This window comes from Sus scrofa, chromosome 6 (genome assembly GCF_054392235.1).
Source record: "Sus scrofa isolate SSC_HxYL_T2T_F1_AM1 chromosome 6, Sscrofa_HxYL_maternal_Yorkshire_Landrace_v2.0, whole genome shotgun sequence".
Lineage (NCBI taxonomy): Eukaryota > Metazoa > Chordata > Mammalia > Artiodactyla > Suidae > Sus > Sus scrofa.
In genome coordinates, this window is record NC_139388.1 from 115,290,687 (window position 1) to 115,346,497 (window position 55,811).

At 39.3% G+C, this 55,811-nt stretch overlaps 1 protein-coding gene across 5 annotated transcripts; it reads left to right on the top strand.

Annotated features, from left to right (window-relative positions):
- The first annotated feature begins 1,554 nt into the window (after positions 1-1,554).
- On the top strand, positions 1,555-39,021 carry PSMA8 (proteasome 20S subunit alpha 8). Of its 5 annotated transcripts, none has more exons than XM_021096195.2 (7): positions 1,555-1,701; positions 11,546-11,672; positions 18,153-18,277; positions 21,572-21,694; positions 35,847-35,966; positions 36,090-36,152; positions 38,543-39,021. In XM_021096195.2, exons 1-7 carry the CDS (start codon positions 1,600-1,602, stop codon positions 38,633-38,635), a joined length of 753 nt encoding a protein of 250 aa, XP_020951854.1. In that variant the 5' UTR covers positions 1,555-1,599; the 3' UTR covers positions 38,636-39,021. The 5 variants fall into 5 exon arrangements, with proteins under 5 accessions (XP_020951854.1, XP_020951855.1, XP_020951857.1 ...); XM_021096196.2 differs by having other exon boundaries at positions 38,527-38,648; XM_021096198.2 differs by lacking the exon at positions 35,847-35,966 and having other exon boundaries at positions 38,543-38,758.
- The last annotated feature ends 16,790 nt before the right edge of the window (positions 39,022-55,811 follow it).

Consider the following 55,811-nt stretch of genomic DNA (forward strand, 5'->3'; position numbering starts at 1 on the left):
TCATGGTTCCTAGTCAGATTCCTTTCCGCTGCACCACAATGGGAACTCCCACACTTAATAGCTGCTTGCAGATGATGGTTTACCATAACACTGTAAAATTTAGAAACTCCTGAAAAGTTAAGAGTTTGGTTAGTAATTACTTTTTTTTCCCCCAATAAAACCAGACTTTTCAAGGTTCTCCAATGTTAAAAAAAAGATGGGGCTGTGAGAACTAAATACAAATTGCTTTTAGTAGTCAACTAAAATTCTGAATTAAGTATTTGGAGTTGAGGGTATATAGAGTTCTCCTCTTTTGCAGATATTTACTCTCTTTTAGTTTTGTTTTGGCTGCACCTGTGGCATGCAGAAGTTTCCCAGGACCAGGGATCTCTTTTCAGGGCTTCATTGGCCAAATACGGAGGTTCCCAGGCTAGGGGTGGAATCAGAGCTATAGCCGCTGGCCTAAGCCACAGTCACAACAACAGCAACAGCAGAGCTGAGCCACATCTGTGTCCTACACCACAGCTTACGGCAATGCTGGATCCTTAACTCTCTGCTCTGAGCGAGGCCAGGGGTCGAACCTGCATCCTCATGAATACTAGTCAGATTCGTTTCCACTGAGCCACGATGGGAACTCCCTCTTTTCTTTTTTTAGTTAAAGTTGGCTTCACCAAGTTTAATAGCCTCCCCAATGGAAAACAACAACACATGTGAAGTAATGATAACAGTTAAACTTATCTGGCTATCACTATCCACTAGGCACCATTTTAAGTCCTTTATACCTATAAACACATTAAACCTCAGAACAACACTTTGCTACACATTTTTGAATATTCTCATTTATTGATGAGGACAAAAAAGACGAGCTGTTTCACAGGTAGTAATGTACCAGGTTCTACAGACTTTCTAGCATAGTTAAATTTGCAAATATCTTCCAAGTGGCAAGATTTGGGCTTTTAAAAAACTTCTTTAGTTAAAATAGTATCATCTTAACTTCTATCATTAGCATTAGTCTGATGGACAATTTGCTCTATACAATGGACTAGTTGCTCCTTTGCTCTATTTTGATCACAAGGCAGAAACGGACAATAATGTTTTAAGTATGTATATAGAAGATAGGAAGGAAAAATGAACATTTGGAAATTATATTTCTCTCCTTGGGTTAAAATGACATAAGGGAGGGAGAGGAAGGGAGAGGCAGAAAGAAATTTCGAATTTGAAGCCAAAAAGAAGAGATTGAAAATTAACTTACCGCTGGTTCTCTAGCAGGTTTGCAAAAACAAAAACGCCAGATCTTTTAAGTTCTCACTGTAAATCCTTAATCTTGAAAGCCATCTTTATAACCCTACCCTTGGTTCGACATCAGGGTGGAAAAACTGCGACACACGCACCAGGCACTAAGCGTGGCGGAGGAAGATGCCAAGACGCAGGAAGCCTCACCCAGGAGCCGACAAGCCGACTCCTCAGCGGCAGGGAGAGCTGAACACAAGCACTTCCGGCGGAGCTTGACTGCCGTGCGCATGCGCTTCCAGGTAGCACGTGGTTACAGGCACAGCTTATCTGCCGGCCTCGAGCGAGGTAACGTGCGATACTCCGCAGGAATTGCTGTACTACAGCGCGATGGCGTCTCGCTATGACCGGGCGATCACAGTCTTCTCCCCTGATGGACACCTGTTCCAAGTGGAATATGCCCAGGAAGCCGTGAAGAAAGGGTCCACAGCGGTGAGCGAGCAACTTATTGACCACCAACCCCTGCCCCGTGTCAGGCCTTCTTTACCCCGCTGTCCTGGCCCAGCCCTTGGAATAGGGGGACAGGTAGAGTCTCCTGCTTGAAAATCGCTTCATTCCCGGATTGAGGGAGATGCTGTTTCTGAAATTTGGGCTGGAAGGGGCAGAGTTAAAAAAAATCAGTAGATTTCATAGGTTTCCATTGTGCAGCTGACTTTGTTTAGCAGTAGCCATAGATGCGTAACTAGGGTTTGTGTGTGTAGGGAGTGTATGTGTGATAGCCTTAACTGTAGAAGAGATATTAACACTGAGCCTTGCAGTAGGAAAGAAAGGATTTCTTTTAACCTGTAACAGACTACCTGAATGCACACTGCCCATTTCTTCCGGATTTGGCAGAAACATGGAAAAGTTTCTTCACATGAGGAGCTGCTGTTTATTAACAACTACACTAAAAATCGGAAATTGATCATGGCTGTCTGAAATATGGCCTAAACAGATGTAAAATAAAACCTTTGTTGAGAAAACAGTTGAAAATGCCAATCTGCTCAAACACTTTCACCTGTTTAAAATAAATGCCAAAAATTTGCTACTCCTAGAGACTCCAAGCCCCCAGATCTCCACTCTTGTCATTTACCACTTCTTTTGGTTTGGTTTTTAAATAACACTGGAATTCCTTGAGAGATTATGCCCTCCTTTAAATTGATATATCCAATTTTCTGAAAATCTTTAAAATGCTCAGGGTAGCAGTAATGCTCCTGCCAAGTTTTAATTATATTTAATAATCTTAGTGATTTATAACAATTAAAAAGGACAAAAGTGCCCTGGTGACCAAAGATCTGTTACCTCACATCTTCCAAATCCTGGCCTTAGAATTCAGGAGAATCTGATTTTTAAAAATCTTTCAAATTGCATGAGCATGTTTGTTGTGTATCCTGGAAATTGAGACACCAGCTATGAGAATACCCAGTGCATGTCTAAGTCTAGCAATATCTGTATATTCTCCCACTTTCCATACCAACTTAGTTATGGTAGGAAATAATTCACTTTTGTTATAAATCTATCAAATGTGAAGTGGTAAAAAAATAACACTAGAAAGAATCATATCATTTAAAAAGTATTTTTCTATTTAATTGGGCCCTCTAGTTTTACTTCTGTTTTGCAAGTAATTTTTTTAGAATTGTAAATTTAAGAAAAGCCTGATGTAGCTTAAACCAAAAGGGTACCATTTTGATAAAAACAAAAAGTTATATAATCCCCAGCATGGCATGAAGCATATGGCTAGAAAATAATGCCCAAGTTTTAGAGCCTAAAATAAAGGGAGTAATGGGAGAAGATTGAGGTGTAATAAGAAACCACATTGGCTATTTAAAATGTTTTAGGAATGCTATAGAACTGATTGATAGTTCCTTTGTAATGAGCCGTAAAAGGGTAAGGATATAAAAATACCTATAGTGGGCCTTTTTAAAGATACATTGGAAGGATGAGACAGTTTTGTCTCAGGATTCTGAAATTATAATTTGCATTTTTGTATGGAGTTATTCATTGTATTTCCTTGAGGGTGCTATGACCTTTTACGTGGGATAAAGTTTATAATGGCACTTGTTTATTAAGGTATGTCACAAAATATTCTATTTATAAGTGACAGTTGATATGAGGAGTTATAAATAAGCCAAAGATGGCCAATTTTGATCAGTATGTAGATGTGATATTATTTAGTAATACAGAAAGTTATATGAGCCACAATTAGAGTCTTTGGGTTCTGCTTCATTTTTGATGATTATCTTACAGCATGAAGTAAGGCGAGAGGCCTGCTTTCTTTTTGTTTTAGTTCCCTTTTATATCGATGAAAAATACGTTTGAATAACATTTCGGAGAGGTAATACCTTTCTTTTTAAGGAAGAAAAAAATGAACCCTTCACAATATTCCCATGAAAAAGAAAAGATTTATTACCATTCCTCCTTCTGTCCTTTCCCTGACCCCAAAATGTTATTAGCTCCATTTTCCTGCTTTATCATATCTCAGCTCCACAGTCTGGCCATCAAAGTCTTCTATGACCCACATTCACCTTGTTTAATTAAGAGGGAAGCTTCATGGTTTTCCCAATATATGCTTCTGCTCTTGTAGGTGGAGAGAGGAGGAAACAACTTTCTATCACTCTCCATCTTATTTATCCTCTAAGGGTTTCTGCATGTTTCTCTCCTTTTTGGAGCCATCTTTGATCCACCCCAGTCATGGATGCCTTCTTCTGAATTTATCATCTGTACCAGAGATCAGTGTATAGTATTTACTATTTGGCCTTATATTCTCTTTAACTTTAGGTATTCTTTTTTTTTCGCCTTTTTGCTATTTCTTTGGGCCGCTCCCGAGGCATATGGAGGTTCCCAGGCCAGGGGTCAAATCGGAGCTGTAGCCACTGGCCTACGTCGGAGCCACAGCAACTCGGGGTCCGAGCTGCGTCTGCAACCTACACCACAGCTCACGGCAACGCCGGATCGTTAACCCACTGAGCAAGGGCAGGGACCAAACCCACAACCTCATGGTTCCTAGTCAGATTCGTTAACCACTGCGCCACGACGGGAACTCCTAACTTTAGGTATTCTTAATGGTCTTCTCACTCCAACTGAGATAGTAAGATCTTTGAGAATCTAGATGATGTAATTCCTTTTGTACTTCTGCAGGATATATGGTGGAGGAGCTTGGAATGAAATAAACTATCATTAAGTAATACTTTTTTTTTTTTAACAGCCATACCTGCAGCACATAGAAGTCCCAGGTGCCAGGGATTGAATCTAAGCCACAGCCGCAGCCTACATGGCAGTTGCAGCAATGCCAGATCCTTTAACCCACTGCACTGAACCTGGGCCTCCTCAGGGACCCAAGCTGCTGCAGTTGGATTCTTAACCTACTATGCCACATTGGGACTTACAGTAATACCTATTTTGTACCACATATTTCATATATGTTTTCTAATGTTAAGAACAGTATTTAGGGAGTTCCTTTCGTGGCTCAACAGTTAACATACTGGACTAGGATCCATGAGGATGAGGATTTAATCCCTGGCCTCACTCGGTGGGTTAAGGATCTGGTGTTGCTGTGAATTGTGGTGTAGGTCATAGATGTGGATCGGATCCCACATTGCTGTGCCTGTGGTGTAGCTGTAGCTCTGATTAGACCCCTAGCCTGGGAACTTCCATATGCCAAGGGAAGTTAATCCCCCCCCCTTTTTTTTGGTCTTTTCTAGGGCCCCATCCACAGCACATGGAGGATCCCAGGCTAGGGGTCGAATTGGAGCTGCAGCCGCCAGCATATGCCATAGCCACAGCAACGCCAGCTCTGAGCCTCATCTGCAACCTACACCACAGCTCATGGCAATGCAGGATCCTTAACCTACTGAGCGAGGCCAGGGATCGAACCTGCAACCTCATGGTTCCTAGTCGGATTTGCTAATCACTGAGCCAGGACAGGAATTCCTAATCCCCTTTTTAATGTATGTGGAAACTGTGATTCAGAAGCTTTCATAGCTTGGTGAAGGCACCTATCTAGAAAGTGATAGAGTCCATATTCTCACTTAAGTTTTTTTAGTTCCAAAGCCTCTGCTCTTTGCACTGCACCATGCACTTTATTCCATAAATATTTGTATGTTAACTATCTGTCATCATCATGAATGTGGAAGCCAGGTATGTATCATGTAAAGCAATTAACTTCTCTAAGCTTCAGGGTTTTTTTGTTTCATTTTGTTTTGTTTTGCCATTTCTTGGGCCGCTCCCGCAGCATATGGAGGTTCCCAGGCTAGGGGTCGAATCGGAGCTGTAGCTGCCGGCCTACGCCAGAGCCACAGCAATGCGGGATTCGAGCCACGTCTGCAACCTACACCACAGCTCACGGCAACGCCGGATCCTTAACCCACTGATCGAGGCCAGGGATTGAACCCGCAACCTCGTGGTTCCTAGTCGGATTCGTTAAGCACTGAGCCACGACGGAAACTCCAAAGCTTCAGTTTTTGGTTTTTGTGAGTTTTTGGTCACACCCACAGGATATGGACAACCCCAGCCCGGGGCTCTAATCCAAGCCTCACCTGAGACCTACACCACAGCTGCAGCAAAGATGAATCCTTAACCCACTGCACTGGGCCTGAGATTGAACCTGGCTGCTACAGAGACAATGCCAGGTTCTTAACCCACTGACCACAGCAAAACAACTAAGCTTCAGTTTTTTAAATAGTAAAATAGACATCAAAATAGTGCCTGCTAGTGTTGATGTGAATGAGGCAATACACATTCAGCATCTTGCAAAAATCTGGTTCACGGCAAGTGCCTAATACATGGTAGCTATTATTTGCTATCCCTTTGTTTTCCCTTTTTCCTTCAGTTTTGTCTGTAGTTCTTCAAGCACTTTTATTTGTTATTTTAAGACATTTTTGTTAAACACTTACATCTGCCTAACCTAGTGCTGGGTCCTAGAGCCCACACACAAAATAACTCAGTCTCTGGCCTTAGAAAGCTTCCTTCTAACAGGAACATTAGATGACAGTGAGTAAATAGTCCTAACAAGGCTTATCTGAGTATTGTAATGGAAGAATGTGGGGCATTGTGGGAACTTTAGGTATTAGGGAGGTCCCCATGAGGAAGTATGTAATATTTAAGTAGACATCTGAAAGATGAAAAATAGCCAGGTGAAAAAGTGAAATGCTAAAAAGAAGAGTATTTTAGAGAAAGGGAAGTAGCATGTGGAAAGATCATGCAGACAAGGACAACTATGATTTACAAATCTTGAGGGCATTCAGGATTCCTGAAGCAATGGAAAAATGGGAAGAGATGAAGCTAGAAACGGGAACCAGATTATGGAATGCTTTTAAGGGAATAAGGGGCCTTGAAGAGTTTTGGTGTGGCTATTGCTGTTCTGTCTTTCTAGTATCAGACCGCATTTGACCCACCACAGAGGAACACACGTGACCTGAGCAGAATCATTCATAGTTTCTGTCCTCCTGGACACAGCAATGAGCATGTGACTCAAATCTAGCCAATAATAAGTCCATCCTCAGAACTTTTCTAGCCACAGATAGTAGTAGCTTTTTCCCTCTGGGAGAATTGTTGGGATTGATTGAGATCAAGGTTGTCAGTGGCCATATTTTTTTCTGTACAGATAAAAGCCTGTCTGATTAAGAGCAGAAGGCCAATGTGCAGAAGCAAATATTATAGTTCCTAAATCCTGTGTTATCTTGGCTCGCCTAGTGAGATATGTTCCCTACTAATAGAAGTTTTAAGTAGAGAACTGCCACATTCAGATTTTCTTTTCACTTTTCTTTATAGTTTTGTTTTTTAAAGATCTCTCTCTTATAAATGGATTCTTTCCTCTGAGCCTTGAGACGAGTGCAGCCTTGTGAGAGACGCTGAGCCAGAGAAGTTAGCTAAACTTTGTCAAGATTCGTGACCCACAGAGACCATGAGGAGGCTGAATATATACATGTTTGGAACTCAGGAGATTGACCTGGGCTGGAGATAATAATTTTGAAGTGTATCCTTTCTCTCACTTGTTTAAACCTAACCTACTTGAAGGTCAAGTAAATGAATATTCTTGAGTACTATTTTTCACTTGAGAAGGCAAAATATAGACTTTATAGACTATGTAGAGAATAGACAACCTTAAGAGACCTTCACCACCTATGTGTAGTCTGCTCTGGCTAAACACTGGGAGGAGTGGAGTAGAAAAGTAGTTGCTGTAAGCTGAGGATTGATGATGATATTTGGCCTTAAAGAGGTTGAGAGAGAGAGAGAAGCAGGATGAAAATGAAGTGGTTTTTAAGAGTTTGTTTAAGATAGACTTGAGCATATGTTTAAATGTTGGTGAGAAAAACTGTAGAGAAAGTTGAGGTTTATTTGTTTTTAGGTTTATTTGATTTATTTTAAATGTTTTATTATGGAATATTTTAAACATACAAAGATAGAAAGGAAATAGCATAATGCACTTCTGTATACCCATTACCCAGTTGTAGTAATTATCAACATTTTATCAGTCTGTTTAATCTTTCATGACTTTTTCCTATTTTCAATGGAGTAATTTCAATTGAAATTTTTATTGAGATAATTGTATATTCACATGCAGTTGTAAGAAATAAAACATAGGGATCCCTCATATATGTACTCCATCTTCTGCCAATAGTAACATTTTGCAAAACTATAGTATGATATCACAACCAAGATATTGATACTGATATAGGCCACCTATTTTATCCAGATTTCTCCAGTTTTACTTGTACTTGTTCATATGTATATTTAATTCCATCAGATTTTACTGCTTATGCACATTCGTGTATCCAGTCAAGATACTGAACATTTCCAACTCTACAACAATTCCATATGTTGCTCTTATTTAACCACACCCACCTTCTTGCCTACCCCCTACATCCTTCTATTCATAGCCCTAGTTCCTGGAAATATTCATCTGTCCTGAATTTCTAAAATTTTGTAATTTCAAATGTTGTTTCATTGGTATCATACAGTATGAAACCTTTTGAGATTTTCTTTCTTCTTGTGATTCATCCCAAGTTGCTGTATGTATCAGCATTTTATTGTGAGTAGTGTTCCATAGTATGGATGTACCACAGTGTTTAATTATTCATGTGTTGGAGAACATTTGAGCTGTTTCCAGTTTGGAGTTATTATGAATAAAGCTGCATTCATAGCAGGTTTTGTGTGAACATAAGTTTTTATTTCTCTGATATAAATCTCCAAATGTGCAATTATTAGATTGTATGTAATTTCATGTTTTATTAGAAGCTACCAAATTGTTTCACAGAATGGCTGTACCATTTTACATTAATGCCAGTAGTGTCCAGTGATGCAGTTTCTAGACATCCTTGCCAGCATTTGGTGTTACTATTTTTTTTTTTTTTTGTCTTTTTGCCATTTCTAGGACCGCTCCCACGGCATATGGAGGTTCCCAGGCTAGGGGTCGAATCGGAGCTGTAGCCACCAGCCTATGCCAGAGCCACAGCAACGCGGGATCCGAGCTGCGTCTGCAACCTACACCACAGCTCACAGCAACGCCAGATCGTTAACCCACTGAGCAAGGGCAGGGATCAAACTGGCAACCTCATGGTTTCTAGTCGGATTCGTTAACCACTGCGCCACGACGGGAACTCCCTGGTGTTACTATTTTTAATTTTAGCCATTCTGGTAAGTATGTAGTGATACGTAATTGTGGTTTTAATTAAATTAGCCACTAATGGCTAATAATGTTGAGCATATTTTCATGTGCTTATTTTTGCTTATCTCTGGTGAAATGTCATTCATGTCTTTTGTTCATTTTCTAGCATCTATAGACTGAGCTTTGATAGTTCTTTATGTATTCTAGATTCTGGTACTTTGTCAGATAAATGGTTTGCAAATATTTTCTCTAACTTTGTAACTTGTCTTTCTATCCTCTTCACATGGACTTTCATAGAACAAAAGTTTGTAATTTTGATGAGGTCCAAAAAACAATTTTTTCCTTTTTATTTGGTACCATCTTTGCCTAGATCCAAAAAATTTTCTTTTTTTTTCTAAAAGTTTATAGCTTTGCATTTAAGTCTGTGATTCATATTGAGTTGATTTTTTTATATGGTGTGAGGCTTACATCAAAATTCATTTTTCAATGGAGTATTTTAAAGTAAATCCCAGATATTATGGTATTTAAATCTATTAATATTTCAGTATGCATCTCTATTTTAAAAGATGTTTCTCAGAGTTCCCATTGTGGCTCAGCAGGTTAAGGACCCAACATTTTCTCTGTGACGATACAGGCTTGATCCTTGGCCTTGCTCAGTGGGTTAAGAATCTGGTGTTGCTACAAGCTGTGGCATAAGCCCCAACTGCAGTTCCAATTTGACCCCTGGCAAAAAAAAAACGAACAAAAAGACATGTTTCTTAAGACCATTATTACTACTATTGAACAAAAACTCCTAAATAGTTTGTAATAATCTACATTCATCTACATTCTAAATCTTCCTCATTGCTTACAAAATATCTTTTTATAGTTGTTTGGAGTCTGAATCTAAAAGCCATGCATCGCAGCAAGCTGTTAGATATCTCTTATTCTTGAACAGCATCCTCCCCTTATTGTCACGCCTTGGTTTTTTTTTTTTTTGGCTGCGGCTTTGACATGTGGAAGATTCTGGGCTCTGGGCCAGGGATTGAACCTGAGCCACCGCAGTGACAACACCAGATCCTTAACCCTCTGTGCCACAAGAGAACTCCATGCCTTGGACTTCTTGAAGAGACTGGGTTATTGTTCAGAAGTGTCCCCATGTCTAGATTTGCCTGTTTTTTTGCCCCTATAGATTTAACAATTTTAATCGATAAGTATGAATAAATAAACAATTATAAATGTGTTGATTGCAGGAACAGACAGATTATTTAGAGAATAATAGAGAAGGACTCCTTGAGGTGAGATTTAAGTTAGAACCTGAAGTAAAAGAAGTTTTCCAGGCAGAGGGGATGTAACACCACATGTGAAGGCTGAAAGGAGGGAAATATTTGTGTTTGAGAAAGTCTTGAAAGAAGTAGTGTAGCTTTTGCTTGGTTAACAATGACGTATTATTGGAGAAGTATACAGGGGTCAGATCATGCCCAGACCTCTAGGCAAGACTAACGAGTTTGAAAAGTAGCTAGTACAGTGGAGAAATATTCAACTGGAGAGTATTGATGTTTTTAAATGCTCATGCTGGCTGCTTTGTGGAGACTAGATAAGGGTACAGTGAAGGGGGAGGAAGTAGGGAGGAGGATGTGGAGAAGTGGGGAGCAAGGGAAGAAACTGGAAAACCTATAAGGATATGCAGTAGTGCATAGTCCAGGCAAGAAATGATGGTTGCTTTTCCTGGAGTGATGATAGGAAGAAGTGGGTAGCTTTTACAGGTAAAATGGACAGAAACTTGGTAATGGACTGCAAGTGGATAGTGTGGGAAAGGAGTGATTAAAGGATGATAACCAGGTTTTTGGCTTGAAGATTTAAATGGATGGCGATTCATATTTTGAGATGATTCTGGCTGCTGGTTTGTGATACTTTTAACAAGTTAAGAAATAGTCTTCACAGATAATCTTCCTGCTTTTCTAGTGTTGTTATTTTTAATTTAGACATAGACATTGAACTTTATCACCTCTTTGTGTTCTTATTTTTTACTTTTTATTTTTACTATTTGATTGTTTTGTTAGTACTGATTCACTTACAAGTACCCTTGTACATTGTTCTTTAGACTTTTGTGTACTTCCTTCCCTAGGGAAAGAGTGGAGGAAGAGAGGAGCAGGAGTGGTTCTTCTTGCTCCATTCATGTTTGCATTGAGGTTTTGTTTATCACTAATCTAGTATGGGGGAAATTTGGTCTTTCTCTTGGCTGTTTATGGCCTCTAGTCGTTATCCCTCCAAATTGTGAGATATATGGGAGAGCTTTCAGGATTTTATCTACTTGGCTTTCTATACTACTTCTGCTATCACCAGTACTGGTACTGCCCATTCTATAAGGGATTCACATGTATTCCCAGCATCTTCTTTCATTTTGGTTAAAATTGTTCAATATTTAGATGGTACTTCTATAGGTGTATTGTATGAGATTAGGACACTCATTTAGTTTCAGCATTGGTGGTATATTCTTCTAGTTTACACCTATTTGTCCTCCTTGCTTTCAGTTTGGGAAATGGACTTCCAGTAAGCCTGTACCCATGAACCCATTTTCTTAGACGTCTACTGTTCTCATTTTTATTGAACATTTAAGGAAAAGTCTTTTCCTATATAAGTCATATGTTAGAGTATTTTGATTTTAATCTTAAAACTTAGAAGTCATTATGTGTTTTAAATACTCAACAGGTTGCAATTCGAGGTACTGATATAGTTGTGCTCGGGGTTGAAAAAAAATCCGTTGCCAAGCTTCAAGATGAAAGAACTGTGAGAAAAATTTGTGCCCTTGATGACCATGTCTGCATGGCTTTTGCAGGTACTTAGGGACTTACTGTAATGATACAGAGCATCTTGGTGTAATAGGGTAACACAGTTGACCCTACTATAGCTGTTATGCTATATTAATACAACATAAAGAGCTCTATTCCACTTCTTATTAAACATAAACAGTATGCCTTATATTTTCTGGGAAATCACAACTCTGTAAACCAGGATTTCTGATAATGAACTTTAATAAAACATAAATGTTAAAAGGTATTAATACCTTAACTGTAACATTAGATAGCTATTTTCTTCTTAAACTTTTCACTTGTTTTTTTGCTTTTTAGGGGCACACCTGCGGCATATGGAGATTCCCAGACCAGGGGTCTAATCGGAGCTACAGCTGCCAGCCTACACCACAGCCACAGCAATGTCAGATCCAAGCCATGTCTGTGACTACACCACAGCTCACAGCAACACCAGATCCTTAACTCACTGAGCAAGGCCAGGGATCGAACCTGCAACCTCATGGTTTTTAGTCAGATTCATTTCTGCTGTGACATGACAGGAACTCCTAAACTTTTTACTTTGAAAGAATTATATTCGGGAAGTTAAAAAAAAAAACACTGGGACATCCCCTTTACCCAGTTTCCTCCAATAGTAACATCTTTAAAACTAATAAATTGACCTTGGTAAGAGTTTATTTAGATTTCATTAGTTCTCCATGCATTCACTTGCATGTATGCATGCATGTGTGTGTGTGTGTGTGTAGGTTTAGTAGACTTATAATGTGTACATTCATGTAGCCGTCACAAAAAAATTAAGATACACAGGGAGTTCCCTGGTGGCTCAGCAGGTTAAGGATCTGCCGTGGCTGCGGTTACTGCCATGGCATAGGTTCAGTCCCTAGCTCAGGAACTTTCACGTGCAGTAGGCATGGCCAAAAACAAAAAAAGATATACAGCTTTTTGTCACCACAGGGCTATAACATGCTATTTCTCCTTCTACTAATCTATTCTCCATCTCTATAATTTTGCATGAGAATGTTGTTGTATGAATAGAATCGTGGTATATGATCTTTTCATATGGGCTTTTCTTGTTCGGCATAACTCCCTTGTAGTCCATCCAAGTTATTGCATGTATCATTAGTCCATCGCTTTTCCCTTTTTTTTTTTTTTCTTTTTTGGCTGCCCCATGTTACATGAAGTTCCTGGGCCAGGGATCAGATCTGAGCCACAGTTGCCAACTCATGCTGCAACTGCGGCAACACGAGATCCCTAACCCACTGTCCCGGGCCAGGGATTGAGGTTGCATACCAGCATTCCAAGATGCTGCCAATCCTGTTGTGCCACAGCAGGAACTCCCCATTGCTTTTTTTTTTTTTTTTTTTTGCCATTTCTCGGGCCGCTCCCACTGCATATGGAGGTTCCCAGGCTAGGGGTCAAATCGGGAGCTGTACCTGCCGGCCTACGCCAGAGCCACAGCAATGCAGGATCTGAGCCGCATCTGCAACCTACACCACAGCTCACAGCAACGCCAGATCCTTAACCCACTGAGCAACCTCATGGTTCCTAGTCGGATTCGTTAACCACTGTGCCACAGTGGGAACTCCACTCCCCATTGCTTTTTATTGCTGAATGGTATTCCATGGTATGGAGTATATCAAATACTGCTAATAGCTCATCAATTAAAGGACTTTTGATTATTTCCAGGTTGTATCTATTACAAATAATGCTGATGTGAACATTCATACACAGGTTTTGTGTGAACATAGGATTTCATTTTTCTGGGATAACTACTTGAGTACAATTGCTGGATCATATTATAATGTATATTTAATTTAATAAAAGACGGCCAAATTATTTTCCAGAGAGCATATACTATTTTGCATTCTTGCTAGCAATGTATGAATGATTCATTTTCTCTGTATCCTCATTAGCATTTGGTCTTGTTACTATATTTTATTTTAGACATTTGTATAAGTATGTGATATCTCATCGTTGAGTTTAATTTGCATTTGCCTCATGGCTAATGATGTTTAACATATTTTGATATGTTTACTTGCCTCTATATAGCAAACAAGACATGTTTATTGTAACTTTTCTTTTTTTCATTTGCTAATTGTGTTTTTTCAAAAGCAGAAATTTATTCTGAAGTTTAAAAATGTTATTTAGCAAAAAATAGCCTTTATCTTACTATCTTAAAAAAGGAATCATCTTACCACAGAACAAATCTTAATAAATTTAAAGATTGAAATCATGAAAGTATTTTTTTCTGACCAAAATTGGATAAAACTAAAAATCAAGAGCATAATAAAACTGAAAAATCCATAATATATGGAAGTTGAATAGTACCCCTAAAAAAAAAAAAAAAAAGCCCCATGGATCAAAGAAGAAATCACAAGAACTTAGAAATATCTTGAGACAAATGAAAGTGAAAACACAACCCACAAAACTTATGGGATCCAGGAAGAGAAATGCTAAGAGGAAATTTTGTAGTATAAATGCTCGTATTAAAACAAGAAAAGTTTCAGTTAACAACACAACTTCACATTAAAAACTAGTAAAAGAGGAGTTCCCTTTGTGGTGCAGCAGAAATGAATCTGACTAGTACCCATAGAATGATCCCTGGCTTCCTTTGTTCAGTGGGTCGGGGATCCAGCGTTGCAATGAGCTGTGGTGTAGATTGCAGACGAGGCTTGGATCCTGCATTGCTCTGGTTGTGGTGTTTGCTGGCAGCTGTAACTCTGATTTCGACCCCTAGCCTAGGAACTTCCATATTCCATGGATATGGCCCTAAAAAAAAAAAAAAAATTCCTAAACAAAATACCAGCAAACTAAATTCAGATTCAGTATATTAAGGGGATTATGGATTAATTCCTGGAGTGCAAAAGTAGTTCAATATATGAAAATCAATCAGTGTAATATACCACATTAACATTATGAAGGGAAAAAAACTACATGACCATCTCAGTTGATTCAGTAAAAAGAATTATATAAAATTGAACATATTTTCATGATAAAACAGTCAACTAGTAGGAGAAGGAAATACATCAAGAAAGCCATATATGAAGAACCCACAGCAAACACTATTCAATGATGAAAGACTGAAAGCTTTTCCTTTAAGATCAGGAATAAGACAAGAGTGCCTGCTTTTCCATTTCTATTTAAGGTAGTAATGAAAGTCCTAGCCAGAACAATTAGACAAGAATAAGAAAAAAAGTATCCAAATTGAAAAGGAAGAGGAATTCTTTTGTGGCTCAGTAAATTAATCTGGCATTGTCACTGCGGTGGCTCAGGTTGCTGCTGTGGAGTTATTCCTGACCCTGGGACTCCTGCATGCTATGGTTATGGCCAGAAAGGAAAAACAGAGAGAAAAGAAGTAAAATTATATGTGTTCACAGACAACATGATCTTGTATGTAGAAAATCCTAAAGATTTCACACATACAAAACTGTTAGAGGTAATAATCAATTTAAAGTTGCATAAAACAAAATCAGAACACAAAAATTAGTTGTGTTTTTATACTGAACAATCTGAAAAGTTAATTAAGGGAAACAAGGAACAGGAAAGACTTGTACCCTGAAAACTGTGAAACATGGCTGAAAGAAATTAAAGGTAAATGGAAAGACCTCCCCTGCCATGGACTAGAAAATTTAATATCAAGACATCAGTACTATCCAAAGCAATCTATAGATTTAATGCAATCCCATTAAAAATCCCAATTACTTATTTTGCAAGAATAGAAAAATCCATTCTAAAATTCATATGGAATCTCAAGGGACCCTGAATAGCAAAAGCAGTCTTGAAAAAGAACAGTCTGGGAGTTCCCATTGTGGCTCAGTAGGTTAAGAACCTGATGTGGTATCTGTGATGTGGGTTTGATCCCTGGTTTCCCTCACTGAGTTAAGGATCTGGCATTGATGTGTAAGTCACAGATTCAGCTTGGTTCCACCATTGCTGTGGCTGTGGCATAGGCTGGCAGCTGCAGCTCCAATTCTACCTCTACCCTGGGAACTTCCATGTGCTGCACTTGCAGCCCTGAAAAAAAAAGCAAAAAATAATTTTAACTTCACTTGTGATAGTAGAAATTTTACATTGTGATAGTATTTTAAAGTTAAAGTTATATACACTTAAAAGCAGTACACCAACTCATTTTTTTCTATAGATTGCTTATTTATAAATTGAAATTGCAATTTTCAATGTATCTTTAAATACAGTTTGTTCTCTCTTTCCTACTACTTGGTATTGATTCATACTTCTCATGTTAAAAACAGACACAAACACATTATTATGCTATTCATATGGTTTGACAAGTTTATCACTAATATTTTTCCTTGAAGTAGTTATATTACTACTTTGTAAGTATGATACTTTTATTTTCTGTAATTTTGGACCATATTTACATTGTAAAGGGGATATACTGTATTTAGAAATATGTTTTCTGATTTTTTTTTTTTTGCCATACCTGCAGCATGTGGAAGTTCCCCAGTCAGGGATCCAGTTCTCACCCCAGCAGCTACCTGAGCTGCTTCAGTGATCCTTAACCTGCTGCACCACAAGGGAGTTCCCTGATCATATTTTTCAATAAGTGAAGCTTTTAGTCTATAGGGTTGGCTAAATCAACCACTTCCCATTTCTTTCTCTCAGATAACATTTGCAAAGAGAATCAGTTCCTCTTCCTTTAATTAGCTGTTTATAATTTGCACCCTACTCACAAATGTTAGAGTGATCCCTAACAATGGCATATTATGACAAATTCTTCATTGTTGGTTAGTTAACTGTGTTCAGTAGCTGACAGTTCTTCCAGCTTTGTAGAAACACATTTTGGAATGGTGTGGAAGGGGAACAAGAGTTTGTGACTGCAGAGGACTAATGGTTATGTGAGAAATGGCTGTTTCAGAGACTTTTTTTTTTTTTTTTTTTTTTTTTTGTCTTTTTGTCTTTTTGCCATTTCTAGGGCCGCTTCCACGGCATATGGAGGTCCCCAGGCTCCATGTCTAATCAGAGCTGTAGCCGCTGGCCTACACCAGAGCCACTGCAATGCAGGATCCGAGCCACGTTTGCAGCCTACACCACAGCTCACAGCAATGCCAGGTCCTTAATCCACTGAGCAAGGCCAGGGATCGAACCGCAACCTCATGGTTCCTAGTCGGATTCGTTAACCACTGTGCCGCGATGGGAACTCCCTTTTTCAGAGACTTGTAAATGAATTTTTTGGCCAATGTGGTATTAAGAGAGTGGAGAAAGGGAAAAAAAAATAGTGATAGAAAGGTCAAATGCCGAAGAAGTTTAATAGAAATGTTTGTAACTGTGGCAGTCTATTTAAGTTTTGTCAGTTTGTTTTTCATTTGCAAAAAACAAGTTCTGTCCTCTTATAGAAGTGTTGAGAATTAATGACATTATGTTTGGTATGACAAAAATAAGAGGAAGTTTTTTGCTTTTTCTGTTTTAACATTCTTGATTTTCAAACCCTTAATCTTAGAGAAAAAGCTGAGTGACATATCACGGTTAAATGGAATGCACATTGAATTCAGTATTTGGTAATGAGGTAATACTTAATTGTTTTCATAAGAAATCCAGCTTACTTCATGGTTTAGGTAATAAGTATATTGATTCTGGAGTTCCTGTCGTGGCGCAGTGGTTAACGAATCCGACTAGGAACCATGAGGTTGCGGGTTCGGTCCCTGCCCTTGCTCAGTGGGTTAATGAATGATCCGGCGTTGCCGTGAGCTGTGGTGTAGATTGCAGACGCGGCTTGGATCCTGCGTTGCTGTGGCTCTGGCGTAGGATGGTGGCTATAGCTCCGATTCAACCCCTAGCCTGGGAACCTCCATATGCTGCGGGAGCAGCCCAAGAAATAGCAAAAAAAAATAAATAAATAAATAAGTATATTGATTCTGGAATCAGGATAGAATGTCAGCCTTTGAACAGTCTGCCATTGATATCTTCTCAAAAAAAGTTTTTAAAAGTATGACTGAAGAGATTTTTTAGAAAATTAAATAAAACCTAATAATCAAACCAGCTGTAGTGAATTAAGCTATTTTGATCTTTGGGTGATAGATTACTTAATATTAGTATTTAAACATTCTCTAGGATTTCCCATTGTGGCACAGCGGAAATGAATCTGACTAGGAACCACGAGGTGGTGAGTTAGATCCCTGGCCTTGCCCACTGGGTTAAGGATCTGGCATTGCTGTGAGCTGTGGTGTAGGCAGGCAGCTGTAGTTCCAGTTAGACCCCTGGCCTGGAACCTCCATATGCCATGGGTGTGGCCCTAAAAAGCAAAATAGTAATAATAATTTAAAAAAATATTATTCTCTAAAACAAGTTTCCTTAAAAAGTAAGAAAGAATGGATTAAATGAAGGAAGTAAGTCAATTTATGATGAGTGATGCTCTATTTTACAAATTCTTTATCATGGACATATATTGAAAATAAACAGAGGATTTTATAAGAAAAATATAATGGTGGCCAAAACCCTTTTGACAAGGAAAAAAAGTCATTCTTTTTTGTAACATATTGACTACTTTATAGGACTGACTGCTGATGCAAGAGTAGTAATAAATAGGGCCCGTGTGGAGTGCCAGAGTCATAAGCTTACTGTTGAGGACCCAGTCACTGTAGAATATATAACTCGCTTCATAGCAACCTTAAAGCAGGTAAGCCAGTATTCCAACAGACTTCTTTTTTTTCTCATGATCTTTTTGCTATTTGTTTATTTTTAATTGAAATGTTGTTGATTTACAGTTTTCCAACAGATTGCTTCATTTTCTCCTTTTCCATCATTATGAGTCCTGTCATAGGAATACTACAATCACTCTAACCGTTTAGTCTATTAACATGTACTAAAATTCTTATTCTCTCTCACACTTAACTTTGTACTTTTTTTTTTTTTAGGGCCATACCTATGGCATGTGGAAGTTCCCAGGCTAGGGATCAAATTGGAGCTGCAGCAGCCGGCCTATACCACAGCCACAGCAATGCAGGATCTGAACTGCATCTGCAACCTGCACCACAGCTTATGGCAATGCTAGATCCTTAAGCCACTGAGTGAGGCCAGGGATTGAACCCACATCCTCATGGATCCTAGTCAGGTTCATTTCTGCTGAGCCGCAACAGAAAACTCTTAACTTCATACATTCTTATTCCAGTGGAGTGGATTGATTTGATCACTAGAAATCTTAATCAGTATCAATTCTGGGAATTATGTTAAATTTTAAAGAAGTAAACTTTTGGGAGTTCTCAGAATAGCGCAGCGGAAACAAATCTGACTAGGAACCATGAGGTTGCAGGTTCAATCCCTGGACTTGCTCAGTGGGTTAAGGATCCTGTATTGCCATGAGCTGTGGTGTAGGTCGCAACACAGCTCAGATCTGGCATTTCTGTGGTTCTGGCGAAGGCTGGCAGCTATAGCTCTGATTGGACCCCTAGCCTGGGAACCTCCATATGCCATGGGTGCGGCCCTAAAAAGACAAAAAAAAAAAAAAGTGACCTTTTAAAGAGATTTCTACAGTTCTAGAGATGTAGTAATGAAAGACATTTTTCATAGTTTTCCATATAAATACCTATGATCCTTATGATTCTTTCACCTACAAAGCTAAACAGAACTAATCAGGCTTAGATACAACTTCTTGAATCCATGTGTAGATACATGATTTGACATTAAGTGTAATCATGATGCAAACAAGTATTTTTTCATTTATTAGCATTTCCTTTGTTCTTTATATATGTCAACATAGTTCTTATGCTTACTATTCTTACTGACTATATCTTACTACTTCTAGTTGCTATCTGGTAATTATCTAGGTTGTTACCATTTTCTTTTTTTTCCTTTTCTCTCTGTCTCTCATTTTGCTACTGTAATAGCATTATCTTTGTCACAGCTTTTATTTTTCTTTTTTAAATTATATTTTTAAATTAATTTTCAGTGTGGGATTACTAGATTAGATATTGTAATTAGTTTTAAGACTCTTGTTATATGTGGCTAAATTGCTTTCTAAAAAGATTGAATGAATTTTTATTGTACCACCAGCAAAGCATAAATATATCCCTGAAGAATCATCAGCACTGGGTTTTTCATTTTTCTTTTATTTTGCAAATAAATTAACATAATACTGTAATAGGTGTTTTAATTTGTATTTTATAATTAGCAAGGTCGATTTTTTTTTTCCACATGTTGGTTATTTTCATTTCTCCTGGTATAAACCATCTTTCCTTTTGACAGGCACTCTAGTGATTAAGAATGTGCTCCCAGGAGCCAGAATTTTGGGCTTTGAATTTGGCTTTGGTATTTTCTAGTTAATGCTTTGGGCAAACTAGCCTCTTTTGACTCAATTTTCTTATTTATAAAATGAATATTACAATAGTGTTTTTGAGTTGCAGTATAGATTAAATGATTTAGTGCATGGAAAGCATTTAGAATACTTCCTGGAATGGATTTTACCATTTGCCTAGGTAGAGATTTTATTCGTAGACGCTATATATTCTGGATATTAAACTTTTAGATTACATACTTATAACAAATTGTCCTTTTTTTTAATTTAATTTATGTTGCAAGGAGGTTCAGCGTTTTTATATTCTACTTTTTTATTTGCTTTGATTTTCCCAGTAAAAAACTACCCACCAAAAAAACAAGGTACAGAATATTGTGTATAGAAGGTTCCTAGTTGTGTTTTTTGGTTTTCTTTCAGGAGTATGAAGGCATAGAACCTTTGTAGAAATATACACTGTAAATCTGTAACAGTGGGGTTACCACTGAAGAGGGACCTAAGATCGCTTCTTGGCCTTTTGGCTAAGATCAAGTGAAGAGGGGCCTAGGGCTCTGGGACAAAAGAGAGTTATCCTTCATATTCATCTTTTGTTCTTTGAAATGATTTTAACCCTGTGCATACAACATTATTTTTTCATTAAACAAGTGGTTGCTTAAGCCACTAAAGTAAAAATTTCTCTCCTCCAAGGTTTATTTACAGAACATCTACTTCTTACCTAGGTGTGAACTAGGAACATTAGGAAATACAGAAAAAAAAAAAGAAAAATTCTATTCTGTAAGAGTTTATATTGTAACTCAACTATTTGCATTCAATATTTAAAGTGGCTTGTAAAAATACATATAATGGAAAAAGAGATATGTAGACAAATCCAAGAAGAAAACTAGTACAAAGCTATCTCAAGCTGCAGAGATATATATATACACATCCTATAGTTGCCTGTTAATGCAGTCCTGAGTTTTCTGCCAGAGCTGCCTCTTTGCACAACTTCTAGGGGTGTCAGTCTCAGAATTAGTGTGAATTCTACTCCCTAGGGCACAAATCCAGGGAGTTCCTCACACTAAAGTAAAAAGAAATATAAGTGGTTTCTAGTGCCCCATTGTTAGGAGAAAGCATACTTTTTCTTCAAGAAAAACAAAGATTTCCTTGTCTTGGGACTGAAAGAAATGTCTTAGTTGGATTTTTATGTAGCGATAACTTGGTATATAGTAAACAGAATATACTTGATAATAATAGTGTCAAATAAGAATATTTGATAATAATAACAAAGTGTCCCTCAAAATAAACCAAGGACATGCTTCTAAAGTACAGCTCATTGAAGTCAGCTTTACTGGGAACCAAAATGGTGCAAATGCACAGTTCTCCACAATAGTAAAATATTACAATCTAGTTATGTTACCGAACCTATAAGGCAACAAAAGTACAAACCTAAGACTGTACATAAACAAGCTAAGATTTTATTTTACAGATTATGTACATTAACTTCTTAAAATTTTCATTATGGATTGAGGTTAGTACAGAAAAGGACAGGAAGAGAATCTTGAAATTATACAGAATAGGAATTAATAAAATCATTTTGCTAGGAATACTTTATTTACCACTAGAATTTGTTATTTGACAAGTAATAATTTTGTCCGTTTTTTGACCTCATACAGAAAGTAGTTATGAAAACATTTTATTTTTCAGAAATATACTCAGAGCAATGGACGAAGACCTTTTGGTATTTCTGCCTTAATTGTAGGTTTTGATGATGATGGTATCCCAAGATTATATCAGACTGATCCCTCTGGTACTTACCATGCTTGGAAGGTGAGTCTTGAATTTTTGAATATATTTTAGAATTTGAGTAAACATATTCACTGTAAATGCTTTATTACTTTCAGGGACATGACACAAAATTATTTTGTATTAAAATATTGGAATTCCTGTGTGGTGCAGTGGAGACAAATCCAACTAGGAACCATGAGGATTCAGGTTCATTCCCTGGCCTCGCTTAGTGGGTTAAGGATTCGGCGCTCCCATGAGCTGGGGTGTAGGTAGCAGATGAGACTCGGATTCTGCGTTGCTGTGGCTGTGGTGTTGGCCGGCAGCTGTAGCTCCGATTGGACCCCTCGCCTGGGAACCTCCATATGCCACGGGTGCAGCCCTAAAAAGCCAAAAGATAGATAGATAGATAGATAGATAGATAGATAGATAGATAGATAGATAGATAGTATAAACTTTATGTAAGCATTTAGCTAGTCAGAAACTATGATGTGGGTTTTGATGGATAGAGAAACACTTTGGTTTTGGTTTCTTAGTCATAAGATCTTTTCCTTACTTTTGAAAAATTTGACAAACCTAAATGTATATAAGTGGCAAAGTGAGATAAATATCCAGTTTCTATTCATCATTCATTTTTCCAAGCTAGTATTGTATCATATGAATGCTTGCTTGAGTAGAAAGCCTTTTTGCTCTTATAAAGAATTAAATGAGCTTTGTGTGTGTGTGTGTGTGTGTGTGTGTGTGTGTGTGTGTGTGTTTGCCATTTCTTGGGCCGCTTCCACGGCATATGGAGGTTCCCAGGCTAGGGGTTCAATTGAAGCTGTAGCCGATGGTCTACACCAAAGCCATAGCAACTCAGGATCCAAGCCTCGTCTGCAACCTGCACCACAGCTCAAGGCAATGCCAGATCCTTAACCTACTGAGCAAGGCCAGGGATCGAACCCACAACCTCATGGTTCCTAGTCGGATTCATTAACCACTGAGCCAGGACGGGAACTCCAAGAATTAAATGAGCTTTTAAAGCCTATACTGAAATCTTTAATGCACCCTCTATTCTAGAACTGTCAAAACATCCCAACTATGAATCTACACTTAGGTTCAGTACAGTGCAGTTGTATCCACATAATTCCTGGGATATAGTTTGTTTTCTGAATAAGTTGTCATTCTTGTTTTAGTATCCAAGTGCTAACTTTGTTTAATGATACACTCAAATCTAATACAAAGTCTGAGGCCTAGGGAAACTAGTAGCAGTTTCCAGAAGTAAATGTTTGTATATTCTCATATGTAAGAATAAGACTAGACTGTACACTACAGAATCGAATAGAATCAAATCGAATCTAAGTGACTTTGTTTTTATTAAAAGTTTAGGAGTTCCCGTCGTGGCGCAGTGGTTAACGAATCCGACTAGGAACCATGAGGTTGCGGGTTCGGTCCCTGCCCTTGCTCAGTGGGTTAACGATCCGGCGTTGCTGTGAGCTGTGGTGTAGGTTGCAGACGCGGCTCGGATCCCGCGTTGCTGTGGCTCTGGCGTAGGCCGGTGGCTACAGCTCCGATTCAACCCCTAGCCTGGGAACCTCCATATGCCGCGGGAGCGGCCCAAGAAATAGCAACAACAACAACAAGAAGACAAAAGACAAAAAAAAAAAAAAAAAAAAAGTTTAAATGCTTAGGCTTTTGTAAATTTATCTTTATGGCCACACCTGTGTGATATGGAAGTTCCCAGGGCCAGGGATTAATTACGAGCCACAGCTGCACCCCATGCCACAGCTGCTGCCATGCCCGATCCTTTAACCCCCGCCCAGGGCTGGGGATTTAACCCCTGCCTCTGCAGTGACCTGAGCTGCTGCAATGTGATTCTTAACCCACTGTGCCACAGTGGGAACTACTAAATGCTCAGGCTTTAAATAATTTTATAAAGAGTTTACTGCTTTGGTCTTTAAGCACATATTAACTAGAGGATTTGATTTGAGCTGATAGTACTCATAAGATGCTGTTTTATATACCAGTTAACCTGGCCAGTAAAACAGTGGATTATGTTCTTGCCACAAAAATCTGAATATATTGTGTTTTTAGCTGCACATCTTTAAAAGCTACCTAAAGAATCTACTTGATAACCAGAAGCTATGAATTTACCCGAGGCAAATACCAGACTTTTTTTCTGCCATTTGAAAATCTTTTATAGGTACTAGATTTCTTGTGCTTCCCAAATCTATGCCCTAAATAAAACAAGTTATTACACTCAATCTTTCTCTAAATATTTTGAAGTCTGCCATCTTCTGTTTACATTTATCATTACATCATAACCTTCAATTTCAATATAATAACACAATTTCCAAGTTTACATAATTTTCCATTTTAATTTGCTCTCTGGGGGTTATATAGAAAAGCATTTTTATTGTATTTCAAAGTCAATTATTTTGGAAAATTAGGAATTTTTTTAATCGTTGGGGATTTCACTTCTTATGTAGGTCTGAAACTATGCTTTGCTCTGGTGTTGTAAGGCAGTGTGGTGGAGGGAAGGATTTGGCACTTTCACACCTGGGGCCAGGGTTCAGTCCCTGGGCATGATAATATACACCCCATTATCATTTTACAGATTTTATACATTACACTTTCTCATAAGATTTTGGCTGAAGGAAGTATTATGCAGCTTTTAAAAATAATTTCTGGAGTTCCCATCGTGGCCCAGTGAAAACAAATCTGACCAGCATCCATGTGGACATGGGGGGGACTATAGCACTTTAACCGTGAGATCAAGATCCCTGGCCTTGCTCAGTGGGCTAAAGATCTTGGCATTGCCATGAGCTGTGGTGTAGGTCACAGATGTAGCTCGGACCTCATGTTTCTGTGGCTGTGGTGTAGGCCAGCGGCTGCAGCTCCAATTTGACCCCTAACCTGGGACTCTGCATATGTCACAGGTGCGGCCCCAAAAAGACAAAAAAAAAAAATTTCTAACAAAAAACGTTTGAAAGCTTTTTAATTTAGTATATTTGGTAGGTGAGACTTAGGACTTCAGTGATTTTTTTTTTTTTCATATTCACAAGACTAGTTAATAGCAAAACTGGAATTAGGGAGTTCCTTTTGTGGCTCAGCAGAAACAAACTGACTAGTATCCATGAGAATGTAGGTTCGATCCCTGGCCTTGCTTAGTGGGTTAAGGATCTGCCATTTCCCTGAGCCGTGGTATAGGTCGTAAATGTGGCTCGGATTCCACATTGGTCTGGCTGTGGTGTAGGCCAGCAGCTATAGCACTGATTCAACCTCTAGCCTGGGAACTTCAGTATGCTATGAGTGTGGCCCTAAAAAGCAAAACAAAACACCTGGAGTTGGAACCCAAGGTCTTCTGCTTGTTAGTCCAGTGTTCTGTCCACTATATCATGCTACCTCCCTTAAGCCAAATGATTCTAAGTACATGTTACATAAAATCCAATAGACAGTCTTTAAAGGTAGAGTAAAATCTTCTGGTTTTATGTTTATTGTGGGGGGGGGGGGACTATAGCACTTTAACTATAAGATCAAGTTTTTTCTTTTTTGTTCATTTCTATCTTTAATTTTTTCATTTTGACCTACTATACCACATAGCCTAATAAAATGGTACAGTGATACAGAGAACATAGCTGTGGTACCTTGTGATGACAACACTTTGCAATGCTAGGTGCTAGATTCTACATTACGAGATGCAGGTAGAGGACATGTGAAATTGGTAGTAGAGATTTTTGCATATTAGAGTAGCATCATCTGCTTTATATTCTAGAAGTATCTCTCTGGCTGCTATATTGAGAATAGATTTTAAGGGTAGAAGCAGGCAAACTAGTTGGGGGGCTCTGACCAATAATTTAGGCAAGACCAGATTTAGATCAGGAGCACTGGACCAGTAAAAAGTGAGGAAGAACCCAGCATAAATTCTATAAAGGAAGAGAACCCAAAGAGCAATATCCTGTATCCCAAGTGAAAACAGTATTCCAAGAAGAGTTGATCAGCTAAGTCAATTCCACTGATGGATCAGGTAAGAAGACTATGAAATAATTAAATTTGGCAACATGCAAGTCATTGGTGACCTTGGTAATAAAACCAGCTTGGATGGAGTGGTGGTGATGAGAGCCTGATTGGAGTGGATTTAAAAGAGGTAGGGAGGAAAGATTAAGAAATATCCAGGGAGTTCCCGTTGTGGCTCAGTGGGTTATGAACCTGACTATCTATGAGGATACGGATTTGACCCCTAGCCCTAATCAGTGGGTTAAGGATCTGGTGTTGCTGTGAGCTGCGGTGTAGGTCATGATCTGGCTCGAATCTGGCATTGCTGTGGCTGTGGCATACGCCAGCAGCTGCAGCTCCGATTTGACTCCTAGCCTGGGAACTTCCATATGCCGAAGGTGTGGCCCTAAAAATCGGGGGAAAAAAATCATCTAGGGGAGTTCCTATCATGGCACAGTGGAAACGAATCTAACCAGGAACCATGAGGTTGCAGGTTCGATCCCTGGTCCCATTCAGTGGGTTAAGAATCCAGTGTTGCCGTGAGCTGTGGTGTAGTCACAGACACAGCTCAGATGTAGCATTGATGTGGCTGTGGCTTAGGCCAGCAGCTATAACTCTATTAGACCCTTAGCCTGGGAACCTCCATATGCTGCGGATGTGGCCCTAAAAAAAAAAAAATTCATCTAGGAACACTAAAGTAATCAGGTAAAGAATGGCTAGGGAAAAGGATATTTGTCTGGTTCCACATATTACCTATTAGTCACAAAGGAGAAGAGATATCTTTTCAGTGGAGAGATTTGGTGGTCACTACCATAAATATCAAATTTAGCATCACTTATAATGGGAATCGCCCTAAAAAGACAAAAGACAAAACAAATAAATAATTAGTAGTGATGTTGAATGACAAAATAAAAGCAGAGAGATTTTTTCTGGTTTAAAAGAGACTAGGAGTTCCCTAGAGGTCTAAAAGATTCGGTGCTTTCACCGCAGGGGCCTGAGCTCAGTCCTTGGTCTGGGAACTGAGATTCCCACATCAAGCCACTGCATGCCATGGCCAAAAAAAAAAATAAAATGAGAGACACTAAAGAGACATGCAAGCCATAGTCTTTGATTGGATCCTGGATGCGGGAAAAACAATCACAAAAGACATTTTGGGAGCAATCAGAGCTATTAAATGTGAGGTATATGTTAGTAGTATTTTATCAGTTTTAAATTTCTTGGATAAGAGAACATTCTTGTAAGGGGAGAGATGCTGAGGTATTTAGGGATGGGGAAACTTGCAACATTAAAAAGTGTGTGTGTGTGTGTTATTTTTTTTGGCTGTGTGCAGAAGTGTCTGGTTCAGGGATCAAACCTTAGCCACAGCAGTAACCAGAGCCACAGCAGTGACACACTAGATCCTTAACCTGCTGAGCCATCAGGAACTTCGTGTGTGTGTGTGTGTGTGTCTGTGTGTGTGTGTGTGTGAGTGTTTAAATGGAGACAGATAAAAAAAAAATCTCAAAATGTTAAGATTTCATGAATATAAGTTACAATAAATAGCTGTCAGTTGTACTCTCAGCTTTTCAAAGGTTTGAAAATGTTCAAAGTAGAAAATAAAAAAGGAAATAGGAAGGAAGTGAAGTTAGTTACTTTAAGAAGTTTAGCTATAAAGTGGAGCAGAGAAATGGAATAGTAGCTAGAGGAGAATATAGGTTCAAGAAAGGATTTTTTTTTTTTAGGTCTTTTTTAGGGCCACACCCTTGGCATAAGGAGGTTCCCAGACCAGGGGTCAAATCTGAGCTACGACTGCCGGCCTACACCACAGCCACATGAACTCAGGGTCCGAGCCATGGCTGTGACTTACACCACAGCTCATGGCAATGCCAGATCCTTTAAGCCACTGAGCGAGGCCAGGGATTTAACGTGCGTGCTCATGGATGCCAGTCGGATTTGTTTCCGCTGCGCCACAGTGGGAACTCCAAGAAAGCACTTTTCTTTAAGATTAATAATACTATATAGGAGTTCCCGTCGTGGCGCAGTGGTTAACGAATCCAACTAGGAACCATGAGGTTGCGGGTTCGGTCCCTGCCCTTGCTCAGTGGGTTAACGATCCGGCGTTGCCGTGAGCTGTGGTGTAGATTGCAGACGCGGCTCGGATCCCGCGTTGCTGTGGCTCTGGCGTAGGCTGGTGGCTACAGCTCCGATTCAACCCCTAGCCTGGGAACCTCCATATGCCGCGGGAGCGGCCCAAGAAATAGCAACAACAACAACAACAAAAGACAAAAATAATAATAATAATAATAATAATAATAATAATAATAATACTATATAGGATTCATTCACTCAACAATAGTATTAAGCTTTTACTGTGTGATAAGCTTACTTCTGGACACCGGGGATAGGAGAGACGAAAACAAAATCTCTACCCTAAGAATGTGCATTCTAGAGAGAGGGGATAGAAAACTAAGTACATGGTTCTGTTAGATGGTGATAGTAACTCGTGCCACTCAAGGGGTGGGTCAAGAACCAGCAGCATCAGCATTACCTGGGAGCTTATTAGACATGCAGACTATCAGGTCCCACCAGACCTTCTGAATCTGTTTTAACAAGGTCACCATAGAACTTTAAAAATTCGAGAAATATTACTCTAGAGATATATCAAGTCAGGTAAAGGGGATGGGAAGGGCAAAGGTTGCAGTTTTATAGAAGGTGGTCACAGAAGAAGAGTATTTGAATGGAGATCTGAAAGAAGTGAAGGGAGCAAAGTATGAATGTATCTGGGGAAGCACATTCTGGACAGAGGGAACTTTAGATGCAAATACTCTGAAGTGTGGCTTCTTTATGTGGCAGAGGATAGGAAGAGGATGAGTGAGATGGAGAGTGGTAGGGCATGAGAAGGGTCTGTGGAACAGAGGGAATCATGGAGGGCCTTAGGCTCCATTTTAAGGTTATGAATTTTCCTCTTAGCAAGACAAGAGGACACTGGAAATTTGTTAGCAAAACAGACAGGAAGTAACTTTTTTAAAGCACCCTTCCACCTGCTATGAAAAAAGTTTTGAGGGGGAAAGGGGACCAGTAAATACTAGCCTGGTAGTAGTGCTGGAAATGGTGAAAAGTGGTTAGATTTTGGATTTATTTTGCAGGATGAGGAATAGTATATGACTTTATTGGATTTAAGGAGTGAAAGGAAGGAGTACAAATGACTAAAATATTTTGCAATTTTTATAAATTTATGAAAAAGATATAGTAGAGAGGGAAAATTTGACAATGTAAAGTAGGACCATTTGTAAGAGTAAAGACAACTAGGTACAAGTGCATGGAACCCAGTGTGAAAGTGATCAGGTAGAAGCATGGACTGTTTTTTTAAGTTTTATATTTAAAAGAAATAATTGTTTTTAAGGGAACATTTCAAACATATACAAAAGAATGCAAACAATATAAATACATGCATGTATTCATTAAGTTTAAATAGATGTTGTTTTATTATATTTGCTTCAAAACACCTTTGAAAGTAAAATATTTCAGACTAATGAAAATAATAGTAAAAATGCCTATTTAATCACCAGTCAGCTTGAATGTCAGAGAAGCTTCTTGTGTATCCTTCTCATCTCCTCCCCCTCCTACAGCATCTCCTTCTACCTGCTTTGGGAAACCAGTATCCTAAATTTGATGTTTAATTTTTCTGTGTCTAACTTTACACTTTTACTGCATATGGAAGTATCCGTAAATAATAGGAACTATTTTGCATTTTAAAAATTTAATATAATTGGTATCATGTTATGTATATTATTTTACAACTTGTAATTTTATTTGTTAGTTTGACATTCAGTAGAGGTAAGTGCAATGATGAAACGAAGCTGCTGCATAATGTCCTAGAGTGTAAGACAGAGCTGCTTTGGATTGTGTGTAGAGGAAGTGATTCTCTGAGAAGGTAGCCTTGCCCACGGCATGTGGAAGTTCTCTAGCCAGGGATTGAACCTGTGCCACAGCTTAACCTGCTAAGCTGCAAGGGAACTTATATATCTCAGTTTTAAAGAATATTATTTAAAAATATGACTCATACATACATCTTTTAATATTCTGGATGAAATGGAAACATGCTTTATGGAAGCACTTGGACTGTGGGTATATTGGTTGTTTTGAGGAAAAACAGTTAAGCAGCTGTTTGAGTTACAAGCTGAAATTCAAGCCCATTTTTATGGAACTTCATTTTTTCTTGATAGAACGATGGACGGAATGACTATGATTATTCAGATTTGAAGATCTGTCAGGACATCTTCTCAAGAAAATGAGTGATCCAGGTCTATTACTTTAAGGAAACAACTGACAGTATTTGTTTCCAGTGATAAGATTTCAAGCTTTTAAGCAAAATTAAAATTTTAGAAAACCTATATTTGCCACAGTGAGCTTGACAATTTCTTAGTCCTTAAAAGCTTACCTGATGATATTGGTGGTGAAATTAATGAGCATAATTATTTGATGTATCAGAAATCAAATGACTCAACATTTGAAAGATCTACATACTTTAGTGAAACAGTGTTTTCAAATGACCAAAGCTAGATATTACAAAACTAACAGTGGAGTTCCTATCATGGTGCCGCAGAAACGAATCCGACTAGGAACCATGAGGTTGCGGGTTTGATCCCGGGCCTCGCTCAGTGGGGTAAGGATCCAGCGTTGCTGTGAGCTGTGGGGTAGGTCACAGATTCAGCTCAGATCTGGCATTGCTGTGGCTCTGGCGTAGGCCAGCAGCAACAGCTCCGATTCAACCTCTAGCCTGGGAACCTCCATATGCCGTAGGTGCAGCCCTAAAAAGAAAAAAAAAAATAGAATCCATGTAATATGCTTAATATCCCTGGCACATTAAGTGCTTTGTTAATATAAATTACAAATTTTAATTTGGGAGGTGTGGCCCTAAAAAAGAAAAAAAAAAAGGAACAAAGTTAATATGCTGTGTACAGTTAATATGCTGTGTACTGCAGAGCCATGTTTCTCAAAGTGTATTTTTTTTTTTTTGCCTTTTTTTTGTCTTTTAGGGCCATACCTGCATCATATGGAGGTTCCAGGCTAGGGGTCCAATCAGAGCTGTAGCCACTGGCCTGCAACACAGCCATAGCAATGCCAGATCCAAGCCACATCTGTGACCTACACCACAAGCTCACGGCAACACCAGATCCTTAACCCACTGATCAAGGCCAGGGATCAAACCTGCATCCTCATGGATGCTAGTCAGGTTCGTTAACCTCTGAGCCACAACAGGAACTCCCAAAGTGTATTTCTTTTTCTTTCTTTTTTTTTAATGGCTACACTTGTGGCATGTGGAACTTCCTGGGTTAGGAATTGACCCGAGCCACAGCTGCAGCAACACCAGATTCTTTAACCCACTGCATGGGGCCAGGAATCAAACCATGCCTCTGCAGCAGTCCAAGTCACTGCAGTTGGATTCTTAGCCAACTGCGCCACATTTCGATGTTAATAGATGTAAGTTAAAAAAGTTCTCTAATTGATTTTGGAAGATGTTTTTCTAAAGAAATTGATTAAACTTGGTTAGGTTCTTCATCTCTGTTTTTTGTTTTTTTTGTTGTTTTTTTGTTTTTGTTTTTTGGCTGCACCCACAGCATGCAGAAGTTCCCAGGTCAGGGATCAAACCCGTGCCACAACACCGACCTGTGCTACTGCAGTGACAATGCAGATCCTTAATTAACCCACTGCACCACAAACGAACTCCAAGTTCTGCATCTTCTAAAAAGTGTCGTAAATATTCTAGAAGCAGTTAAATTAGTGGTCCCCAAGATTACTTGAATTTGGAATCATTTTATCTTAGATCCTCTCTTCACTCTGATGTTCTTTGGAAAATATTATAAAGGTTTTTTAACCATCCATGTTTAGGACATATATCAGGAAGTGCTATTGGGATCAGCATTTGTTGAGGGGCAGGGAACAAGGTTAGTCCAAGGGAAAAGCTGGACTGCATTGCAATCTCAGTAAAGCCCTCATCAACCCCATGGGAAGCCCTGTAACTGGGGTGGCTCTTCCAAGTTGGGATGAGAGGACTGGACATTAATAGCTCTTTATCAGTCAGTTGTTGGATTTGCCCCCCCCCCCCCCCGCCCCGGACAGTACGTGACATTAGATGAGGCAGTTCTGATTAACAAAGGCATCTCTCAAAGTTAAGAGCTGAGGGTTATGTACCACTGGCACTTTCGACAGCTGTAGGGATCAGTCAAGCTTTTATTTCTGAAGGTGGGATGGGCAGTGAGTGTCACGGGATCCACTCATAGGTGTACTTGTAAGGTATTGTTCTTGGCTCCTAACAACAGAGATGTGATTATTCTTAATACATTAAGACTTACTTTCCCAACATAATGAGAAGGTTGAAGCAGGCAGTTACTGGTATTTGCCTCTTTGTTATCTTAGTCTTATCCATGCTCTCCAGGTGGTTACTAGACCTCCAGCCAGCGTGTCTGCATTACAGGCAGCAAAGATTCCTAGAAGTTCCACCCAGTTGCTTCCACTTGTATATTCTTATTGGTAAAAAAGGCTAGGATATGACATCTTTCAGCAGGCACATTGCCTAGAGTTCTGTCACAAAGGAAGAATGGATATTGGGGTTGGCAGCTAATATTCTTTGCCACAGAAAATCATCATTAATCTGGATAGGCAGTCAGGAAAAACACTGCAAAACCATCAGAGTCTATTGAGATGAGCTGGAGTAGCCTATGGGGTTGGAGAAAGGGTCGGGCTATGAGTGTAGCAGGAAGCAGCTAGATTTTAGGAAACCAGTCACATAGGTTAAGAATTAAAGAATTTTGACATCAGCAACTGGGAGAAGCGGACAGGAAAGTCACCAGGAATTTACAGGGTGATTTTTAGAGGCTCTGAGATTTTTAAATAAACCACTACCTTATGTACTTCCTCTCTGAACCGCAACCAGTTAGTTACTCAAAGCAAACTAGAAACTAATAAACTCCAAAGTTGTACCAGGCTGAAAGCTTTATCTTTGATCTTAGTGAAATTTCAAGTCCACAAAATCTAATTTAAAATTTCACAGCTATTTAATCTTCTGAAATTTAAAGGTATCAAAAAAAGTTCTATAAAGTATCAGAACTATATACTTACATAGTACAAAGGGTGTATTTTCATCCTCACGTCCTAAAAAAAATCTCCTCTGAGATCTCTTCTCAGTAATCATAATACCTACCAGTTAGAACTGAGACATTCCCCATTTCATGCCAGCATCCTTCAGTGAAAGGATGGGCCTTTCTGCAGGTTCCTTCCACTCTTTAGAGACATGGAAGCAAAGGGGCATGTGGCAGCATGATGTATAGAGTTCAAAGCTTGGATCCTTGATCCAGTCTACTTGGTTTCAAAGCTCAGGTCTTTTACTTACCCTCTAAGTGATCTTGGACAAGATTACTTAAGCCAATGTTTCACAAATAGGGGTGATTTTGTTCCTCCCAAGAGACATTTGGCAGTATCTAGAGACAGGTGTGGCTTTCACAACTGAGGTAGGGGTGCTACTGGCATCTAGTGGATAGAAGGTGCTAAACATCCTACAATGCACAGGACAGCCCTCCACAACAGCGAAGAATTATACAGCCAAAATGTCAACAGTGCTTATGTTGAGAAGGCTCATTTTTACCTTTCCACCCTTCATTTCTTCATCCATGAATCGGAGTCGGTAATAGTACCTATTTGTTTTTTTGATGATTAAAATTAGATAATCCAGGCGTGGTGGAAATGAGTCTGACCAGGAACCATGAGGTTTCAGGTTTGATCCCTGGCCTCACTCAGTGGATTAAGGATTCGATGTTGCCATGAGCTGTGGTGTAGGTCGCAGAGGCAGCTCGGATCTGGCGTTGCTGTGGCTCTGGCATAGGCCGGCAGCAACAGCTCTGATTAGACCCCTAGCCTGGGAACCTCCATATGCCATAGGTCTGGCCCTAAGAAGAAGAAAAAAAAAATTAGATAATCCATGTAAAATGCTTAATAGAGTCCCTGGCACATTAAGTGCTTTGTTAATATAAATTACTATTATCATCATTATTATCGCTAGTACTAGTCTGGATATTTAAGCTGAATTAAAAGAACATGCCTCCGGAGTTCCCATCATGGCTCAGTGGTTAACGAATCCGACTAGGAACCATGAGGTTGCGGGTTCGATCCCTGGCCTTGCTCACGGCGTTGCCGTGAACTGTGGTGTAGGTCACAGATGCGGCGTGGATCCCGTGTTGCTGTGGCTGTGGCATAGGCTGGCGGCTACAGCTCCAATTCGATCCTTAGCCTGGGAACCTCCATATGCCGAGGGAGCGGCCCTAGAAAAGGCAAAAAGACAAAAAAAAAAAAAAAAGAACATGCCTCCTCACTCATGGCATATGAAAGTTCCCAGACCAGGGGTCAAATCAGAGCTACAGTTGCTAGCCTACACCACAGCTCACAGCAATGCCAGTTCCTTAACCCACTGAGCAAGACCAGGCGTCAAACTTGTGTCCTCATAGAAACTAGCCGGGTTCATTACCACAGAGCCACAATGGGAACTCCAGTATAATTTTTTTTTTTTTTTGTCTTTTTGCCATTTCTTGGGCTGCTCCCGTGGCATATGGAGGTTCCCAGGCTAGGGATCCATTCGGAGCTGTAGCCGCCAGCCTACACCAGAGCCACAGCAACGTGGGATCCAAGCCGTCTGCAACCTGCACCACAGCTCACGGCAATGCCGGATCCTTAACCCACTGAGCAAGGCCAGGGACCAAACCCGCAACCTTATGGTTCCTAGTCAGATTCGTTAGCCACTGCGCCACGAAAGGAACTCCAAATATAATTTTTAATGTAAGGAAATGAACTCATTGATTTAAAGATTATAATTAAATATTAACTTTAAAACTTTTACCAACTTGAAAACTTGAGCAGTTACTACTTAGATTTGGGGGGGAGTATATTTTAAAATAAATATTTCTGGGAGTTCCCATTGCGGTTCAGTGGAAACAAATCTGACTAGTATTCATGAGGACACAGGTTCAATCCCTGGCCTCATTCAGTGGTTAAGGGTCTGGCATTGCTGTGGCTGTGGTGTAGGTCAGCAGCTATAGCTCTGATTCAGACTCTAGCCTGGGAACCTCCTTATGCCATGGGTACAGCCCTTAAATAAATAAAGAAAGAAAGAAACAAACAAAATAAAGCTTTCTTACACAATAGTGTATTTTGTCACTTTGACATATCACCTCGAAGCTAATAATAAGCAAAATGAAATGGATGACCACATTTATAGTATTTAACTATATTAAATTTTAGTCTACTGGTAGGATTTGGGTGGAAGAGATGTTCCCAGATGTTCCTTCGTGGATGGTGCCATATAAATAACTAGAGCTCTCAGAAGGCTGTGAGGGCTTTTTTCCTCTTTTGAGATGGTCTAGGGTGTGTTTTGCTAGGCTGTAAGAAAGCCAAAACTACCACTTGAAAAATGGTTCCCTTCTCTTATCTGAAGCAATTTTTAGTTTGTGTTTTCATCTAAAAGTTGAAGGATTTTTGCTTCTGCATTATTGAAAGCAAGCCTCTTTTTGTTCCAGGATAATGATTGATCATTAACAAACATTTGAGTGCCTGTTATTTACAAAGATGAATAAAATTTTTCATTTATTATAAATAGAAAAAAGAATATACTATATATCACCTATAGCCATGCAGCCAGGGAAATACATTTGCCTCCTCCCTTCATCTGATGAAAATTTTCAAAGAACAAAGAAAAATCAGGAATGGAACAGAAGAAGCCCTTGCTTATAGTCAAGATAATGTAATGAATCAATAATTGGCATATTTATTCTAAATTCTAAGAAAATAATGTACAGTCCTATTCACATAAAAAACTTTTTGTCATATTAATGGCCTCTTATCCCTTCTTTTTGAATCATATTACAAAGTTGTAGCTTCTTTTTTCTTCACATCTTTTCAAGTTTCAACTCTTGAAACTTTTCTGACTACCAAGGACTGGGAAGCCATTAAAGAAATAGAAAGCTTTGGGCAAGACAAAGCATTAATATATTTGAAAATAAATTGTGCCATTATCACACATTATTCATGTAGTAATCAAATGAGGTGTTGAAATGTTTGCTAAATTTTTGAACCTACTATTTTCATTTAGTAACTATGCTAAGAAATATTAAACTCTAAACCTCTAAACTTTACTTAGTAACCATAAGTTAATTCATATTGTGGTGATGTGAATAATTACCTTCTGTTTTTAAAGGCAAATGCAATAGGTCGAAGTGCTAAAACTGTCCGAGAATTTCTAGAAAAGAATTACACAGAAGATGCTATAGCCAACGACAATGAAGCTATCAAATTAGCAATAAGAGCATTGCTGGAAGTGAGTGATCTAGTAAATAATAAAGCATATTCAGAAAAGCATGTTTTTTTCCCCTCATTCATTTGTTCATTAAAACACAGAATTTCCTGACATAATTCTAAAGTTGCACTTATTTTACATTAGGTTGTCCAGTCTGGTGGAAAAAACATCGAACTTGCTATAATAAGAAGAAACCAACCTTTGAAAGTAAGTCATTAACCTAAGAGGAAAGAATATCTGTAGTATAGGTATTTTGACAAAAGTTAATATGTTGTTGACATCTGTGAATCTTTATTACAAGCCTGAAACATCCATTAGCATCCATCGACTCTATGATGACTTCTGTTTTGTTTCTGTAGGCTACTATTTACTAATTATAACTTATTGCACGGAGTTATCTATCCCTAGTCTTTGGTGAATACCTGGAGGTGCAGGAATATTCATATATAGGCCTACCCCATTGAGTATATGTTCTTACAAGTAGGAACCCCTACTGAGACAGTCCTGTGTAGGGTCAGTATAGCATATTCCCCGTGGACAATTCATTCTTGGCACCATGTAGAGAACAGTTACGCTTCCTGTCTTTTTAGATCTTCTGAAATCAAGATTAGCTTCTAGCAAGTGTCATTCAGCTGCCATTTATATAATTGTTGGCCCTCGGGGCTTCCAATGTAATGTTATCCTTCATTACGTCAAAACCCACCCCTTCTAGATTGCCTACTGGTTTTTTTTTTTTTTTTTAAATCTGTTTTCTCTACTCTGCACTTCGGTAAGATTTACATTTTAATGTCTAGTGAGATAATATTTCCACATTTCTTTATAGCAAGTCTTGCATTATTATTTGTACACCTTTTCTCAGCCACAGTGAGTCAAAATTGCTGTACCACAAAAAAAGTTGTCCAGAACAATGAGATAAATTTTTCCAAATATTGTGATGGAGGACTGACTGGCTAAAGAGCATTTGAAATGTGTTCATTTTTGTTCATTAGGTAGAACTTCACAGTATAGTTTGCCAACTACCTCTTCTTTAGCTGAAAGTGTACAAAAGCACTTGCATGGGAAACTATATGACAAGTGTGCTAAAAAGAAGGATCATTTTACACATACCTTTTCTCTTTTCTTTTTTTTTGTCTTTTTTTTTTTTTTTTTTGTCTTTTTGCCATTTCTTGGACCACTCCCGTGGCATATGGAGATTCCTAGGCTAGGGGTCCAATTGCAGCTGTAGCCGCCAGCCTATGCCAGAGCCACAGCAATGCAGGATCCAAGCTCCGTCTTCAACCTACACCACAGCTCACGGCAACGCCGGATCCTTAACCCACTGAGCGAGGCCAGGGATCGAACCCACAACCTCATGGTTTCTAGTCAGATTTGTTAACCACTGAGCCACGATGTGAACTCCCCTTTTCTCTTGTTTTAAAGAAAATATTTCAGGGAGAAATAGTGGTAAAATCAGTGCTATGGGAGCAATGGAGTTTTGGGTTTTGTGTTTATTTGGCAGTTTGTTGTTATTGTCTTGACACCTTTGGATGGGGATGCAATAATAGGGCAGGAGCAAAGTTTCAAAGAACAAGAGACATGAGGACACAGTAGTTGGGTCTGCCCCTTCACAGCTCCACATAAATAACCAGGGTGCTGAGCACAGAGTATGGAGATAGGAACTGGGTTAGGTTGTCACCCCTGCTGCCAAGGGCTCAGGGGCAGATGGCCAGCACCACAGGGACACAGAACCGTAAGTCCAAAGTCACCTCCCCAGCCTCTTCACATACATATGTACACACCTGGATGTACACACACACACTTAAATATATACATATACTTTGACTTATGAGTGGTAGGATGGTATGTGTACTGGCAGCAAAGTTACACTATTCTTCTACATAATATTTCAGAATAGACTGTTTCCTATTTCCTACCTCTTTAGCTAGTCTATGAGCTGTTAAAATAGACAAACCCTATAAAGAATCACAAAATAGGAGTTCCCGTCATGGCTTAGCAGAAATGAATCTGACTAGCATCCATGAGGATGCAGGTCCAATCCCTGGCCTCGCTCAGTGGGCTAAGGATCCAGCTTTGCTGTGAGCTGTGGTGTAAGTCACAGATGTGGCTCGGATCTGGGATTGCTGTGGCTCTGCTGTAGGCTGGCAACTACAGCTTAGATTCAACCCTAGCCTGGGAACCTCCATATGCGGTAGGTGTGGCCCTAAAAGGACAAAAAAGAAAAAAGAATCACAGAGTCAGAGTGGGGTAGGAGCTCAGTAATGCGTTATTTGCTCGTGAATAGAGTAATCCTTGCATTAAAATTTTTTCAATTATATACGTATTATATATAGGAAATGTGATGCAGTATTGTCCTGCTTTCTGTCTTAGCACAATCATAATGGAAATATCATAGAGTTCTGGTTTTGTTCATAATTGTTACAAGTATGTTGCTTTTGAACCATCTGAAGTATTTCATTATATATTTGAAGTCATAGAATATAAAGTTATAAATAGAAAGTTAAAATGTATAAGATATAATTAGTTCCCTTCATATTATAAGTATTCAGAAATTACTGCTGTAATTGAAATTTGCTTTTTAAAGTTTTTTCTCTTTTCAGATGTTTAGTGCCAAAGAAATTGAATTACAAGTAAATGAAATAGAAAAGGAAAAGGAAGAAGCAGAGAAGAAAAAATCAAAGAAGACTGCCTAATTCTTAGGATAAACAATGAGAGCTTTTTAATGTTTTGTTGCACTCCTTAGAATTATTTAGTGAAATTTTAAAGGAAGTAAGTTAATTGCAGCATTACATTGAGTAGTTCCATATAGAGAATGCCAAATTTGTGGCTATCTTCAGTCAATGTGAATGGGCAAACATACATTAATATGAAGATTTTCTTTGAAAGGAGAGTTTAGTAATTGTTGAAAGCATCCATGATTTTACATAAGCCTGAGACTATTCTTTATAATTTGCTCAGTATGTTACTTTTTTCATATATACACATTTAATAAAAAATTTTAGTTAATAATTTGGTGCCATTTGAGCATTGAGTGTCAAGTAGAGATAGCTATTCCAAAATAAACTGCATGTAATATTGAGTTGGATTTCCTGATGAATGATAAAAACATCCTTGTTGTCCATATGCTGCAGGTGCAGCCCTAAAAAGCAAAAAAACAAACAAAAAACCCAAAAAACCAAAATACTTTGTTTTGGTGAATTGCCAAAGTTTTGTCAGAGCCATCGTTTTAAAATATCTTGTCATATTTATTTTACTTTTGTTATTTTATTGGTTTCAGTACAGTCATCCCTTGGTATCCAAGGAGGATTGGTTCAGGGACCCCTTGGGTACCAAAATATGCAGGTGCTGAAGTCTCTTATATAAAATGGCATAGTGTTTGCATTAACCTACACATATCCTCTTGCGTACTTTACTTTTTCTTTGAGTTTTATTGAGATAGTATTGACATATGGCACTGTATAAACTTAAAGAGTACAGCATAATTATTTGGTTTTTGTACATTATGAAGTGATTATCACAGTTAAGTTTAGTGAAATCATCTCATATAGATATGAAATTAAAGAAATAGAAAAAGATCTTTTTCTTACAAAGAACTCTTAGGATTTACTCTCTCTCTCTCTTCCTTTTTTTTTCTTTTTTTTTTTTTTGACCTCCCCACGGCATGTGGAGTTCCCAGTGGCAACATCTGTTCTTTTAACCCAGTGTGCCAGGCCAGGGAGCGGAAACTCCAGGATTTACCCTCTTAACAACTTTCCTATGTAAAATACAGCAGTGTGACTTATATTTATCATGTTGTACACTACGTCCATAGTACTTACAATGAGAAGTTTATGCCTTTTGACTGCCTTCCTCCATCCCCTGCCTCTGCTGTGAGCCGTGGTGTAGGTTGCAGATGAAGCTCGGATCTGGCGTTGCTTGGCTGTGGTGTAGGCTGGTGGCTACAGCTCCAATTTGACCCCTAGCCTGGGAATTTCCATATGCCATGGGTGCAGCCCTAAAAAGACAAAGAATTGCAGGGTCAAAAATAGACAATTTATGTTTCTCCTGTCAGTGAGTGAGGGTGGCTCCTCTATACCTTTCCCATTGTAGTTGCACTGGGTTTGTATGGTGTCAACTCAGCAAACCTTAGAATTATTTCCCAGAATATTCTTTCATGTATGGCTCCAAGTTCAAGTTGGCCACAAGAGAAATTTGGACAGTATTTGAAAGGAAGAAGAGAAGCAGCTCAGTGTAGCATGCCAGCACTGTAGCAGCTGGCAGAGGAGGCTGGTTTGATGTCTCACTTTGTTGGTATGGGGAGGCATCCAGGCCCATAGCAACTCCAGTTTCTCCAGATCCTACAGGGTCTCTTCCTTCATATTCTTTGTTAACAGATCCTTTGCATGAAGCTTCATGGCAAAGGACACTGGCTTCTCTTGCAGGTCACCAGCATCGTCAAGCCTGCAGATGGTGAAAGATACATGAGGGCACTGTTTGTTCTGATGGGTTACAGTCTGTTCTCACCCTCCACACTTTACATCCAGTTTTACTTCCTGACCATCAGAATGAGCCGACTAGAGACAACAGCCTTGCACAGACTTCTCCATCAACTCCCACAATTGGATGAGGTCTAATTCCTATAGAAAATCACTTACTCAATATCACAGTGGTTTTGCCTCTCTAAGTGAACTCAAACTGATACAACAGTGTTTCAAACGTTTCTGCCAACAAATAGATGAAATATCAATATATAATTTCATAGTTTTTTACTTTTCATTTTTTTAAATTCCCCAAATAGTTTTGACTTCCATTTCTCTTATGAAATGATGTGTAACATCTTTATGGTTTCTTTAAAAAATGTTTGATCTCATTTATTGTTCATATCTTTTGCCTAATTCTTCCAAAGTGTTTTGGCATTTTTCCTCATTGATTTGTAAGAGCTTTTAATATATTTGAGAAAATACTCTTTTGCTTATGTGTTAAAGCAATGCCAGCTACTATAGTAGATAAGCCCGTATGGTAGAAGTTTGTTTCTTAATAACAAATCCCATTGCTGACAGCAGTCCTTCAAGCAAAAATCTAGGAAACAAGACCCCTCCCAGTTTGTGGCTCTGCCCCGTTCAACATCCATTTCCAAGTACTCCCAAGTCTTCTGTGTCCATGTGCCCAGCCACCAAATGGGGAAAGGGTTTGGAGGATTGATTGTAAAAAAACAAAACAAAACAAAACAAAAAAACACTAAGTATACCTGAAGCAGAAGGGAACTTCCTTCAGCGTGATAAAGGGCTTTGGGCGGGGGGGATGGGGTTAAAGCTGTACCTGCAGCATTTGAAAGTTTCCTGGCTAGGGGTCGAATTGGAGCTGCATATATAGGCCTACACCACAGCCACAGCAATGCCAGATCCACAACCTACACCACAGCTCATGGCAATGTCAGTTCCTTAACCCACTGAGTGAGGCCAGGGATTGAACCCATGTCCTCATGGGTACTGGTCAGGCTTGTTGCCGCTGAGCCATGATGGGAACTTCATTTTTTTAATTGAGTCTTTAGAAAAAAAGTTTTAGAATAAAAAATCAACACACAAGAATTAGATGCATTTATTCACTAGCAATGAACAATCCAAAAAGAAAATTAAGAAATTCCATTTACAGTAGCATCAAAAAAATGAATACTTAGGAATAAACTTAACCAAAAAGGTTAAAGACTTGTGCACTGAAAACTGCAAAACGAAGCTGAAAGAAATAAAAAAAACATGAATAAATGGAAAGAAATACTGTGTTCACAGACTGGAAGACAATATTATTAAGATATCAGTAACAGGAATTCCTGTTGTGGCACAGAGGAAACAAATCTGACTAGTATCCACGAGGATGCTGGTTTGATCCCTGGCCTATCTCAGTGGGTTAAGGATCCGGTGTTGCTGTGAGCTGTCATGTAGCCTGGCAGGTACAGCTCCAATTTGACCCCTAGCCTGGGAACTTCCATCTGCCATGGGTTTGGCCTTAAAAAGAAAATAATACGTATATCAGTACTACCCAAAGCTGTCTACCGATTCAGGGTAATCCCTATCCAAATCCCAGTAACATTTTCTGCAGAATTTGGAAAATCCATCCTACTCCGAAAATTAAAAGTGCTAACTGTGATTTCTTATGTCTTTGTTAACTAACATAATCTAAGCCGGTGTTTCTCATACTTCAATGTGCATATGAATCTCTGAGGATCTTGTTAAAATGCAAGTTCTGACTCAGTCTGAAGCCCATGAAGCTTTTCCATCAGGCTTCCAGATGACGACACTTCTGAAGCACTGGTGTCATCTAAGTACTAGTTAGATCTCATCAGCTAAGTATTTAGCAGACACCTACACGCGGCCCCTAATACAGCCTACACAGGCACACATGCTTCCACTCACAGAAAAGACTTTTTCCCGCCTCCTTTTCGATGATTGAGCTGACTCTGGAAATTTCTTATGATTCACCACAAGTAGTTCTCTCCAAGAAGCCTTTCCTCAGGCTTAATTTGAGGCCTGACCTCTGTGTCTCCAAAGCTTTTTGTTGCAACCTATCTCATACTGTCTTGTAATTGTTTCAAACTTGTATCTCCTACTAGAGTGTGAGTGTTTCTGGCTAACAAAACCATAGCTATTTTTCATTTAAAATATGAGAGGTTCTTGCTGTGGTGTAGTGGGTTAAGGACCCTGCATCGTCTCTGCAGTGGCCCGAGTTCAGTCCCTGGCCCAGTGTAGTGAGTGATACTATATATAGAAAAACCTAAGGACTCAACCCAAAAACTGCTTGAACTGATCAACAAATTCAGTAAAGTAGCAGGATATAAAATTAACATTCATAAATCAGTTGTGTTTCTGTATACTAACAATGAGATATTAGAAAGGAATACAAAAATACAATACATTTTAAAATTGTATCCCATGGGAGTTCCCATCGTGGTGCAGTGGTTAAAGAATCCAACTAGGAACCACGAAGTTGTGGGTTCGATCCCTGGCCTTGCTCAGTGGGTTAAAGATCTGGTGATGCCATGAGCTGTGGTGTAGGTCGCAGACGAGGCTTGGATCTGTGTTGCTGTGGCTGTGGCATAGGCCAGCGGCTACAGCTCTGATTAGACCCCTAGCCTGGGAACCTCCATATGCCATGGGAGTGGCCCTAGAAAAGGCAAAAACACACACAAAAAAATAAATAAATAAAAATTAAAAAAAAATAAAATTGTACCCCAAAAAATCAAATACCTGGGAATACACCTGACCAAGGAGGTGAAAGACTTATATGCTGAGAACTATATAATCAAGGAAATTAAAGAAGGTGTAAAGAAATGGAAAGATATTCCATGCTCCTGGGTTGGAAAAATTAAGAATGTAAAAATAGCCATACTATCCAAAGCAATCTACAGATTCAGGGCAGTCCCTATCAAATTACCCAGGACATTTTTCACAGAACTAGAACAAATAATCCAAAAATTTATATGGAAACACAAAAGACCCAGAATCACCAAAGCAATCCTGAGAAGCAAAAACCAAGCAGGTGGCATAACTCTCCCAGATTTCAGGTGATATTACAAAGCCACAGTCATCAAGACAGTGTGGTACTGGTACCAAAACAGACATACAGACCAATGGAACAGAATAGAGAACCCAGAAATAAACCCAGACATCTGCAGTCAATTAATCTTTGACAAAGGAGGTACGAATATAAAATGTGAAAAAAAAAAACAGTCTATTCAGCAAGTATTGCTGGGAAACCTGGACAGCTGCATGCAAATAAATGAAACTATAACACACCCTCACACCACGCACGAAAATAAACTCAAAATGGATGAAAGACTTAAATGTAAGACAAGACACCATCAAACTCCTGGAAGAGAACATAGGCAAAACATTCTCTGATATCAACTCTACAAATGTTTTCTCAGGTCAGTCTCACAAAGCAACAGAATTAAAAGCAAAAATAAATCAATAAGACTTAATCAAACTGACAAGCTTTTGCACAGCAAAGGAAACCAAAAACAAAAAACAAAAAGACAATGGAATGGGAGAAAATAGTTTCAAATGATGCAACAGACAAGGGCTCAATCTCTAAAATATACAAACTACTTATACAACTCAGTGGCAGAAAAGCCAACAACCCAATGGAAAAATGGGCAAAAGACTTGAATAGACTGTTCTCCAAAGAAGATATACAGATGACAAACAAGCACATGAAAAAATGCTCAACATCCCTGATTATTAGAGAAATGCAAACCAAAACTACCATGAGATACCACCTCATACCAGTCAGAATGGCCATTATCAGTAAGTCCACAAATAAATGCTGGAAGGGGTGTGGAGAAAAGGGAACCCTCTTGCACTGTAGGTGGGAATGTAAGCTGGTACAAACATGGTGGAGATCAGTATGGAGATACCTTAGAAATCTATACATAGAACTACAATGTGACCCAGCAACTCCACTCTTGGGCATATCCAGACAAACTTTCCTCAAAAAAGACACATGCACCCACATGTTCATTGCAGCTCTATTCGCAATAGCCAAGACATGGAAACAACCCAAATGTCCATCAACAGATGATTGGATTAAGAAGATGTGGTATATATACACAATGGAATACTACTCAGCCATAAAAAGGAACAAAATAATGCCATTTGCAGCAACATGGATGGAACTAGAGCTGCTCATACTTTGCGAAGTAAGTCAGAAAGACAAATACCATATGATGTCGCTTATATCTGGAATCTAATATATGGCACGAATGAACCTTTCCACAGAAAAGAAAATCATAGACTTGGAGAATAGACTTGTGGTTGCCAGGGGGGAGGGAGAGGGAGTGGAATGGATTGAGAACTTGGGGTTAATAGATGCAGACTATTACTTTTGGATTAGCAATGAGATCCCGCTATGTAGCACTGGGAACTATGTCTACTCAATTATAATGGAGTGTGGTTATGTATGAAAAAAAGAGTTTGTACATGTATGTGTAACTGGGTCACCTTGCTGTACAGTAGAAAACTGACAGCACACTGTAAACCAGCTATAATGGAAAAAAATAAAATTCATTATATAAGTTTAAAAAAAAAAAAAAAGGATTCAGTGTTTCTGCTGCTGTGGAGTACTTAGGAGCTGCAGTGTGGATTTGATCCCTAGCCCAGGAACTTCCATATGCTGCGGGTGCAGCCAACAAAAATTATGAAATATTATAAATTTTTTGTGGTAATATGTGTGTTAGTTAGCAATTTCTTGTCTCTCAGATCCAAATCTACCCTACTTTGCTCTCTTTTGTGATAGAGCTGGGACCCTGGAAACCATTTCTCCTTTGCCAGCTAATGAAATGCTAAACTTCACCAATAGAGGGCGCAAACGTCATACTGCAGAGCTATGGCAACAGGTAACTATTTGGCTCTTAAGACTCTGGTACTCCAATATTAAGTGCAAATGAGCTCCCGTTACGCCCCAGGCCATGCTTCTCCCACCTTCAGTGGCTTTATAAATCAGCAATGGCCCCTTCCCTCTGGCAAGTTTCTTCATCCCTGCCAGGCTGTATGCTCTATGCCCCCATTGAGGAGGTCTGAATCTCACCCTTAGGGAGTGTTCCTCTTTTAAACTCTGGTTCATTTAATGTCCCCTCTCCCTCTAGCTGGAGGGGTAGATGCTTTTTTGCACCTGCTACTCTAAGGACGCCTCAGAGTCCTTTTCTACTCCTTTCAGTAGTTAACCCCCTTCTAGTAGCTAATAATTTATATTAAATTTTCCTTCTTCAGATAATTGATGTGATATCTGTCCCCTGAAAGGACCCTAGCTAATATAACATGTAATGAGGCTTTTATTGGTATTTTGTAATGGACCATAAATAATTTATAATCTCAGTTTTAATTTCTAACATGGTAAATATTGATAGATATAATCCATACAGACAAAAGATTTTAGGGGTCCTCAATAAGTTTTCATAGTACAGAAGTTTGAGAACAGTGGCTTTATTGCAAATCTTCTCTGAGTTTTTTGATACACTAATGCACATTGCAAATCTAAAATTAAACCCAGCTCTAACTATGTAAAGCTGTAGGCGATGATGAGTCAGGTCAACAATTTTTTAAGTCTTGAAAACTTGAAAACTTTTTTTCTCATTCAGAACTTTATTTTTAAAAAAAAAGGAATTCTCTTGTGGTGCAGTGGATAAAGGATCCAATGTTGTCTCTGCTATGGCCTGGGTGACTGCTGTGATGCAGGTTTGATTGCTGGTCCGGGAACTTTCTCATGCAAAGGGCATGGCCAAAAAAAGGTGAGATAACACCTTATCATTTAGCAATGTAATTAAAATGAAATACATTACCTGGGATTACTTGAAAGCATAGGGAATATATAATGAAGAACATGTTGAAACTTAGAAGATAGAGGAGAATCTCTGGGAAGAATACCTGGACACAGAGGGGAGATGGTAGCTGACAGGTTCTAGCTCAGTTTTTTTTTTTTCCTCTTTGTCTTTTTAGGGCTGTACCTTGGCACATGGAGGTTCCCAAGCAAGGGGTCTAATCGGAACTGTAGTTATGGGCATACACCACAGCCATAGCAACCCCAGATCCGAATCGTGTCTGTGACCTACACCACAGCTCATGGCAATGCCAAATGCTTAACCTACTGAGCAAGGCCAGGGTTCGAACCCACATCCTCATGGATACTAGTCAGATTTGTTTCTGCTGATCCACGCCGGGCACTCTGGTTTTAGCTCAGTTTTGCCTGCTACTTTGACGTCTTTCCTTCCTACCACAAAAATCTCATGATCCTGTGTCATAAACTGCAGGTTAAATAGCTAAATAACACAGACCCTTCTGAAAGAAACAAAGGCTACAGAGGAGAAAAGGAAGTAAGGGATATACCAGGATAATCTACCAGAAGGATCAGTCAAGATGAAAACAAACACAGTGGGGGATGTTTGTTGGGGAGAGGGTCAAAGAAGACTTCCTTGGGGAGTTCCCATCATGGTGCAGTGGTTAACGAATCTGACTAGGAACCATGAGGTTGTGGGTTCCATCCCTGGCCTTGCTCAGTGGGTTAAGGATCCGGCGTTGCCGTGAGCTGTGGTGAGGGTTGCAGATGAGGCTCGGATCCCGCGTTGCTTGGCTCTGGCGTAGGCCAGCGGCTATGGCTCCAATTCAACCCCTAGCCTGGGAACCTCCATATGCCGTGGGGGTGGCTCAAGAAATGGCACAAAGACAAAAAACAAAACAAAACAAAAAAAAACTTCCTTGGGAGCATGGCATCACCAGAGAAAAGGTGTGGGAAAAGGGAGGTGCTAGCTAGAAGTAATGCCAACCAGGGATCACAGAAAGATGGGACTTCTACTCCATGTTGGGTTTTACTCTGGAGACACCAGGGGAGAGGTGGGGTACATGCTGAGGGTGGCCACAGAAAGTTGTTAAGTATGCAGGAAACCACAAATTCTTGTTTTGGAGAGGGAAACATCAAATGATTAAACCACTTGAGTATATACTATATCAAGAACAAGACTAGGAACATATCATTACAATTCAACATCTTCCTAGAGATCATATCTGATCAATTCAATAACACTACAAAAACATGATCTACAAATTCATTCACTCAGTCAGCAAATACTTATGAAACACCTACTGTGGGTCAGGCACTGGCCTGTACATAGGGAGACAGCAGTGAACAACAACAAATGATCCCTGTCTTCATCAAGCATCATTCTAGAAGGGGCAAACTGAAATCTGATCTCTCAGCACCTAGCTTACCACTTAAGTTCACCTAGTTTAACACTTTTATCTTGGCTTCCTGACTTTACCTCTTTTGATTTTTTTTTCTTTTGTCTTGGCTTCCTGACTTAACCCTTTTTGGTTTTTCCCCCTATCTCTCCAGCCGCTACTACTTCTCTAGTTCCTTTTTCTGGCTCCTTTTTCTATGCTATCACGAAATGCTGAGGTTTGATATGGGTTCTTCTCTCTTTACTGCACCTGCTCTCCTTTGATGATAATATCCAGTCCCATGACTTCAAATATAATCTATACTATGTCAAGAAGTGCAGGTAGAATAGAAATATAAAACCTAACTTTTGTTTCACTTTCAAGTTCTACTTGATCTTTCTTGACCTCTTGATCTTTTCCATGACAGCTGCCCTGTCTGCAGTCTTCCCCATCAGTGTGAGTAAAATCACTATCCACCCAGTTTCTCAAGCTAGAAATATGAAAGTCATTCTTAACACTTCACTCCCTAAGCTGTTACTCAAATTACCACTATTGCTGACATATTTTTTACCTCCAAAATATATTTCAGATCTGTCCATCGTACCACCCTATTTCAAGCCACCCTCATCTCTCACCTGGTCTGCTGCAAGAACCATCCAAGCAGTTTCTTTGTTGTCTCTTTCACCTCTCCAAGTCCATTCCCCATATAATAATAGGAAAGGTCTTTTAAGAACGTATGTTCCTCAAAAAGTGATGGGGATACATCAAAAGGATAGGAAACAACTTAAAGGAGTCCCTACTGTCCAAATCTTAAACAATTTGCGAATCAAAATAAGTCATGACAATAACTGATCACAGCCCATTGACTAAAAAAGAATACATGAATCCATGCCGATATATATATATCTCATATGTATATGAGAAATGGGAAAACTACATCTTTCAGTAAACATGTCAATAAAGTAGAAGAAACAAGTTTTTAAAAATCATCATTTTGTGGCCATCACAGTAATAATTGATTCAGCCAAGAGTCATTAATAGATGCTAAAATCAGTAGGGTAAAGTCTGATGAAGAACAAGATAGTTACATTGTCCCAAAGTATGTTCTACCACACTGATGCTTAATTACAAAGAGGAAAAATAGTAACTTTATGGTAAGAAACTTGGCATATACTAACATAAACAAGTGATTATATTTAAGGGAAGCAATAATAATATATACTTACATTGTGTCTACTAATGTGGCATAGAGGGCATAACCTCAGTCATGTAGTATTCCCACCACAATGCATAAACTGAATCTGTTTATAAGGAAACAATAAACAAATCCAACTGAGGATATTCTACAAAATAAATAGCCTATTCTCTTAAAAAAAAAAAGACAATATCATGAAAAAGAAAGGCAGAGAAACTGTTCTAGATTAAAGGAGACAAAAGAGATATAAAATTATATGCAGAGAATGACTCTGGATCCTGGGCCAGAAAAAATTTTCCTTTTTTGTTTTGTCTTTTTGCCTTTTCTAGGGCCACTCCTGTGGCACATGGATGTTCCCAGGCTAGGGGTCGAATCGGAGCTGCAGCTGCCGGCCTACGCCATAGCCACAGCAATGCCGGATCTGAGCCACGTCTGCGACCTACACCACAGCTGACGGCAATGCTGGATCCTTAACCACTGAGCAAGGCCAGGGATGGAACCCACAACCTCATGGTTCCTAATCGGATTCGTTAACCACTGCGCCATGATGGGAACTCCCAGAAAAAATTTTCTATAAAAAGCATTATTGTGGCGTTCCCACTGTGGCACAACAGGATCAGTGGCATCTTTGTAGCACCAGGACTCAGGTTCAATCCTTGGCCCAGCACAGTGGCACTGCTGTAGCTGCAGAGGTGTAGGTTGCAACTGCAGCTGGGATCTGACTTCTGGTCTGGGATTCCATACGCCTTGGGCAGCCAAAAAAGAAAAAAAAAATTATTGGGATAACTGGCAAAAATTGGAAAAGATCTATTGATTAAGATCTATTGGAGTTCCTGTCGTGGCTCAGTGGAAATGAGTCTGACTAGCATCCATCAGGATACAGGTTCAATCCCTGGTCTCGTTCAGTGGGTTAAGGGTCCAGCTTTGCCATGAGCTGTGGTGTAGGTCACAGATGCAGCTCTGATTTGACCCCTAGCCCTGGGAACCTCCATATGCCCCGGGTGTGGCCCTAAAAAGCAAGAAAAAAAAAATCTGTTGACTGGATAATTATAGCAATGCTACATTTCCTAATATTGTTAATTGTACTGTGGTTATATAAATCCTTGTTTTTAGGAACTATAAATTGAAGTGCTTGGGGTAATGGGACAATCTGAAACTTTTAAGTAGGTCAGGGGAAAAGTGCACACAGAGTTGATTCTCATTATTTGTGGTGATTGTGTTTTATTAAGTTGCAAATTCCCCAAATCACTCCTAGAGGAAATACAGAGTTAAGTTCCTAATAAGCCTCTGGTCATAACATTTTTTTCCCACCCATTAATACATAACATTGTTTTATGTGTGTTTCTGTTTAAAGACACCTTATTTAATATATATTGTTGATTTGTTAATATTGAATTCACAACCAATAGCACGGTCATTCATGCCTGAAATACACAAATTCTCTCTGTGAGGCATGTCACAGCCTTCCTGTGCGCAGGAACACTAGAGAGTACTTCAGCACAGTGCCTGGACCCCACTTTAAACAGTGACATTACCGACAAAAGGGACAAAAATATGAAAAACACAGCACTAAACAGACTACAAAAAGGGCACTTGTTTATAGTATGAGAGCCAAAACAAGAAGGCAGAGCATCAACTTGTTTGAGCTCACTTGAAAACATGCACATTTGGCAAAAGACCTCCCAAGTACCACAGGGGTACCAATAAGTTTTAGAAAGTAGGTGAGGATCAAAAGTGTATATTTGCTATATATGTGTATACACACACACTTATATGCAAAGAGAGGACGTGATAAATCAAAATGTTAAAATTGGTGTATCTGCATGGAGGGGATATAGGAGCTATAAGTACTATTTCTTGCAGTTTTTCTCCAAATTGAAAATCATTTCCAAATAACAAGTTTAAAAATGTAAATTAATTCATTTTACTTTTCTGCTTTATATATTTTAATTGTTTCATCTGCATATCATATGACCTTTAAACCCTGAAGGGGGTCAGGTTCTTTTCAGCCTCTCCAGAGGTCATTTAGGCCACTCTTCTTCTAGTTCGGTCTCACAAGCATTCTTTCAATACCCAGAACACTTCCCAAGCTCCCTAGTTAAATTAGATCCTGTCCATTATACTCTTTCAAAGCACCTTGTTCTTTTCTTTCATAGCATTTATTATAATTTGCAATCATATATGCAATTATGTGTTCTTGTTTGATATTATGTATCAAATGATCATTATGAAGACATTCTAGCAATATGGAATTATGCAATTAATTATATTTAAATGTTTAGGCATGGAAAATTACTTAGGCCAAGATAAGTTCTAAATTATACACAAAATCATATTGTACCTCACATAGTAGCAAGCATTCAATGGACAAGTATTAGAAAGTAAGATGCAAAGGGAGTTCCCATCATGGCTCAGTGGTTAACGAATCTGACTAGGAACCATGAGGCTGCGGGTTCGATCCCTGGCCTTGCTCAGTGGGTTAATGATCCGGCATTGCCGTGAGCTGTGGTGTGGGTTGCAGACACGGCTCAGATCCCTCCTTGCTGTGGCTCTAGCGTAGGCCAGTGGCTATGGCTCCGCTTCGACCCCTAGCTTGGGAACCTCCATATGCCACAGGAGTGGCCAAGAAATGGTAGAGACAAAAAAAAAAAAAAAAAAAAAAAAAAAGAAAAGAAAGTAAGATGCAAAAATGAGAATTTAGGCATTCCCATTGTGGCTCAGTGGAAGTGAACCCAACTAGTATCCATGGGGATGTGGATTTGATCTCTGTCCCTGCTCAGTGGGTTAAGGATCTGGCGTTGCCACAACCTGCAGTGTAAGTCATAGACGAGGCTTGGATCTGGTGCTGCTGTGGCTGTGGCACATGTTGGCAGCTGTAGCTCTGATTTAATTCCTAGCCTGGGAACTTCCATATGCTGCACCTGCAGCCCTGAAAAGAAAAAAAGAGAGAGACAATTCAGCCAGAATGATGGAATTATGAATAGTTAAAAAATAAATAAATAGTTAAAAATACATATTATTTTCTTTTTGGTTCCTTTTAGTAATAAAGAAAAATATTTCTAAATCAAAGAATGATGGGGGGTTCCCATTGTGGCTCAGTGGTTAACGAATCTGACTAGGAACGATAAGGTTGTGGGTTTGATCCCTGGCCTCGCTCAGTGGATTAAGGATCTGGCGTTGCTGTGAGCTGTGGTATAGGCTGCAGATGTGGCTCAGATCCTGCATTGCTGTGGCTCTGGTGTAGGCTGGCGGCTACAGCTCCGATTGGACCCCTGGCCTGGGAACCTCCATATGCCGTGTGCGCAGCCTTAGAAAGGAAGGAAAAAAAAAAAAAAAGAATGATGATGATAGTTACAATATTAATGCTTTTTTTTCTCTTTTTAATGGCTGCAACCAGGACACATAGGGGTTCCTGGGCCAGGAGTTGAATGGGAGTTGCAGCTGCAGCTCCTAGGCTGCAGCTGTGGCCCTATGCCACAGCCAGGCAACACCAGACCCAAGCCAATGCTGGATTCTTAACCCACTGAGTGTGGCCAGGGATTGAAACTGCATCCTCACAGAGATAATGTCAGGTCCATGACCTGCTGAGCCACAACAGGAACTCCCACAATGTTAATGCTTAAAGGAATATTTTGGGGAAAAAAAATCTCTTTAATTGTACATCAGAGAACAGAATGGAGAAGCAAGCCTGCTGGCATGGAGAGAGCCCAGTTAGGAAAATTTAAGTGAGTGTACTGGGGTTTGAACTAAAAGACAGATGGTGGGAAGGAGAGAAATCATTAGATTACAGAGATATTACAGATATGATGCCAGAATTAACAGGATCTAATGACTGAAACAGGGATGAAAAAGAGGGAAAACTCAAGGTCAGTTCCTAGTTTTACATCTTATTAGTCCACTGACATAGGGACCATAGGAGAAAGAGCAGGTTTGAAGATGGCATAATAAGTTTAGTTCCAACCTGTGGGACATCCAGATGAAGACAGTAGGCAATGGTCTACATAAGCCTGGAAACCAGGAGAGATATTGGGGCCAAAGACAGATAGATCTGGAAGTCATAAACATATTTAGAAAAATTAAGCCACAGAAGTGAATGATATCACCCAAGGAAAGTACACACTGAGAAAACTGAAATATTACCCTCCTAGCAGACACCAGGAATACACAGACAAGTTAGAATTCCTGCCCCGAACATCCAGTCTAGAGGTTGGGTTTGGAATAGGAGCTAAAGAAGTACTCTCCTTCTATCTGCTGGTGGTTCTTTCTTCTGGTTCTGAAATGAACATGACACAGTTTCAGTTATCAGGAATTTCACTCTATAAGGAGAGAGGATAGGCAAGAAAACCAACTTGGAGACCACAATATAGTAAGAGCTATGGTAAATTGCTATGGGGGAAAAAAGAGGCATTGCATTCATCCAGTGTTGCTAATAGCCTTTCTTTCTCTCTCTTTCTTTCTTCCTTCCTTTTTTTTTAAATGGGGCACATGGAAGTTCTGGGGCCAGGGACTGAATCAGAGCTGCCGCTGTGACCTATGTCGCAGCTAAAGCAAAGCTGGATTCTTTAACCCACTGCACCAGGCCAGGGATCAAACCTGAACGTCCTCAGGGACCCTGAGCCACTGCAGTAGGGTTCTTTATCATATCACAGCAGGAACTCCAGTTGCAGTTTTTTTTTTTAGGGCGGCACCTGAGACACATGGAGGTTCCCAGGCTAGGGGTCCGATCAGAGCTGTAGCTGCTGGCCTACACCACAGCCACAGCAGCACAGGATTTAAGCCACATCTGTGACCTACACCACAGCTCACGGCAACGTTGGATCCTTAGCCCACTGAGCGAGGCCAGGGATCAAACCAGCAACTTCATGGTTACTAGTTGCATTCATTTCTGCTGCACCACAACAGGAGCTCCTCCAATGGGGAAGGTCTTTGAAGGCGGTTAACCAATGAATGAAGACGTGTGAAGTTCAGAGACAGTTTAGGACATTTGGGAAATTACTGTAGTTATGTATGATGCCAGTGGAAGGCGTCTGACTTCGTGAAGTTTCTGGGATGCTATGGGGAGGAGACTTACAATTGTTATTAAGAACACTTATTTTAAGGAGTACCCATCGTGGGCAGTGGTAATGACTCCGACTAGGAACCATGAGGTTGTGGGTTTGATCCCTGGCCTTGCTCAGTGGGTTAAGGATCCGGCGTTGCCGTGAGCTGTGGTGTAGGTTGCAGACGAGGCTCAGATCCTGCGTTGCTGTGGCTCTGGCGTAGGCCAGTGGCTATAGCTCCAATTAGACCCCTAGCCTGGGAACCTCCATGTGCCATGAGTGCTGCCATAGAAAAGACAAAACAAACAAACAAACAAACAAACAAAAACCACTTATTTCAAGAAAAAGCTTGTATTAATTAAAATTCTTTTTTTTTTTTTCTTTTTAGGACCACACCTGCAACATATGGAAGTTCCCAGGCTAGGGGTTGAATCAGAGCTGCAGCTGCCAGCCTACCCCACAGCCACAGCAATGCCCAGATCTGAACTGCATCTTCGATGTACACCAAAGCTTGTGGCAACGCTGGATCCTTAACCCACTGAGTGAGGCCAAAGATCAAACCGGCATCCTCACAGACACTATGTTGGGTTCTTAACCCTTGAGCCACAGTGGGAACTCCAAATGCTAACATTTTTAAAGTGTCTCAGATTTCATTAAACCTCTGATGAAGGCACCAACAATGTAAATCATTCATGAATTTAAAACTCTAAGAGTTTGAGCCACATTCCTTTAAGAGGAAAGGAATGATGGGGTGGTGTTCTGTTGCAGAAAGTATTTAAATGCTCCGATGCAAAACACAACACAGATACCAGACTAGGTTCAAGGTATAGAACTCGAAGGCATGCATTTGTTTCTGGCTCACTTTGAAGCTGAGGCCATAGCCATCTTAGCTAAATAGTTACGTTTTCCCAGATTTTTCAGCTGATCTCATTTCACAGATAAAGAAGGCATTTTATTTAAAATTCTATACAGTAGTAAATTTTATTCATTTTGTGAACGGACTGTAAGCACTTGGAAAATCAGATGGACCATGAGAATAACTGTCACTTGCTAACTCTACCCTTAGCCTTTTGTATTTGCCCTAGTGAAATTGTGTTTCTGTGTGTAGGTAAAATAGTAAAATATTGGGAACATAAATTTTATATTTGTTCAGTTTTGTTTTATTACCTGAATTGAGAAAAATATTTGGACAATTAATGATTTAGTTTCTCTTTTAGAAGGTGCTACAGCCTGAATTATTTGTGTCTCCTCAAAGTTCATATTTTGAAATCCTATTTCCTAAAGGTGATAGTATTAATAGGTGTGGCCTATGGGAGGTGCTTAAATCCTGAGGGTGAAACTCTCATAAATGGGATTAGTACTTTGGACTAAGAAGATAAATGAACAAGCACTTTTCAACATCTTTAATTTTACAAATATTTTAACAGATAAACCTAATGAAATCAAGGTATAACCTTCCCCTGAATTTCTTTTCTTACGTAAATAGACAGAATGCATTTTGCCTCCCTATGTATTTGTTTTTATTCTTATGTATTTCTATAGGAAAGAAATATAATAAACATAATTATTGCTAAAGTTCAACTTCAGGAGAGTAGTTACCTGTGTTGGGTAAGGAGGAGAGTATTTTTTGCAACTAGAAAATTTAAGTTCTCATTAGCAAGGCAAAGTTAAAGCAATCATAAACAATTAAAAGAAAAATGATCAAGGTCACCTTAAAGAGAAAGTGTACTTCCTTAGTCAAGCCTCTTGATAGAGGTTATTTACATACCTAAATAAAGTATGTAAGTTGGGGGTGGGGGTTAATGAAAGTTGAGAAATGGAGAGTTCTCAGAACAAACTTTTCAGTGTTACTTCCTCTAGCATTTATTGAAAGTTAAGAGAGAAAAACCAAGGCTAAACAATTTGTCCAGCTAGTAAAGAGTAGATCTAAGATTCAAATCCACTAGATGGATTT

Coding starts and splice junctions, on each gene's coding strand:
- PSMA8 (XM_021096195.2), top strand. CDS start 1,600: ATGGCGTCTCGCTATGACCGGGCGATCACAGTCTTCTCCCCTGATGGA. Junction 1,702..11,545: donor TGAAGAAAGGGTCCACAGCG/GTGAGCGAGCAA, acceptor AATACTCAACAG/GTTGCAATTCGAGGTACTGA. Junction 21,695..35,846: donor GTACTTACCATGCTTGGAAG/GTGAGTCTTGAA, acceptor CTGTTTTTAAAG/GCAAATGCAATAGGTCGAAG.